General features: G+C 64.6%; 2 protein-coding genes across 3 annotated transcripts; both read left to right on the forward strand.

Moving 5' to 3' along the window:
• Window positions 1-442: 442 nt before the first annotated feature.
• On the forward strand, window positions 443-49,350 carry LOC106503057 (calcineurin-binding protein cabin-1; the record flags this gene model as incomplete). 2 transcript variants are annotated; one of them, XM_018045030.1, is given in 21 exon segments in its annotated part: window positions 443-679; window positions 808-964; window positions 3,818-3,933; window positions 5,471-5,632; window positions 6,327-6,533; window positions 6,622-6,767; window positions 8,287-8,548; window positions 9,387-9,647; window positions 10,678-10,829; window positions 12,040-12,215; window positions 17,969-18,151; window positions 19,496-19,827; window positions 25,038-25,151; window positions 42,130-42,293; window positions 42,518-42,614; window positions 43,045-43,719; window positions 45,113-45,187; window positions 46,408-46,654; window positions 47,853-47,996; window positions 48,714-48,940; window positions 49,028-49,350. In XM_018045030.1, coding segments are annotated over 21 exon segments (4,278 nt in total), but the record flags the coding sequence as incomplete, so codon positions are not given.
• Window positions 49,351-60,140: 10,790 nt separating this feature from the next.
• Window positions 60,141-67,430, forward strand: SUSD2 (sushi domain containing 2). Its single transcript, XM_018045032.1, has 15 exons — window positions 60,141-60,249; window positions 61,936-62,143; window positions 62,318-62,469; window positions 62,901-63,068; window positions 63,525-63,699; window positions 63,854-64,055; window positions 64,266-64,351; window positions 64,431-64,699; window positions 64,773-64,916; window positions 65,014-65,172; window positions 65,479-65,727; window positions 65,839-66,111; window positions 66,247-66,423; window positions 66,613-66,715; window positions 66,845-67,430. The coding sequence occupies exons 1-15, from the start codon at window positions 60,174-60,176 to the stop codon at window positions 66,867-66,869; spliced, it is 2,466 nt and encodes an 821-aa protein (XP_017900521.1). The 5' UTR covers window positions 60,141-60,173; the 3' UTR covers window positions 66,870-67,430.
• Window positions 67,431-67,526: the final 96 nt, after the last annotated feature.

The following is a 67,526-nucleotide window of genomic DNA, read 5'->3' on the forward strand; positions in this document are numbered from 1 at the left end:
CTTGGCTCTGGCTGCGGCCTCCACCTCTGTCTGCGGGCTCAGCACACCTCAGTGGCTCCTGCTCGATGCCGCCAAGAAACAGGGGGCCCTGCCGTCCCCGCCCCGGGGCCCGAGTGGGGAGCGTGGCGCCGTGTCCCCTCACCCTCTCCTCCCTCACAGGGCGGCCCTGCCATCCCCGCCCCGGGGCCCGAGTCGGAGCGTGGCCGCCGTGTCTGGAACCCGGGTGGGAGCCTGCCGCGTGCCCTCACCCTCTCCTCCCTCACAGGGCGGCCCTGCCGTCCCCGCCCCGGGGCCCGAGTCGGGAGCGTGGCCGCCGTGTCTGGGCCCGGGTGGGGAGCCTGGCCGCGTGCCCTCACCCTCTCCTCCCTCACAGGGCGGCCCTGCCGTCCCCGGGGCCCGGGTGGGGAGCCTGGCCGCGTGCCCTCACCCTCTCCCCTCGCAGGACTCCCTGCTCCGGCTGGGGGACCACCGGCAGTGCTTCGAGTGCTCCGACGTGGCCCTGAGCGAGGCGGTCCAGCAGATGGTCAGCGCCACCGAGGCTGCTGCCAAGGAGGAGTGGGTGGCCACGGTGACCCAGCTGCTGCAGGGCATGGAGCAGGCTCTGTCGGCGGATGGCAGCATCCTGCGGGACTTGTCCTCTGCCGGTGGCCTCACCCGCCTCACCAGCAACCTCATTCAGGTAACCCGGCCGCCCCCGCCCTGCCCGCCGCCGCCCTGCCCGCCCGCCGCTTCGCCCCCCCCCTCCGCCCCCCCGCCCCGCCCGAGCCCGCAGCCTGGCGAGCTGCCCGCCGTGACACCCACCCGCAGGTCATCGACTGCAGCATGGCTGTGCAGGAGGAGCCCAAGGAGCCCCACGTGGGCTCGGTGCTGCCCTGGGTCATCCTGTTCCGGGTCGTCCGGCAGGAGGAGGACGCCTTCCGCTCCCTGTGCCACCAGCAGCAGCTCCAGAGCCCGGCGGACGAAGGTGCGGGGGCACGGGGGCGCCTCTCACCCGTCTGCATCAGGCTACGGGCGCGCGTGGGCTCGGGCGCCGGAAGTTTTCTGGAAGGAGGCAGTGGCGGTGTCTGTACGGACTGGGTGGCGGGGCAGGGCCGTGGACTGCGCCGTGCTCCCCATCGAGTGCGGGGGGCGAGCCCCGTGCAGAGTGGGGCCCAGGAGCCTCGAGCCACTGGCCTCTCCTGGCTGGGGGCCCGGGCAGCACGGGGCAGGCGGGCACAGGCTCCACTGTGCGGCTGTGACCACGGGCCAGGCAGGCGGCCTCACCCGCTCTGGGGACAGTGGCGCATCTCAGGGTCGCCGGAGGGCAGCCGGAGCAGCGGAGTCGCAGCTGCCGCACGGGCTGGGCCGGCTCAGGCGGCGCTCAGGGCGGGCCTGCGGGGTGAGCAGGGCCTTCACTGGCTGGCGCTGGAGCCTGGGCAGCTCCTGTGGACCCGGGCTCAGCGGGCGAGACTAGAGCAGAACAGCAGCTCGGTGACGTTCGGCCAAGACTGTCTGTTCCTCTACCAGGTGGACTTTATCCTTCGGTTTCCTTGCATTTTCAGCATAAACTTGACGTAGGTACATGCTTTCTATGTAGCTGTGATTACCACACACATATTCATGTGTTTACTCAGCCTACTTTAAAGTGCATCTATTGGGGCTTTCCGCTAGCCCCTCGACGGGTTAGCTGAGTGCGCCAGCAGCGCAGGCAGCCATGCTGGGGCGACCGCGGAGCCCCTGCACGCTCCTGCTCGGAGGGCTGCACCCGCAGCCGTCTGTCAGCGGCTCTCTGCTTGTCAGGCCTCTGCGAACGAGAACTTCTGTCCCTGATGGTTCATGGTCGGGGGGAGAAGCAGGCCCACCAGCAGCACCCACAGAGCCAGTCTGAGGCCTGATGGATGGCCGGGCAGGGGAGACACGCAGCCGTGGGGCAGCTGGGCAGGGCCCCGGAGAGCCGGGCATGTGGGTGGGCTTGGGGAGGAGCCAGGCCGAGGAGGGCGCCGCCCGTCTGCCAGTAGGGAGCGCCCTGCGTGGTCCAGCCTCCAGGGCGGCCGTGCTGCTGTCTACTGGGTCATTCTGGGCTCAGCATCTCATGCTCACCTTTTTGCTTCTGCTAAATTGACTTTTTTGGATAAATTTTTAGAATAGATATCTTTAGAACTCTTGACAAATAGAGCCTCTGTGTTTTCAAAAAAAGTTTTAGTGGTGAAAAAAAGGTTTATACCTATAAACATGCATTATTTTTCTTATAAAAATAATACAAAAGGTTTTGTGGATTAAGAGTCTCCTCTTAATTACGTAAACACAATGTAGTATTTTGTAAAAACTGCCGATAAGCAAACAAGGAAAGGAAGACAGTCCAATGCCATAAACCTTGGACAGGTGGGCGGGGAGACAGGGATCCCAGTGGGCTGGCTGCCCATGTAAACCATAACAGTCAGGAGCCTACGACCGGACCCGCGGAGGGTGGAGAGTTCACGGTGCTGGAGACGGTGGAAGACGTGGAGGACAGAGGTGTGGGGGTGAGGGAGCCCCCACGGCCACAGGGAGCCCAGCGTCAAGTACAAGAATAGGTCCCTGAGTTGCAGCTTTAACGCCGAGCCTGCAGATTGAAAGCGTGTGGTGTGTCCCCGGAAGGCTGCTGCCCAGCAGTCTATATCCAGGTACATCGTGGTGAAGGGGTCTTTCAAGGACAAGGGGCTGTCAGGTTTCTAAACTGAAGAAGCAGTTGAAGCGAGGCTCGTCTCAGAGTTTTCCTGGCGCGGGTCAGTGCCATCGGGGAGACGCCCATGTGTCAACGAGGCTCTCACGGCAGGTGCGTGTGGGCCGAGGCGCACAGCCGGCCATTTGTGATCACAGTGGACTCCAGCTCCTTGAGGGCGTCTCAGGAGCATTGCTGGAGGACAGTCAGTAAGGCAGCGGGAGGCAGGAAGGGAGAGCGCTGGGAGGGAATGTGCGTTGGGAGGGAGCCAGCGGCCAGGCTGAGCGTAGGCGCAGAGCAGGACGTCCGCGTCATCCCGGGCGGCACTGGAGCAGCGTGCGCAAGCCGGCAGACTGGGAGCCGGGCCGTGCCGTCACCGACTCAGGTGGCAGCTGCTCGATGCTGCTGCAAGTGGAAACGGACGTAAAGCGCACGAGCAACCAGAAGGGCTTGAACTTACTCGTGTTCTGACTGTTTTAAGCAGTGCTTTTCAAACCTTTTTTGGCTGGGACTGACCAATAATGAAAAGCATGCCACAGGTGTCATGAAGGAACCCTGGTTCTGCTGGGCGGGGTTCGCTCTAGTGCTCTGTCCCGAGACCGATGGGCCACGGCTCAGAGTCTGAAACACGCCAGGGTGTCTAGGGCAGCTAGTGGCGCTGCCAGCGGCACTCGGACATTTGATCGAGATTTGGCTGTTCTTCCTCCTGTGATAGTTAAATAGACCTGAATGTGAGGATTTTGAAGGTGAGCAGTGGTGTGTGCAGTGTGGGCTGTACCGTTGTGAACGACTTACCTGTGTCTTTCAAAGTGTCGCGCGCGCATGGAGAGATGCTTCCCGGGATGTTCACCAGATGTCAGCCCCGGTTATGGGCGGGGTGGGGGGTGCCCTGCTGCCTGGGGATGGGCCCTCCCTGCTGTATACTTCCCTGTGTGAGCTGAGCTGTTTTCTGATAAGCGCCTTCTACGGTAGTAAAGCCAGACGCGTCACCACTGATTTAAAAAGGGAAAAACAGATGAGAAAGGAAAGGGGGGCAAGCAGGGGGCCCACTGTGGGGGCCGTTGGTAAAGACGGGGCGGGGGCCCGCTGCTCCCCGCTGTGTGCATGCTGACACCCCGTCGCCCAATCTCTCCCCAGCGTCGGCCGAACCGCCCACGCTCCCCTCGTCCCTCATGCTGCTCAACACGGCCCACGAGTACCTGGGCCGGCGGGGCTGGTGCTGCAACTCGGACGGGGCCCTGCTGCGGTTCTACGTAAGTGCCCCCCGCCCGCCGTCAGCCTTGGTCTGGAACGTGCGCGCACGTCCTGTGTGGCGCTCTGCCCTCTCCGCCTCTCTCTGTCTCTCTCTCAGTAACACTTAAACTTGTTGACTCTGTTTCTTTGGTGATTACAGATTCACTCAGACTATTTTCTCAAGGCAGTTCTGGTTTTCAGTAGGGTTCACGTAAGCATGACGTTGTTCAGGCGTTTGCTTCGGATTTTACGGCCTCTGCAGTGCCCCTAACCACCCCGGTGTTCCTGCCTGGAGAATCCCAGGGACGGCGGAGCCTGGTGGGCTGCCGTCTGTGGGGTCGCACTGAGCCGGACACGACTGAAGCAGCGTAGACGTAGACTCAGCGGCAGCGGCGCCTGGTCCCGCCCCTTTGCCCCGCCAGCGACCCTCTTCTGTGCTTCCTTGTCCTTCGTTGAGAAGTGTTGCGTGTGGTTGGTTGAAATTAGTTTCTTCACCTAAACCAGCTGTTGGTTGACCAATATTAGCCAGCTACTGACCTGCTTTCTCTTTGCTTCTAGGTCACCAAGTAGTACTTTAGCATCTAATGCTTTATTCTCTGTGTGGGTTTGCTCTGTGTTCCTAACTTACTGACCTAAGTGCTTACGTTGGCGATCACTTTCTAATACACCTGTGGTTAAAGATCATAGCTTTTCCCCCAGCACATTTCCAGCTGCACGCCATAAGCTTTGATATCCGCTGTCTCTACATAGCCCATTCCTGACCCTGCTGAGTCAGGGTTAGAAGCCCTGGTCTGCGCTGCGCCGAGTCTCTAGTAGCTGCCGCTGCCGCCAAGTCGCCTCAGCCGTGTCCGACTCTGTGCGACCCCATAGACGGCAGCCCACCAGGCTCCCCGTCCCCGGGATTCTCCAAGCAAGAGCACTGGAGTGGGTTGCCATTTCCTCCTCCAGTGCGTGAAAGTGAAGTCACTCAGTCGTGTCCGACTCCTAGTGACCCCATGGACGGCAGCCCACCAGGCTCCTCCGTCCATGGGATTTGCCAGGCAAGAGTACTGGAGTGAGGTGCCTGTGGAGACTCGATTTTTGTTTCGTCTTGGTGGGAAATGCCACAGATACTTGAAGAGGGCGTGCGTTTGCTAACAGCAGGGCATAACGATGGCCGTGGCTCCGCCTCCAGATTCACCCATTGGCTGTGTCGATGGCCTCCTCTGAGGGCCTCGCTGGTGTCTGCCACAGGCCCCCGCCGCCCTAACGGGACTCACCGTCTGCCGAGTGACTGACTCTCTAATTCACACCCCTCCGGGGGAGTCTGAGGGTCCCAAGGGCAGGGACGGTGTCTCCCTGTGCCCAGCATGAGATGGCGCTCGTGTAGATGCCTGGGGGGCAGGCGAATGGCGAAATGAACTCGTGTAGCTAGAAGCCGCCTGGGTGCTGGCAGCAGGGAGGCTGGGCGGGCCTTCCTCGGGCCTGCGGAGCGGCTGCAGGGCCGGCGGGCCCCCCAGGTCAGCGGAGCTGGTGGGCCCGCCCCCAGGCGCCTCTTCCCACCTGCCCTCCTGCCAGGTGCGCGTCCTCCAGAAGGAGCTGGCTGCGCCCACCGCTGAGGACACCCACCCGCACAAGGAGGAGCTGGAGACGGCCCTGGAGCAGTGCTTCTACTGCCTGTACAGCCACCCCAGCAAGAAGAGCAAGGCCCGGTACCTGGAGGAGCACGCGGCCCAGCAGGTGAGCGGCTGCGGCGTCAGGCGCACGAGGCCCGTCAGAGGGAGGGCCTCCCTGCGCGAGCTGGGTGCGCGGCTGAGCTGCTCACCCACACACGCAGCAGCGCGGCACTTCTGCAGTAGGTGTTTCCCCCTAGGTGGAGTCCTACAGATAATCCCCTAGAGAGTTTCCACTCGTTTGGTGTTGGGTTTTCAGACTGCAAGCGGGTGTTAGCTCATGGCTCCTGAACACTAGGTCAGTGGAGCTTTGATCTGAGGGAGCCCACCCCAAAGTGCGCACTCCTGTGGGCAGAGTCCTGCTGTTTCCCCTTCGGGGTGCAAGCTGCCCCGGCCCAGAGCAGGCCCTTGCTCAGCGTTTGGCAGCCAGGCGACTGGGCCGCTAGTGTATCGGTGTGGACTCGAAGAGGGGGCGTGGCGGTGTGGGCTGGCAGAGGGGCGTGGCCGTGTGGGCTCGCAGAGGGGCCCTCAGCCCCAGAGTCTGTCTGTATAGAGGCTAGGCTTGTGTTGGCTCGCATTCTCCCCGCCGCACGAGTGGGTTTGGGGGTTGCCATCTGTGAGTGGGTGCGTCACGTGCACAGGTGTGGTTTCTGGCTCCCGTGTGCGGTGGCCTTGCTGCCAGGGGCCGCCGAGAGTGCTTGCGTGGAGCCCTCCCCGTGCGCGCCCCAGGCTGCGCTCCGACCGCCTCCGTCTGCCTGCAGGTGGATCTGCTGTGGGAGGACGCCCTGTTCATGTTCGAGTACTTCAAGCCCAAGACCCTTCCCGAGTTTGACAGCTACAAGACCAGCACCGTGTCCGCCGACCTGGCCAACCTCCTGAGGAGGATCGCCACCATCGTGCCCCGCACCGAGCGGCCCGCCCTGAGCCTGGACAGACTGTCCGCCTACATCGAGGGCACCTCTCTCGAGGTCGGGGCTGGCTGCCAGCTGGGGCCCGTCTCCCGCACCCCAGCGCCTGTGTGCCTCGGCCCCTCACGCCTGCCCTCTCACCTGCCAGGTGCCCTGCCTCCCCGAAGGGGCCGACCCCTCCCCTCCAGTGGTCAGCGAGCTTTACTACCTCCTGGCCGATTACCACTTCAAGAACAAGGAGCAGTCCAAGGCCATCAAGTTCTACATGCATGACATCTGCGTCTGCCCCGACAGGTGAGCGCGGGCTGTGGGAGGGCGGGCCCCCGGAAGGAGGAAGCCGAGCGCGCGGAGCCCTCTTCCCCGGTCTCGGGCGGCCCTCTGCTCCCGGCCTGCGGTGTGGGGGTGCCGCCTGGCTCCAGCCTGCTGGGGCGCAGCCTGCACTGCTGGTCCCGGCCCCCCGCCCCGGGGAGTCGGCTGGATGCCTGCCTCCTCCAAGGCCACACCTCTTATCGTGGCTGTTTTCCTCCTTGGGGCGGGGCTGCCATGCTGGCGCAGACCTGCGAGCCAGTTGTCCCGGAGGCCCAGGCTTTCTTCCAGTGAGCAGGCCCTGGTGGCCTCTGCCTGAAACGCAGGGACTGGCCTGCCCCTCCCGAAGGGCTGGCTCAGTCGTGAGGTCCGGCTCGCTGGACTGAGAGCCAGCCATGCCTTGGAGAGCCAAGGTCGAGAGAGGCCCCTCTGCGAGTGACCTGTGTCTGAAGGCTCCGAGGGGCACTCGTGGGCAGCCTTCCTGGGTGTTCTCGGGGATGGGGTGGCCTGCCTCGTCAGACCTCCGGGCCAGGGAGTGGGGGTCTGGGGTCTGAGGGGAGAAGCCAGCATGTGCCTCTCACCGCTGAGGGAGGAGCCGCCTAGAGGAGCCCTTGGAGGCCTGTGAGCCCGCGTCCATCCTGCGCACTCATGTTGGCGACCAGGGCGGCAGATCCTTCTGGCTGCACGCAGGCCCGTGGGTGCTGCCGTGGCAGGGTATGGAAGGAACTGCCCAGGCGGAAGGCCCCCAGCTACTCCCACCGTGCTCCCCCCAGCCCCTCTCCGGGGAGAAAGGCTGCTCACCACCCGCTCAGGCCTCCCCTTCCCTCATTCCTGGGCCTGGGGGGCGGAAGTGCCCAGGAGAGAGCCAGGGAGCTTTGTGAGCTGGCGGGCTCCCCGACGTGGCGTGGTCCGGGGACGCCAGGGGCCAGCTTTATGGCTCTGCTCGGACGGGTGGAGACTGGCAGCTACCGGAGGGCAGTGTGTCCGTGTGGATGCTGCTTCTCTGTGCTGCGCGCTGAGAACGCTGGACTCTGAGGGCCCACGTGTGGCCTCGGATCTCAGAGAGGCCCCTGCGCTCTCCCCTGCAGCCCCTCTGGGGTGGTCTCAGGATGCTGGGTCTCAGTCATCGCGTGGTCCCCTCGCTATCATCTGGCTACTGGGCCCTGCCCTGGGTCCCAGGGACAGCTGGTGGAAGCTGGGTGACGGGGGTCTCAGGGTCTGAGCTGCCCCAAGCTGAGGCTCAGGGAGGCTGCAGGGCACGAGGTCACAGCTGCAGGACAGCCCCTGTGCACCCCCGGAGCCACCCTGTGGGGCCGCCCTCCAGGCAGGGAGGCGGAGGGCAGCAGGGTGGCAGGCCTGCCCATGCCAGGGCTGTCCCGTCCGCGTAGTGCCCGGGCACTGGTGAGGGGCCTGGAGACCTGTGCCCTGCGCTCCCCTCGGGGTGGCTCTCCGGCTCAGGGGTGCCTGTGGCAGCAGTGTTCTGAGCCACGCTCCATCGTGGCTGCAGGTTCGACTCCTGGGCGGGCATGGCTCTGGCTCGGGCCAGCCGCATCCAAGACAAGCTGAACTCCAACGAGCTGAAGAGCGACGGGCCCATCTGGAAGCACGCCACACCCGTGCTCAGCTGCTTCCGGCGGGCGCTCGAGATCGACAGCTCGAACCTGTCCCTGTGGATCGAGTTCGGAACCATGTCCTACGCCCTGCACTCCTTTGCCTCGCGCCAGCTGAAGCAGTGGAGGCCCGAGCTGCCTGCTGAGCTCGTGCAGCAGGTGAGGGCGGCAGGAGGGGCCCGGCCCTGCCAGCTGGGTGCCCGCCGCCCGCACACCCCGGCCGGGGGGTGAGCTCCAGTCAGCACAGGCCTCCGGGCCACGGCAGAACCGCTGTCTCCTCCCTCTCCCTTCTGAGGGGCTTGCTGAGCCCTTGGGGGGCTGTCCGCGCACAGGCCTCCGGGCCACGGTGGAACCGCTGTCCCCTCCCTCTCCCTTCTGAGGGGCTTGCTGAGCCCTTGGGGGGCTGTCAGCGCTGCTGGGGTGTGGTGTGGGTATGCAGGGGCTCCCTCAGCTCCTTGAGGGGACGCAGAGGGGCTCCGTGGTGTGTCCAGGCGCGTGTGGCAGGACACCTTTGTCTGGGGAGGCTTCCCTGGAGAGCAGGCACGAAGGGGCCTGCATGTGGACTGTCTGTGGTCAAGGCCGTTGATGGTCGTGGGGCCGCAAGGAGGCCTGGGGACAGCAGTTGCTTAGCCAGTGGGACCCTCGCCCCGGGCGAGCACCAGCACCCTGCAGAGCAGCGCACGGGCTCGCGGGGCCCTCGGCCTTGTGCCCCCCCTGACTCCGTGCAGCGCGCTGAGTGGGGGCGGCCCGGGCCTGCGGAGCTGTCAGGAGCGCACGGTGTAGGGAGCTGAACTGAGGCGGGAGCGCCTGCAGGAGAGGCTAGCGTAGAGCCCCGGGGCTGTCCCAGGGACTTTTGGGGGCTGGTGCGGGCCCAGGGGGGTCCGGGGGCCATCTCAGGGCTGTTGGGGGTCCCAGAGTTAGATCAGGGGTCCGGGGGCTGCCCTCAGGGCTGTTGCGGACCCCGCAGTCAGACGAGGGCGGGGCGTGTCCCCTGCAGTTGGAGGAGCGGCGAGACAGCATGCTGGAGACGGCCCAGCACTGCTTCACGTCGGCGGCGCGCTGTGAGGGCGATGGGGATGAGGAGGAGTGGCTCATTCACTACATGCTGGGCAAGGTGGCCGAGAAGCAGCAGCAGCCGCCCACTGTGTACCTGCGGCACTACCGGCAGGCCAGCCACCTCCTGCACGAGGAGGCGGCCCGCTACCCCAAGAAGATCCACTACCACAACCCCCCCGAGCTGGCCATGGAGGCCCTGGAGGTGAGGCTGCTCTGGCCGCGGGGTGGGGGTGGGCGCACGCTCCCGAGACGGCCCTGCGGCCACCCCATGGCACCGTGTGCGCTCCTGTTCCAGCGGCCGTTCCCCTTCAAGGGTGCTCACTGTCCCTTCTCGGGGGGGAGCGTCAGCCCCCAGCACTGCAGCTCCGGGCCCTTGCACCTGCAGCCTGCTCCCTAGGTGCTCGGCGGGGTGGGGGGCTCCCAGCTGGGGGACGGGGGAGCCGAGGAGCCGCGACCCTCTGGACCCCCGGGTCACAGTCTCGCATGCTCCTCCTGAGCAGACTGTGTGCCTGCCTGGGTGTGCATGTGGGTTCAGGCGGCATGCTCGGGGTCCTCCCTGGCGCACACGTGGTCCACGAGGCGGGTTCCAAGGACACGGTGTGGGCCTGGGGGCTCCTGGCTTCCTGGGACCTGGGGCTCGTCAGCGTCGCCCTTTTCAGGCCGCGCGTCCGCCCCACCATTCCTCTGCCAGGAAGCCGCTGGGAATTTGGGGCCGAGTCTGTGTGTTTACTCCTTATTTGTGTTTACGTATTTGCTTCTGTTGATTAAGTTAACGATCATCAGTGGTTAAGGAAACCATAAGAATGGAATCGTTCAAGTGTTTAAACTGAAAAATTGAAAGTCCCCAGCGATTCCAGCTCCCTGGTTGCAGTACTCTGTGTTAAAATCTGGGCCCTATCCTTTCTGGACGTGTTTCCTGTTAACACGCAGACACGAAGTGACATGCTCAGCACCTGTTAAGCAGTCTTTTTTTCCCTGACGAGACGTAGTGGGAGGGGCTGGCAGGCCCCCTCCGCCGTAGGCACCCAGCCCTTCTCCGGTGTGGCCTCCCCTCTTGGGGCCCACAGTGCAGGGATGCGTGTGCAGGCACTGTCCACTCTCCGCGGTGCCAGGGCAGGAGGCGGGGTGCAGGGAGGGCAGTGCTGGGTGAGCCCCTGGGGGAGGGGGTCGGGGACAGGCAGCCTCGCTCGGCCTCTGGGGGTGCCGCTCACGCCGTGTCGTCCTTGTCCCAGGTGTACTTCCGGCTCCACGCATCCATCCTGAAGCTCCTGGGGAGGCCAGATTCTGGGGTCAGTGCAGAGGTCCTGGTGAGCTTCATGAAGGAGGCTGCAGAAGGGCCCTTTGCCAGGGGCGAGGAGAAGAACGCACCCAAAGCCTCAGAGAAGTGAGTGGGGTGCTCCTGGTGGCTGGGTGGGGCGGGGTCTGCTGAGCCGTCATGAGCTCAGGAGTCAGGCCAGGCCCCAGGCTCCCAGTGGCGGCCGGGGTCCTTCTGTTGAACCACAGATGCAGAGGGTGCGTGAGCGCCCTGCACCGCCCTGTCACCTCCCAGCACAGCTCTGCCTGCGTGGACGCTGCTCACTGCAGCCTCCTGCCCCAGACCCAGGCAAGGGTCCTCTCTCAGCCTTGCTGAGCTCAGGGCACTGGGGCCGTGATGTGGTTGCCTGGCGGGCCTTCCTGGGGTATGGGTCACCCGGTGTCCACGTCCTGGAGCTTTGGCTCAGCTCGCCCCATCTCTGGGCCTATGCCCAGCCGGGCTCCGTGCTGTTAGCTTGTGGGACAGGTGGGCACACGTGTGGACATCACCCAGGTGGGACGCAGTGTGCCCAGAGATCATCGTCAGAAAGGGCCCTCCAGACACAGCAGGAATGGGCTTTGTGTGATTACAAGTCTTTCTTTTTTTACTTGAAAATTATATAAGTGACGCACACGGACGCTAGACGTAGGAGACTCTGGCAGGCATGAGCGTGGACTGGCGCGTGGCGACCCACCCGTCTGCTCCCGCTGCTCCCCAGAGCGTGCGCTGTGCGTCCGCACGTACTCCAGCGGCGCACTCAGCTCCCGGCTCCTGTACTCTCTGGAAACGCCCTCCCACGTGAGCTGGAGGTCGGCGGTCCCGGCGGTGGGTCTGGGACTGCCTCTGAGACGCTCCCCACCCGCTGGCACGTGCTACTCCTGAGCGGAGCTCAGGGAGCCGTGCTTTCTGCGGCCATTTCCTTCTGCACGTGTGAGCGTGGCCACACACTGACCAGGATGAGATCCCTCAGGGCCCGGGTGTCACACGAGGTGCTGGGGGTGTGGGGTGGGTGCCTCCAGGGAGGCGTCTGCCTGCTGTGAGACGAGCTGGCAGCAGGCACAGCTGTAAAGATTGGGCAGTGACTGGCTAGGGCTGGAGCCCAAGTAGGGCCCCTGGGGCCACCCCTTCAGCCCTGGGACGGTGTCACCCAAGGAGATGAGTGCCACCCGAGGGGACAATTGCCACCTGGGGATGGGGTCACCCGAGGGGACGGTGCCACCAAAGGGGAAGGGTGCCACCAGAGGCACTGGCCCCGCCTCAGGGGAGATGGACCCTGATGCACCCGCCCTCTGGCCCACAGGGAGAAGGCCTGCCTGGTGGACGAGGACTCCCGCTCTTCAGCTGGGACACTGCCGGGCCCCGGAGCCCCCCTCCCCTCCTCTGGCCCAGGTCTGACTTCCCCACCTTACACAGCCACTCCGGTTGACCACGATTACGTCAAATGTAAAAAACCCCACCAGCAGGCCACGCCGGACGGTACAGTCCCTGTTCCCCCTCCCGCCAGCCCAGGGCGGCACGCCAGTCCCGGGGGGGCGCTTCGGGCAACGAGTTGCTTTGCTGTGTGAGGGGTGCCGGGTGTGGGCTGACACGGGCAATGTTGCGGTCTCCATTAACCTCATGGACTCACCGTTGACCCTCTGCCCCCGCACGCTCAGGGCCGCCCCCTGCCCCGCCCCCGGGGGCTTCCGCGAGTCCGCCTTGCCCGCTGCGGGCCGGGGACCTGAGAGGCCGTGGGGATCAGACGAGCTGGCGGGGAATCGGCCGGCTCCCCATGCGGGCCGGGCAGGCGGCGGCCGGTCACCACATCCTCACTAACACCTCGGGCCTGCATGCCGGCCTCGCAGTCGGTCTCCTCGCGCTCCCCTCTGGCGCACCAGGACGCAGGCCGGGCCCTGAGGGCAGGTGTGGGAGCAGGGCCCCGCAGAGCCGCGGGGGTCCCGGGCACGCGACTCCCTGGGCTGCTGTCTGCACCCTGAGGGGAGCGCGTGCTGGCTGGGCCCCCCGGCTGTGGGTGTGCGTGTGCAGACCTGCGTGGGCCGTCTGAGCGAGTGCTGTGTGTCTCCGTCCCCGCCCGCCCGCCCGCCCCGAGCAGGGAGCACAGACCCGGAGCTGGGAGGCCTGTCCTCCCACTATGACCCCACAGACATGCCCCAAGCAGGCCTTTCCCCACCCCGCACCTCAGGGTGAGCCCTCTTGGGACCTTTCATCTTGAGGACACTGAGGAAACACTGGAAACGAGTCCCTACTCGGGAAGTCCTTTCTGCCAGGCGCTCTCTGGAGGACTTGGGGCCAGGCCAGCCTCAGGGGTGGGAGCACCGCTCGGGGTCCCGCCCTGGCACACGCGTGTGCGTGGCGCTGGGGAGCAGAGCACTGCAGACAGGTGCTGGTGTCATGTGTGCTGGGCGCCTGGCTCCGGAGGCATGTGCAGGGAGCTGCGCGCACAGCCAGGTGCCACCTCAGCCCTGCAGGCGACCCTGCTGCCCGCTGGATGGGCCGCTGAGCGCCGGGTCCACCTCAGGCCACGCTGCTCCTGAGGATGCCTCCGCCTCAGCCCCAGAGTGCGCCCGGGTCAGCTCTTATCCAGAGAGACTGGGAGAGGTTCCGGAAGGCGGCCAGGGCCTGTGTAGGGAGCTTGACGCCTGCTCACCGTCTTCATGATCACTCAGCGTAGCGTCCAAGGCCTGGGTGCTCTCTGAGCCACCCACACCAGGGTGGGGAGCTTTCTGCCGCCCGCCCGCAGCCCTGGGGAGAGTGCCTGGAACCAAGCAGTCCCCGGGCAGCGGGAGGTGCACATGGCTGACTGAGTGCCCCGGCTGGACCAAGAGGGACAGACAGCGCGAGGCCTCTGCTCTGCAGCCCTGCAGCCTCACCTCTCAGTTCGCCCGTCTCGGGAGATGCTGTCGAGGATTTCAGTGCCAGAGTGCGTTGGCGCCTTCAGGGAGCTTCCAGAGATGGCTGTTGACACGGGCTTGACCCAGTAGGATGAGAGCCCGGAGCAGGCCCCATGCTCCCCACGCTGCCGTGTGCAGTGCGTGTGTGTGTGTGTGCGTCCAGGTCCCTGCAGGAAGCTCTGTGCGGGGGCTCCGGGCCGGGTCCCGGGTCTGGGTTCCTGCAGGAAGCTCTGTGCGGGGGCTCCGGGCCGGGTCCCGGGTCTGGGTCCCTGCAGGAAGCTCTGTGCGGGGGCTCCAGGGCTGGGTCCCTGCAGGAAGCTCTGTGCGGGGCCGGGCCTCCCTGCGGGCCTGGCGGTCCCGGGCCGGGTCTGGGTCCCTGCAGGAAGCTCTGTGCGGGGGCTCCGGGCCGGGTCCCGGGTCTGGGTCCCGGGGTCTGGCGGTCCCTGCAGGAAGCTCTGTGCTGGGGGGCGGGCTCCGCTCGGGCCGGGGGTCCCCGGGTCGGTGTGGTACCAGGCGCCCGTGTTTGTGGCAACCTGGCGGGCTTGGCTGTGAGTCCTGTCCCCTCTGAGGGAGCGGGCTGAGGGCAGGAGGCTGCAGGGCTAATTGGGGCTGGGCCGAGGGCAGCTGGAGTCTCAGGTGGGCAGTGGGGAGCCCCCCCTGGGAGGCCCCTGCAGGCCGAGGGTGCTGGGTGTGTGTCTCCCTGGTGGGGGGTCACTGCCGGCCGGGTCCAGGGAGTAGGCCTGACAGAGCAGCCTGGCCCTGGAATGGACTGGCCAGGCCCCTCGCTGTCTCCTGATGTCCTCCATGTCACCTCAGAGTCCCGGAGCGGGTCGGGGCCTTGGGGTGGGCCCTCCAGGCAGCCTGTGGCCTTGCCTTCTGGGCGAAGCTCAGCCAGGACAGGGGTGTGGGGGTCAGGAGGGCGGGGCCGCCGGGCTGCGGGGTGCCTGTGGGCCCATGTGCAGCAGCAGCCCCGGGGTTGGTGAGCCGTGCAGGTCCTCGGGGAGCCCCGTAGCATCCATCACCACTGCCACGCCGCCATCCCCCACCTGTGTCGTGCACACCTGTGCCCCTCCCCACGGTCACCCGCGCTGCCTCCGCCAGCATTGCCCGTGCCGCCCCTAACCCTGAGCGCACTGCCCTGGCCGTCCCGCTTGCGCGGCCCCGGCTCGCTTCAGGGACCAAGCTGACGCATGCTGCCCCTCAGTCCAGCTCCCCGCTGCCCGTGGCCAGGGCGCCTCCGCGTCGCTGTGCGGTGTTTGGAGAGTGTGTGTCTGATGCGCTTGGCTTCCGTCCCAGCTCCGGCCAGACGCGCTGCAGCCCCGGCCTCCCTGTGCCACCCGCCTGCCTGGCAGGCCCCTCCGTCTGGACTCCTGTCGCTTTGTTGCTTTTCACTTAAAAAGGTCGCAGAGGTGGCAGACTCTCGCATGCTCTCTGAAGGACAGGGCCCGGGCATGTCCGGGCGGGGCGGGGCAGTGCCCTCAAGAACAGATGGGCGCAGGGCCGGCTGTGTTGTGGGCACAGCCCTGCCCACGGTGCCCGGGCACCCCTGCATCCCCACAGGGCGGGCCCAGCGTCAGGCTAGGGTGGGGGGCCGGGAGAGGGCCGGCCCGCGAGCCGCCTCTTTCTCCCCTCCCAGGTCTTCATGGTGTCTGGGGAGTGCCTGGTGGGTGCTCAGCCTGGGAGAGGGCGCCGTTGGGGGAGCCTAGATGAGGCCTCGGTTGGGTCTGTGTGTCCCTGGGGCGGCGCTTGGTGCCCCAAGGGAGCGTCGTGAGCTGCCTCTGGGGTTTGGTGGGTCGAGAGGACTTCCTGGAGGAGGGCCATTTCAGGCAAGGGACCGTGGGAGCAAAGACATGGAGCTTGGAGACGTCATGGTGTTCGGACGCTGAGTGACCAGGTGGGAGAAGAGAGACCCCGAGGGGAGGCTGCTGCTGCCTTTGGGGAGTGTGGAGTGGGTTCCTGGTGTTTCTTCTCTGGGGCCTCTGTCCAGTCTGCGGGGCCTGTAGCAGGGGACCCCATTCCACGGCCAGCCCTGCCCCCAGTGGACGGGTCCTTTCCTGGTGGTCATCGGCCCGACTGGGGCAGACCTTGCCAGTGTAAAGAGTTCTGAAAACATTGACTGCACTCAGGCTGACTTTTCTTAGAACCTGTTGTTTTCTGGCCAGCGGAATGGGGGTCACCCTCTTGGGGTTCAGCAGCCAGAGTGGCCACGGTTCTGACCACACGGGCATACAGTTCTTTCCTTGAGCCTTCCTGTAGCCGAGCTAACAGACTGGATGGCCGTGGGCCGTTCCTAGTCATCCTGCCGGAGCAAACAGAAAACGCTGCAGGGACTGCGTGTCTTGTCACCAGAGCTCTTTCGGGCTGGCCTGGGAGCCCTCAGAGTCCAGGGGGTGTGGGCTGAGTCAGACCTGCCTGGAGAGAGCCGCAGGGGACGGCCCGCCCTAAGTCAGCTGGCCGGGCCCTGCTCCCTGCACCTCCAGCTCTGTCCCCTTGCCCTGGGCCTTGGGCGTCCCCTGGAGGTGGGGGAGGGGTGCCTGGGTGGTGGGTGGTCCCCAGGGTCCACCGTGTGCCTTTGCCTGGAAGGCCCTCCCGTCCAGCCCTGTGGGTCTCCCAGCTCTCGCTGGGTCTGGCCCTGCCTTAGGACTGGGGCCTGGAAGCCCCCAGCACCACCCCTGCAAAGGCCTCACGGGGGCTTGACTGGCTTCTTAGTGTGAAACCTTGCTTGCTTCGTAGTACTGAAAATCAGGATCGTTCTCAGCAGCCTCACGCTGACCCTCTTAGACACACACAGAAGATAGGAAAGACCTGTCCCAGGGCCCTTAGTCCCCATTGGTGGCCATCTTTGGAGCGACACGCGTGTCCTCTGGTTCCCGGGCATGAGTGCTCACACGCTCTTGCTCCCCAGGGCCCCTCTTCCCTAGAGCTGCAGGGCGCTGTCTGACGGTGGCCCTGCAGGCTTCAGGCCCTTTCCCTGTCGAGCTGCAGCCTCTTGTGACGGTCATATGTTATCTCTCCGATTGGTTTATTCACAAGTCTTTACAGAGTAACTTAGCATCTGCGCTGGGGTTGAGACGTCTTCAGGGACTGAAGTCTGTCCTCGGGTGGCACGGTCCCGCGGCGTGGGCGGCACGCCCCCTCCCTGTCGGGCTCCTGCCTCGGGCGCGGTCAGCCCACGCTGCGTGGCTGCGGCTCTCCTGTGGGCAGTGACAGTGGAGGGACAGTGAGCGTGGAGAGGGGGGCGGGCGTCTCTGACGTGGCCGTGCCAACCGCTTTGTCTCTTGACAGTGCTCTTCTGCTTGTGTGTGTGTGTCTGAGATCTCTCGTGGGCTCGGGACAGCGCGTGCAGGACAGAGGACGCTGAAGGGAGTGAGGCTCACGCCCAGAGCGGGCTTCGCTCTGTGCTCCCGGGCGCCAGGCGGGGGCCGAGGCAGACGAGGCGGGGGCCGGGCCCTGCCGTTGCCGGGCCTCCTCAGGGCCCCCTGCCCCGGATTCCAGTTCCCCGACACTGCCTTCTGCTCAGGGCTGGCTGGTCGGCCAGAAGGCTTCTCAGGGTCCGTCTCTGCCTGCCACTCACTTCGCGCCTCTGTGTGCCCCTCAGGGGGGTTCCTCTGCATCCTCACCCCTCTTCCTGCAGCAGAGTTCTTGTCCTGGAGTCGGCACCTGCCGGCCTGGGCTGGGCCCTGCTGGTCCTCTGTGGTCTGGGTGCCACTGCACAGCCAGAGGGCCGGGTCCCTGCATCTTGGGGTGGGAGCACTGGGGCCTGGGGCCTCGCGCAGGGCAGGTGTTTCCCGCGGGCTTCACCTGCCCTGTGTGGCCTGGTGCCTTTGGCTTTGCTCCCTTGGGGAAAAGGTCCCGCCAGGGCTTCACGCCCTTCCCCCAGCTGTGGCCCGCACCCTGTGGGTGAGCCCAGGTGTCTGTGCTGTCACTGCAGACCCACCACACGTTGGCTAATGGCATTGGCCAAGCCCTGACCCTCTCGGTCACGTGTGCCTGTTATGGTGGGAACGCCCTGCAGTGGGCCACTACCGCACGTCTCCTCCCAGCCCCACGTTCCGACGGGTCACACTGGCAGCTGGCGGTCAGCCGCGGCGGGAGCGTTCGTGATGCAGAGCCAGGGATGTTACAAGCGCAAGCTTGTCCCGCAGAGCCTGCTGTCAGACACGCACCAGAGCACCGCTCCCCGGGGAAGGACGCCCCGGGAGACTGGTGCCTCGGCGGGGGGCTCGATGCCTCCAGGGTGGTGGGCTGGGCAGTGAGCAGTGGCTGCAGGGGGCTCCCGGGGAGGCCCCTCTGGGCCCCGCTGCGCGGCTCACCCACCGCTACTCTCCTCCTCCCCAGAGCGCAGCCAGGACAGCACGGCCGTGGCGCTCTCAGACTCGAGCTCCACCCAGGACTTCTTCAGCGAGCCTGCCAGCTCCCAGGAGGGCTCCCGGAGGCCCTGCGCAGAGAAGAGGCCGCCCGCTCCTGGCTCCCAACCAGGACTGCCTGGTAAAGAGCTTCCGGCGGCTACAGAGGAGAGAGGTACGGAGCTTTGACTCGGCGCGGCCGGTCGGCCAGGCGTCCTGGGAGTGGCCTGGCCTTTGCCCTGGCGCCTCCGCCAGTGCCCGGGACCGCGGTCAGCCGAGTCACTCACAGGCCGGGCCTCGGTGCTTCTCCCGAAGGGTGGGGATGACCCCAGGCCTGCTTGCAGGTCGTGGAGTTCAACGCAGCATCTCAGGAAGGTGCATGACGCTCACTGAGCGCTGGTGACGCTGTCCTTGTTAGACCCCCGGGCCGGTGCAGACGGCCACACGGTGTCCCGTGCATCACACGTGCTTGCTTTTTGGTCTGAACCCCCCCCTCCCGCCTTTCTTGGCAGGGCCCTGATCTGGCCCTGGGGTCTGCCCAGCTCCCCACTCCTGTGATCCCCAGGCCCCACTGTGGAAGCCAGTGGTCAGCCCCACTTCTGGCCTTGCTGGGAGGCTGCAGGCAGGCAAGCAGTCCTGGCCATGCTCTGAGGCCAAGGCTGGTTGGCCAGCCGTGGATTTTGAAAGCGTTTCCACACTGGCCTGGCTGGGGCTCACAGCTGTTTGGCAGATAGCAGCAGCAACAGCCAAGCCTCCTAGCATCCCTGGGAAAAGCACTGGCTGTTCCCAATTACTAGACAAGTACGTGAGGTCCAGAGGGCGAGTCTGCACCCTTATCTGCCCCCCACAATGCCTGTCTGGTGGGAGGGTGGTAACCTGTCCCTGGGGTCCAGGCCTGGCTCCAGAGTCACCACACAGGCCCTGGATGGGACAGTCTGAGCTCAGGGGCTCACATGTGGGTGTGGCCATGTGGCCAGAGCTGTGCGTGCTAGGGAGGCCCCCGGCTGTCTGCTCCCTGCCGCCTGTCCCTCACCCCTGTCGGTCGGAAAAGGTGTCCCCCGAAGGGTCAGGGATGGGGCATTGATCGGGGGCAGTGGGTGTACTGGGTTGGCACAGAGTTCCTCTGGTCTTTCCCTAAGAGGGAGAGGGAGGCTGGGGTGGGGGGCGCCGAGCCTGGAGCAGGTGGTGCCCTGGGTGGGGGCGCCTCGCCTGCCCTCTGTGGACCGTGTCTCGTGCCCCTGCACTGCCTGGAGGTGGACAGCCTGCGCCCCATCTGCAGGGGCACCCCGTGCCCCGCTCGCAGCCCCACCTCTGCTGCGCACCAGCTGGATGGCCTGTGTTGTCAAGGAGGAGACGGGAGGCCACGGAGGCCTCAGTGGGGCCCTGGGGGCGGAGACCCCTGCTGCGGGGTTGCCCCTGTCCCACCGTGCGGCTGTCACGAGGCGCTTCTGTCGCCGGTGCCGACGGCCACGAGGAGGGCTCTAGAGCCGAGGTGACGGTCTCCTTGTTCTCAACGCAGGGAGAGCCGAGGAGTCCTTGGAGAGCAGCGAAGGCTCCCGGGCCACAGAGCAGGGCGGTCAGAAACCTGCTGCTGACCCCCCGGGCCCTGCTGGTGGCCCCGCCAAGCCCCAGACGCCTGGGCCGGCCCCGGGGGATGGGAGGAGGCGGGCGGACGCGCCCGTGGAGCCGCCGGCCTTCCCGCAGGGGCTGCCCACCGGGGCGGAGGAGCAGCGGCAGTTCCTCACGGAGCAGTGTGTGGCCTCGTTGCACCTCTGCCTCGGCCGCTTCCCACAGCACTACAAGAGCCTCTACCGGCTGGCCTTCCTCTACACGCACAGCAGGACCCACCGGGTGAGCGCCATGGGCGGGGCAGCTGGGAGGGGGCGCGGCTCGAGTGGGCGGGGCGACTGGGAGGGGCGCAGCTCACGTGGACCTCCTGGCCTTGGCGGCCTCCTCCAGCTCGGCCGGCGGACCCTGCAGACTCAGCAGGGGCCCCGGACGTCGGGGCTCCCGCGCTTCCCACCAGGCCTCTCCTGCGGGCGCTTAGCGTTGGTGGGGGGAGTGGGGTCCGTCTGTGTCCTTTTCTGGGCTCCCGACTTGCCCGGAGGAGCTGGGGAGACAGCCGCCCCAGAGCTGCATTCACACGGGTCAGATGTGCAGTGCACCAGTGAGCCGGTGAGGCGAGTCCCGCTGTGATGGGTCCCACAGGGAAAGTAGTGGGGCCCAGGCAGGCTGGGGCGCTGCTGAGGCTGGAGGAAGGCACCGCTCTTGGAGCCCGAGTGTGGGGGAGCTGTGGTGGCTGCAGGGAGGGGAGGGCGTTGCCCAGGCGGGCAAGGGGCTGGCGGGGTGGCCTCGGGGTCCGGCTGTGGCCTCCACTCTTGTCTGGCTCCCCCGCTTAGTAAGGCCTGGGCTCAGGAGCCGCTACCCCCAGAGGCCCGTGCTGGGGGCCTGAAGAGACAGGGAGGGACAGACAGCCTGAGACGGAGCTGGCTGTGGCAGGAAGCCCCCTGACGGCTGCTGTGGGGGCGTGGCGCGGTGCGGCGTGGCTGTGCACGCCGCAGGCTGGCTCCCCAGGGCAGGGCACACGGGCACTGCAGCCTGGTGGGGGCTGCGGGCTGTCCGGCTCTCCTGGCCCCCGCTGCGCGTCCACGCCTGCCTGGCTGCGTCCGGCCATGCCCGGGCCTTCTGCACCCGGCAGACCTGGGTTTGAATGAAGCCCCTCAGGAGTAGTCTGTGGGGCCTGCGAGTGCTCTCCGCTCCTCCAGAAGCAGAGCTGAGGCGGGACCTGGGGGGTGAGATGCCCTGAGAATGAGGGGGCAGCCACCGGCTGCTGGAGGGAGAGCAGGGCTGCATTGCAGGCCCCAGGGGGCCCCGGGCGCCTCTGCACTCCCACAGATGGCTTTAGCCTGGGCCTGGGGTTGGGCCGCGCGGGCTCCTCAGCCTGTGTCTTTGCTGGGAGGGTTTTCGAAAAGTGGGAATCCACACTTATGTCAGCTAGAGAACTTGGGGGCGCTGTCCACGGTTCTGCTGGCGTGAGACAAAGGCCCCCTGCGTGTGTATCTGCCTGCACAACAGTGACCGTCGGGGGTCACGTCCTCTCTGCTCGGCGTCAGGCAGCCCGGCTCCCGGGGCCCAGCCGTCTCCACCGTGCCCCCCACACTGCTCACTGTTGGCCCTGTGCTTTTATGCAGATTAGCCCAGGTCGTTTGGGTCCCCCGTGCTGGGCTGATGGGCTGGGGGACCTGTGGGGTGGGCGTGGGCCCAGTGGCAGGGACGAGGCCGCCCAGCTGTCTGTTCTGCGGGGCCACACCGCGCGTCTGCGGCTCCTCGGTCCCTGCATGTCCCGCCTGATGGCCTGCTTCTCCAAGATGGAGGTCCCTTTCTGCAGCAGCCGGGGCCCACAGGCTGCTCTTCGCTCTGCACAGAGGCCTTGCTGGGTGGCTTTCAGACACCTCGCTGCCTCGTGGGCTGAGTGCCGGGCCCGGTCGAGCAGCCTGCCGTCCTGGGGCCCGGCCAGAGCTCTTGGTGGCCTGTCTCTGACCAGCGGTAACCACCTCCTACGCAGCTGTTGGGTAACAGACGCTTCCTGCTGCGCAGGCTCAGCAGCAGTCCATTTCCTTGTCGAGTCTGCCTGGGCGTGGCGGTGGCATCTCCGTGCTCCCTGCTTATGGCTCTGTGACTGCCCAGGGCAGAGCGGCCCCAGCGGAGCCAGCCTCAGACCCCTCAGGTCCTGCCCAAGGGCCCCACTCGAGGACCACAGCCCGTCTCCTCTGTGTGGGCACCGCCCAGGGTTGCAGCCCTCCTATCCCTTCTGGAGTCGTCCGCCCCTGGGGACCCTTGACCTCCCCCAAGGCTGCCCTCCAGCCCAGGGTCAGCTTTGCTGTACACCAGACTCCCGCCTTGGGGCCCCCCAAGGTGTGGGTCCTGCTGGCCCGTGGTGGGGGGGTCACACCTGAGGACACAGGCTCCCAGATGCTCCCACGCCTCGGTGAAGGTCACCGCACCCAAGTCCAGTGCTTGCTGCTCTGTGATTCCACAAGGGCTTGGTCTTGGCAGAAGTTTAAGTCCTAGGCTGTGGCATTACTCAAAATTGTGGTTCCCACCGTCCACATGGGCCACTCAGAGGCCTTTCAGCACAGGGGCCCTGGAGCTCGCTGGAGAGTGACTCTGCATGGCTCCGCCAGCCTGCTGCCTCTGGCTCACCTGGGGAACCGGCGACCCTACCTGCCACGAGGATCAGGACTGAGTGGGTTACAATGTGCTCCTGGAGCCAGACAGTCTTAGAGAGGGACAGACCTGGAAAACTCAAACGTCCCAGTATCAGAGCTCACTGCAAATCTCCAGTAATCAAAGCAGAGTGGAATATTATTCAGCCTTCAAAAGAAAGGACATTCTGATGCCTGCTCCAACACGGGTGTCCTCAGTGAGATTGTTCAGACGCAAAGAAAGGACGCGTCCAGCAGGACTCTGCACACGTGTGGTCCCAGGAGCTGCTGCTGAATGGGCGGGGCTCAGACTGGCAAGGTGAAGAGCCCCAGCGGGGCTCAAGACGTGGTTGCACAGCGGTGTGAGCGCACGGCACTGTGAGCCGCTCACTGGACAGCGGCTCCTTTGGCAGAGTTTACGTCGAGCGTCGCATCACAGCCAAAAGGAGAGCCGGCGTGGCACCGCGCTCAGGGTTGATCACACGCCAGCGCAGGCGAGTCGGGAGTCCAGCATTGAACGGGTGCGTCTGTGGTCGCTAGAGTTTCAGCGGGGCTGCCACAATCCTCTTGTGGCAGAAGAGGACAGTATCCTCTCAGCAGACGGTGCTGGATAACTGGGCAGCCAGAGTGAGGCTGGAGGCCTGCCTGTGCGCTCAGCTGCGTCTGGCTCCTTGCGACCCCGTGGACTGCAGCGCGCCAGGCCTCCCTGTCCATCACCAACCCCCAGAGTTTGCTCAAACTCACTTCCATGGAGTAGGTGATGCCATCTCAGTGTATACAGAAATTAACTTGAAATGGATTGAAGACCTCAGTTTCAGAGCTGAACCTACAAGACGCCTAGAAGGAAACACGCGTGTAAATCTTAGGGGATCTTGGATTAGACGACGATTCCATAGATAGAACGCTAAAAGCACGGGTGACCAGAAATAGGTAAGTAAGCCAGACACGACCGAAGTGGAGAACGCCTGTGCTTCAGGGGGCACTGCCACAGTGAGAAGAGGACCGGCAGGGTGGAGGAGAGGCGTGCAGACCCCACGCCTGATGAGAGGCTCGTGTCCAGAAGACACAGAGCACACTCACAACGCGCCAATTAAAACCCAGCTCAACCTGAAAACGGGCAAACAGCCTGAATAGACATCTCTCCAAGAAGACACACACAGGGCCAGCAGCGGCAGCAGAGATGCCCCAGCGATGACCTGTGAGGGAGGTGTAGCCCAAGCCACACCGGGACACCGGCGCCCCTGCGGGCGCCCAGGTGCTGCCTGCCTGGAGGTGCCCGCGGCCCCCACGGAGCTGCAGGGCCAGAGGCCACGAGCAGCGTGCTTCCCCGGGTGGGCTCCTTGCTTCTCCCTGTGTGGTGCGGAGTCCCCGCGCCAGGCTGCTCTCGCCATCCTCTGCCTGCTCTGGCCCTCCCGGGTCACGGGTGTCTGGAGAGAAAGAAGCCGAGCCTGGGCCGGGCATGGAGATGGCTGGGCCCCTCCCTGCACCCCACCCAGAAGCAGGGGCTCATCTGGGCCTCCCGGTGAGGACAGAGAGAGGAGGGCCTGCTTGGCCCGGCGCTGCCCGTGCTCCACCGCGAGGCCTTCCCCACGCCCCCCCAGCCTTCCTGAGCCTTGCCTGCTTCAGAGATCCTCCCCTCTGGGCCATGGCGGCTCCCTGACAGCAGCTCCCACTGGCGTGTCACCAGGAGGCAATGCCCAGTGACAGAGGGTGAGGCTGGCAGAGGGGCCTGAGCCACGTGAGGTGAGGGAGGGGCCTCAGCCCCCCAGGCACAGGCCAGCGCTCCCCCTCAGGCTCAGCTGGTGCAGCCCGCCCGGATCCTCGGGGGCGGGGCGGGGCCCGAGGCCTCTCTGCTCCAGGTGTATGAGGACAGGCAAGTTCATGCTGCCCACCAGGTAGGGACGTGCGACCAGCCTTGTGAGCCCTGAGGCAACCCCACACCGAGGGAACTCAGGGGAGACACTGGCGTCACGCCCACCCCAGCCTTCTGCCTCCCAGGGACGCCTCCCTGAGAGCTTGGCAGGGGGGAGGGTGTGGCAGGATGGAGGCTCCAGTCGCCAAGGTCAGGGCAGGCCAGCTCCTGGGAGGAGTGGGTGTGCAGACAGCAGCTTTCCTGTTGGCATCCTGGCCCGAGGAGTGGCCCAGTGGCCACCGCCATCCTCCACATGGCCAGCGGAGGCCTGGAGAGGGTGGTCTAGTCCCCAAGGCTGCGGGGCGCCCCCACACGGACCAGCACGGGCCTGTACCTTGGCCACAGACCTGGGCCCCCGCAAGCCTGTTTGGGAGGCAGCGGGGTGTTTCCAGCAGCCCCCAGGCTGATGGACCAGCCCAGTCTGCGCTCCTCTCGAGTGCCTGGTGTTCAGGCCTCGCCCTCCCTGCTTCCACCAAGAGGTACCGTGGCCAGAGAGCAGCGGCCTGAGCTGTGGACAGAGCCCCTCCCACCAACTCGCTTCCCCTGGCGTCCTGTAGCGCCGGCTCCCCCGGGCTCAGGGCTGTCTCCCACAGCCTGACAAGTCAACCCGGACCCTTTGGGCTGCTGGGGGACTCCGGCCAACAGTGGGGTGCTGGGTCCCTGCAGTATCTTGTGCATCTGGGCAGGGCCAGGCATCCCTGTCTGTGCCCTCCCCAGGCAGTCTGTGGCCGCGCTCTCCTAGCTCAGCTGTGCAGGGTACGAGACCAGCTCAGAAATGCACTCGCGGCTGGGCGATCAAGCCCGGGCCGTGAGCGCCACAGGACGGCTGTCTGCGGGCACTGCTGCTTGGCTGGCGCAGCCTGGAAGGAGGGGACCGCCCCCCTCCCCGTGGGTGCCCGACGCTGCCCACACACTCACTCCCAACCTACTTCTTGCTTCCCCAGAACCTCCGGTGGGCCCGCGACGTGTTGCTAGGCAGTGGTGTCCCGTGGCAACAGCTGCAGCACATGCCGGCACAGGGGCTCTTCTGCGAGAGGAACAAGACCAATTTCTTCAACGTGAGTACTGAGCCTTGTTGATTTCCGCAGCTGCGGGCTGCCGGCGCCCGTCACGGGTGGCGGGCGCGGGAAATGACCCTGGGGTGGGCGGGAGGGGCGGCGTCCTCGGAGGCCTTGCGGGGTGGCGCAGGCGAGAGCGCGCCAGGCTGGGGAGTGGGCCCTGCTTGCCGAGAGGCTCCTGGCAGGTGGCTGCCCCTCCTGGCACCTGTGGTAGAGGCCTGCGGAGCTTGGCAGGGATCCAGGGCCGTGCAGGGGGCTCCGTGCGTGGGGCCCCAGGCCTGCGCCCTGCTCCCCCCGAGGGGGCCTGGGCACCAAGGTTGGCTGGGGCCACGCTGCTGCAGAGAAAGCGAGTGTGGCCAGTGCTGGGCTCTGAGTGCACTCTGGTGCTCCACACAGGGTAGGGGCCCGCGCCTGGGGCCCTGGGAGCTCACGGCTGCCCCCCGGCCGGGCCTCGCTGCCTCGCCCCGCTAGCACAGAGACCGCTGGTCTGCGCTCCCGCCGCCTCACCTCTGGGTCCCTGGCCTGCCCCCCGTCCTCCGGGGGTGCTTTGGCATGTGGCACAGATCCTCTGAACGTTGCTTTCTGTTGTGTCTTCTTCGGTTCCCTGTACGCCTTGGGAAAGCAGATGGCAGGACTGGTCTGGGCTGGAGCAGGGCGGGGCGGGTCTTGGGTCTAGAAGGCTGTGGCAGATGCTGGCTCTCAAGCTGAGAGGCGGCCGGGTGTGGGCGTCTGGGTCCACGGCGCCTCCCCTCATACTCAGGCGTGACCAGGGGTCAAGCAGGGCTCTGGAGCTGGGGGCATGTCCCTGCCAGCCTCTCCCTGGGAGTGTTCACAGGCAGGTGGGGCACTGAACCCGCAGTCAGTCTGGGTGGAACCGGGAGTTTGCAGCGCACAAGGGCCTCCCTCCCGCCCGGATGCCCAGGCCGCAGCCACCGCCCCTCGCCATGTGGGTGTCCTTCCGTGGCCTGCCCACTGTGGAGCCCGCTGACGGGCCTGGGGGGTCAGGACAACCCCTCTTCTCCTTCCCAACGCGCTGGGGTTGCCGCCTTGGCCTGGTGTGGGGCGGAGGCCTGGGGGCTGGCCCTAAGGAGGCGCTGGCAGGGCCTCGGGGCTGGGGCTGGGAGACCCACCTCCCGCTTGTCACAGGCAGTGTCTGACAGCCGTGGAGCGCCATGGGGCCATGCCGTGGCTGCCAACAGCTGAGTCGCACGGCCGAGCCCAGCCGCACCCCCAGCCCCGGGCGCCCTGCCCTCCGCAGCGGCTCGTGGGGAGCAGCTGCCGCTCCTTTCAAGCGTTCTTGTGCAGTCGGGCCTGCCGTCCACCTTTAGAAGACACGCCTGTGTGTCTGTGGCGGGGGGTGTTTTTTGGTGGTGGTGTTTTGACTCTGAGTCTTGGGGACTTTCCCCGAGGGCTGCAGGCCACCCGTGGCCGTGTGTGCGTGCTGGCTGCAGAGCTGGGGACCCGACATGACGCGCCCCTGGTGCGGCCCCGCCCGGACGCGGTAGGAGGGCGGCCAGGGCATAGGCGGCACCGGGCCCTCCTCGGGGTGTGAGGAGGCTGGGGGCCCACGGCAGAGACCACGTGCGGCGTCTGAGGGAGAGGCATGGACTTGGCGCATGTCCAGCCCCCAACCCCCACCCCCAGCCTGACCAAGGCCCCGGCTCCCACCCACCCCTCCACTGCCCTGCAAAGTCCCATCTGTGGACTGAGCCCAGGTGGGCTGGGTCTCGGCCCAGGCTTGTCTCTGGGGCAGCCATGGCCCCAGCACCCCCCACCCCCGACAGCAGCCTGGCCGGCCTTCGGCAGAGCAGACCCAGGGCTGCTGCGTGGCACTGGCTGAGGCTGCGGCCCTGTCTGCCTGGCATGGTCTGGCCTGGGCCCCAGGGAGGGACGGGCAGACGACGTGTGGCCGCGTGACTCGATGGTGGCGCCTCAGGACGACTGTGCAGGGGGCGGGGAACCCAGCGTGGGCACACAGGCTGGCGGGAGGCAGTGACGCGGGGCTGGGCCTGCGAGTGGTACCCTCCTGAGCCAGTGCCAGCCTTGAGGGGCCGCAGAGCAGACCAGGGCGCAGAGGCCAGGGGCGCGTCTCTGAGGCCCAGAAGCTTCCAGGGCTTCTTGGGCAGGCGTGTGCGCGTCTGGTGGTAGGCCTGTGGCGGCTGGAGCTGTCCAGGGAGCACCTCTCTCCCCTGGTAGTCGATCCAGAAACATTCCCATGGTAACAAGACCAGAGACGGCGCTCCTTTCTTCCCCAAAATGCTCACTGATTTTAGCAAGCAGGCTCTTTTCCTGTTTCAACCCAGTTTCCAGGCTGAGTGAAAGAAGCGACTGGAGCGCCCCAGCGGGCACTTTTCCCGTGTTCTGGGCTGTGCCAGCAGCGAGGCAGGGTCCCGAGCGGGAGGGAGCGGAGCGGAGCCGTGGGCCACCCCTGCCCTCGGGCCTACCCCACCTCAGGCTGCAGGGACCCGCAGCACCCTTGGCCTGGCGGGCTGGGCTCCCACCGCTACACTCCACACAAGGCCCACACCCGGCATAGCACTGCCCCCGGCAGGTGATCACGACAGGTGGGTGGGAGCCCTCGGCACGCTCTGGGCCCTGAGGACTGGAAGGCGGCCTGCTCAGGGCTTGACGGTGGGTGCAGTGGGGGGCCTGGTACCAGACGGGCCTGGCTAGAGGGTGGAGGCCTTGCCAGGCTCAGGCGGGGCAGCCTGAGATGCGAACGTCGCTGTGCACATGCAGCCCTGGGCCCGCCAGTGCGGCGCGGTGCCTGCGCCTGCCCTCTCCCCGCGGTCCGAGGCCGCGGCTCTGCTGGTGCGGCAGCGCACCCTACCCATCTGCCCTGCCGCCCGCGCTCTCAGAACCAAAGCGACTTGCATCTCGGCCTGCCCGTGGGGTACCCAGGGCAACGGGTCCCTTCCCATGCCCTGGCCTGTCCCTTTGCCCCAGAGGCCCTGGCACACTCAGCAGGCACCACACCTGGGGTCCTGTCTGTCCCAGCTCCACGCTGCTTAAACCGACAGGAGAAACGGTCGTCAGGAGTCGCCTCTGTGTCGTGACAAGTCTGTGCCCTGGAGCCGAGTGCTCCCCGAGGCCCTGGTGGGAGGAAGACCCCTGCTCGGGAGCCCGCAGGAGCAGCTGCCAGGCGGGCGGAGCAGGGAGAGGCGTCCCTCCGTCCCTGTTGCCCGCGCTTCTTGGCAGGTGTCCGTCCCATCCTGACCGCCTCCAGTGGTGGGTGACAGGGTCTGCCAGCCCCGCCCAGCTGCAGAGGCAGGTGCTAGGGAGGGCCAGGCCCAGCTCCCAGCCAGGGGCCCCTGAGGTCAGAGACGGTGCCCAGCACCCGCTCCCCCGGGGAGAGTGCTACTGTGCTGGCTAAAGGTGGCCTCCAGGGCTCGGAGCTCCCCGGCAGTCCCTGGTGGGCAAACGTGACCCCCTCCTACCCTTGAGAGCCCCGGGGGTCTCTGCCAGAGCCGGCCACAACAGCAAGCTCGGCCGCCCTCCCCGTGCCCCCTCCCTGCTCCACGCCTGGGGGCTGGTGGGCAGCCCCGCGTCGCAGGCTCGCATCTGCCCCTGCCGCTGAGTCACCGCACCGCCCCCGACAGCAGCCCCAAATGCAGGCCCTTTGCAGGCTCAGCCCAGGAAAGAGGCGCTGCTCTGCACACGCCGCATGTTCCCGCCCCTTCCCCTGCACTGGCGCCCGCTGGAGCCGGGGCCAGGCCGGTCTGGAGAGGACGCTGCCGCTGGCAGCAGCCCATGGCTTGTCCGAGGCTGGGCCCACCACGTCCGCGTCCCTTGGCTTGGCCGGCTGTGACCAGTCCCTCTGCCCACACCTCGAGGCACATGTCGCTGAGTGTGGAGCCGACTCGTGCCAGGCCAGGGCCAGCTGGGCTGAGGGAGGTCCCGGGGCCCCAGGCCCACGCACGGCGGGACAGGCAGCCCCGTCTCACGGCGGCGCCAGCAGGGGAGGCGCCCAGGCTGGGGCTCCACTCCCGGTCGGGCTGGAGGAGGGACTGGGGCTTCACGCTGTCTCATGCCGAAGCGTGGCTGGCGGGAGGGTGAGACTGGTGCTGGCCCCACACTGAGGTCAGCCCGCTGGTGATGAGGGGCACGCGTGGCCTGGGCAGGAGACCACGGCTTCCCTGGGCACGGGCCTGAGGGCACACGGCCACAAGGGGCAGGTGTGTCCCTCCCCACAGCCTGCACCACTCCCTGAGCCGCTGGAAGGGAGGCGGGGGGCCGCGAGCGCAGCAGCACCGTCCTGACGTCGGGGTGAAGGACCCCAGTCAGGCCAGAGGGGACTAGGGTACACAAGAGAAGGGGGCATTCAAACCGAGGATACCCCATCCCGGGCTGTAGTACGGTCCGTCCGCCGCGGTGTTATTTTTAGTGTTGTTGGAATGATCGATGGGCTGGCTGCAGAAGCAGAGTAAACAAAAGAGTCACTTCAAGTTCTCCAGGGAAAACAGGCCCAGTTTTTAAGAGCCTTTAAAAGGTTAGCAAACTTGTGATTTCTCAGCTGCGCCGAGGTCTCCTTCCTTCCCATGCCCCCGGTTCTGCAAGCTTGGCGGACTTTGTGGCCTTTTCGCACTGAGCCCGGTTCGGTCTGGAGCAGATGCCTAAGGCCTTCAGGTGCACAGGCTGCCCAGGCCTCGCCCAGACGGGAGCACGGCAGTCATAGATCTCTGCACGGCAGGGCTGGGAAACCCCACTCCAGGTGGGCTGCCCCCACCTGCATGCTTACCTGGCCCCTGGAGGCCAGTGTGGGCTCACTGTAGTGCCCCCTGCCAGGATGCTTGGGCAGAAACAGGCAGCGGGGGGGCTTTAGCCCCTGGCATCCTTGAGCCCACTGTGACGGCCCACCGGGGGGGTGCGGAACGCAGCCTGGGGCCCACGTCCTGCGGGCGGCCTCCACGCCAGAGTTTCTGGCCAGCCCAGGCCAGCAGCCAGGAGCTTGCCCTGTCACCTTCCTGAGAGCAGTCTCCAGCAGGGACACCTTTCCTACAGCGAGTCCTTTGTCAGAAGCCGGCTCCCAGGACCAGTGGCCCCGCTGAGGCTTTCTGAGGCAGGCACGTAGCAGGCTCAGCTCCGTCCCCTGGGATGCCTCCCCAGGCCAGGCGCTGTCTGGAGGACCGCAGGGGGGCAACTTCCGGAGGAGGCCCAGGGTTTGGAGCTGCTCAGACCAATGATGGAGAGGGCTGGGGGTGGGGTGTGTCTGCTGGGGCCGCGGGAGCAGGACCTGGTGGGGCTCCCCAAGGCCCTGGCTGGGGCGGTGGTGCCTCAGGGACCTGTCCTGGGGGAGGGAGGCAGGGCTGCGCCAGTCTGCTTGATCCTCTGGGCCCACAGGGCACCCAGCTCACTCCAGATCCAGGCCCTCCCCACAGCGCCCAGCCTGTGGGCGGGTAGTGGCCTGCGAGCCCAGGCGCAGGGTAGGCGGATCCCTCAGGGTGTGGCGCCGACGCGCTGTTGTTCCCTGAGCTCAGGAGTGTCCCGCGTGGTGGCCACCAGGGCTGGGCCTGCGGGCCGCCCCCCTTGCCGGGCTGGTTGCCCTGTGAGACCTCAGTCCACGCACTGCGCTTGTGGGTGCCCCATCCATGCCAGGCCCGACCTCGGGCCTCCTGTGCGCCCGCGGGGGGCCCAGCACGTCGCCCTGCCTGTGGGTTCACCCTGCTGTTGACTTCCAGGTCCAACCCCTCTGAGCTCAGTTTCCCCATGTCCAAAGGCCGGCCAGCTGGATGAGGTCAGTGGTTTTCCAGCCCTTTTTCCAAAAGCGCCTTCTCACACACCCGTTGGCAAACATGAAAGGGCAGCAGCTCCCAGAGTCAGGAAGGGCTGGGCCCACCTGCTCCGGCCACTCGCTCCCTGGAGGAGGGGGCCTGGACCCGGGGGAGATCTGGGGTCCCCGCCCCGCCACCCCTCTGCCCGCCAGCCAGGGCTTCCCCGCTCGGGTGCCAGGCTCCCTTTCCTTCCACTTTTCCTACTTGGAAAGTTTGGCCGAGTGGGTTCTGAGAGAGTGGCATTGAGTTTGAAATCCAAACTAGAGCGGCAAGCTCTAGGGGGCCCCGCCTGGTTTCCAGGGCGACAGGCTACGGCCCCCACACGCCCCTGGGGGTGGAGCACAGGCCTCACTGGCCTGGCCAGGGACACACGCACACACGTGCGCGTCCTCGTCCCCAGCCAGCCCCAGGCCTGCCCCACACCTGGCCCCAGCTGCAGCTGACGGTTTTGGACAAGCTGGTCAGCACTGGTTAGACTCAGCTTCTTGTCTGCAAATGGGCCTTCCCAGACCCACCTCAGGGCGTTATCAAGGACCATGTGTGTTTTGGGGCCACCGCGTCCAGGAGCGGGTGCAGGAAGGCCCCGTGGGCGGGGGCAGCCACAGCTGGGATAGGGACCTCGTGTAGCAGAGTTCACAAGCCCATGGGAGGGGGTGCGGGGGCTTAGGGCCAGTTGGGAAGGATGTTGCAGGAATGTGGTTGATTAAAAACAAATTCTGAAATGTCGACCCCAGATCACACGTAGAAAGTTGGAAACGAGGGTACGCCAGAGCAGGTGGAGCTTCCCCAGCAGGCCCAGCCTGTCTCCAGGCCGGCACAGGGTTGGGTTCCGTCCCATGCCCCACCCCAGCCCCGGCCCCAGCAGCACTGGCCTGGGCTCCATTTCCTCCTCAGGTGGGCTGGGGCGCCCTGGGCTCCAGAACCCCCGTGGGCGGGGATGACGCCGCACACCTGTTGGGGGGGGCCGGGCTCCGCGAGCCGAGCCTGTTCCCCTCCGGCCATTCTGCAGGAGATGCTGGCTGTGTCTGTGGTCCGTGCTTGATCCCTGCCACCCTGGCACCCACGGTGCGGAGGACCCTGTGTCAGTCATCCAGGAGAGACACCAGGCACGGGCCGAGGCACAGACGCCCCCAAGCCCACGCAGGCCCGCGCTGGGAGCCAGGGTCAGCGGGTGGAGGAGTTGGCCTAGTTTTCTCCGTGTGCGTGTCAGACACGGCTTTTCTAGGATGTGGCCCTTCCTGAGATGAAACCAGGTGGCTCAGCAGTCCCCCAGAGACAACTGCTCTTGTTCCCAAGCCCCTGACGTGGGGGGGTGCAGAGGAGCCGAGCCCTAGCGCCCTCTCATTCCGCGGAGGCCCTGGTGAGCCCTGGCCAGGTCACTGAGACCTCCAAGCCTGCCAGCCCCTTGCTCCAGGCTGCCTGCCCCCCAGCCCCCTGGCATTCCGCCCACGTGGGCCCCCTGACCGTCCCCCCTCCATGTGAGGGGTCCTCGGCCATCAGCACCCAGCCCGGACGCCTGTCCCTTCTTCCTGAAGCCCCTCCGGCCCCCACCCCGTCCTGGACTCACCAGGTCAGCCGAGCTGGCTGTGGCCGTGGCTGAGCCTCCCCACGGCAGCCTTGGCACCCACGGGCAGGCTTGTGGGTCAGGCCCTGGTGGGCGTGCTTGTCCCCGTGGAGCTGAGTGTGGCTGCTGGAACAGCCGTCTGCTGAGGTGGATCCCACACCAGACCACAGGGACGGGGTCGTCCTTGCACACGGCCCTCCATTTCCCTGGGCAGGCCCCCGTTCACGCCCATGTCCTCACTCATGGGTCAGACAAGCAAAGCAGCTGGATTCGGTGCTGCCCGCGACCCTCTGCAGAGCGCAGTCCGGGCTGCTCCCGAGCGCCAGAGGCTCTAGTGGGAACACGGTGGGGCAGCAGCTGGGGTCTGTGCGCCCAGGGGGGAAGGCAAGTGCCTTTCCCAGCCACTGGGGGAAGGAGAGGGCTGGCACGCTCCCAGAAGAGAGGCTGCCCGGGTGCAGGACAGTCGGAGCTGGCACCCCACATTGGGGAGGTCCCGCCTGCACACCAGCTGGCGGTGTGAAGGCCCCGCGCTGAGAGCGCAAGCTGTGAGCTCCAAGGTGCATTCCTGCCACCTAGGGCAGCACTGGACTCAGCCCCAGGAAGACGGGGGTCAGGTCAGGGGGAAAGGGCTGGGTTAACGGCCCGCAGGGAGGAACCGGGAGCAGTCTGCAGGCCTGTGTCGGCTCAGGTCCTACGGGGTGGCTGCGCCGGGCCCCTGGGCCACGTGGTCCCTGTGGTCAGCACGGCCGGGGCGCCTGGGCAGCAGCCAGCCCTGAGTCTGGGGCCGCGGGCCTCAGGCGTGTGTGGCGAAGCATAGGTGTGTGTTTCCAGGAGGGGGTGGCCACTGGAGAGGCCTGCGCTGCCCAGCAAGCACGAGGGGCCCAGAGAGGTGCGCGCAGGCCTGCTATGTGCCCCGCCGGGCGCAGGCCTGGGGCTTGCCCGTGTTTGTCTGGGTTCCACACCCCAGGCCGCCACACGCCTCTTGGCCTTGGGGTCTTCCTTTCCATTCGCACACAGATGACGTCTCCACCCCAAGGCCTCTGTCCATTCTCTGCTGCTCATCTGACACAGACACCTGGAGACTCCTGGACTTTGCCTCTGATCCTCTCCAGGCTTCTGTCTGCCCCGTCAGGGTTACTCACGCAGACAGGCCAGAGTCGTTCAGTCTCACCTCCTGTGGCTCCGTCTGGCTTTTGGTGGCCACCTCTGGGCTCCCAGCCCCCACAGGGGCGCACGTGCTTCACCCAAGAGGTGGTGGGGAGCAGAGAGCGAACAGGGATGGCCAGGTGGGGCCGCACGAGGACAGCTGGTGGCCTGAGCTCCCGGCAGGTGACAAAACGAGTGTGGACAAGGCGTGGCTGTTGCGACCTGAGGACACGCGGCCCAGGCTCTCCTGGCCTGAGACCCAGCGCCGTGGGCACAGTCTTGAGGTGGCCAGTCTCCCTGCAGGTCTGCGGTCTCTCTGTGGTCTCTGGGAGCCCAGCCCAGGTCCTTCCAATGCCAGGCGGAGTCCTGATCCTCCAGGGGGCTGCCAGACTGCTGCTGAGGCCCTGGACACAGGGTGGCCCGGGAGTGCAAAAGCTGCCGGCTGAAGGCTGGCCTTGGGCCTGTTTGGACGGGGGGCACGTGGCGAGCCTGGGAAAGCTGGTGGGCAGGAGCCAGCCTGGGCAGGACAAGTGGAAGCTGCTTGGCTTGGGGGCTGTCACCAGGATGGGCCAGGCGGCCCTGAGGCCTCTGGGTGTCGGTCAGAGGAGAGCGGGTCAGTCATGGTGGTGCTGGGCTGGGGGAGAAATGGTGAGGGAGCCGGTGCCCAGCCTGGGCTGGGGGCAGCGTCTCTCCATCAGCCCTGCCCCCGTCGCTGCTGCGCCTCTCAGCCAGGGTGGGAGAAGCAACCAGGGCCTGGGGGGTGCCTCCACCACAGGAAACCGCTGGGGAAGGCGCCATGCGCTCCCTGGGGCTTTGGCTGCCCTGCCAGGGGGGACGCCCACTCTTCATCCCTGAACACCTGTGGAGCTCTGCAGAGGGGCCCTGAGCCTGCGGGGCCTCTTGCCCAGCCCCATTGCTCCCCCCAGTCTCATCTGTTCCTGGGACTCACAGCCCCGCTGGAGAAGCCACCCCTCCCAGCTGGAAAGCCCCCTGCAGGGCGCAGTGGCCTCTGTCCTGCCCTCCCTGCTGGAGGATGGTCCTGGGAGAGTCGGCACTCCAGCTCCCACCGGCCCACTGGGTCAGCAAGGACAAGCCCCCACTCACCCAGGCCTCTGCCCTGCACAGGGCACAACTCCAGGGGCCCTGGGCACACAGCTGCGCCGGTGCAGGGTGTGGACGGCCTGGCCCGGCGCACCGCTGGCTCCTGTCCCCCTGCCGTCCACCTCCTGGACGTCCCTGCCCCGCTGGGCCTGGGACGCCCGGTCCCACAGCCTCCCGTGGCAAGGGCTATGCCCCCCGGTACCGCCGGGGGCCCGGCCCGGAATCTGCTCGGATTGGCCGGCCAAGTCAATCGTGCCGCTGGGCCTGCTTCCAGGCCGAGCAGCGAGCGCCCGCGCCCCGTCCGGCCCCGCCGCCCCGCCCCGGCCCGCCGAGCGAGCCTCCGCGCCATGGCCCGGCGCCCGCCCTAGCTCCCTGCACAGATGCCACGGCGGAGCCGGCGGGTAGGAACTTGCCTGGGGCGGGCCGCGGCCGCCTCGCCCCTCTGCCCGCGGGCTCCCCGCGCTCCGGAGCTTTGGCTCAGTCCCCTGGGCCGGCTCGCGCGCCCGACCCCCGCCCGCCCGCCCGCCCGGGCGGCAGGAAGCCCGCGGGCCGCGGTTTCCCGGGCGCCGCGGCGGAGGAAGTCGGCAGGCAGCGGGGCCGCGGCGCCCCCTGCCCCCGGCCGGGGCCCGCACAGCGCCAGGTGGGCGGCGGACGGGCGGGCGCGCGCGCGCGGGGGCGGCGGGGGCCGGGCGAGAAGCCCGCCCGCGAACCCCAGGCGAGCCCTGCCGGCCGGCGGATGCCGCGAGTGGGCTCGGGGGTGTGCGCTGCGCCAGCCGCCCGAAAGCGAAAGCCGCCCGACCGCCGCCGACCCGGCAACTTCGCGGCGGGCGGCGCGGGCCCGGAGCTGCGCGGGCCGCTCCCGGGGCTGGTGAGCCGGCCGGCGGGTGGGCAGCGGCGCCCGGCGCGGTGCTTCCCCGGCTATAAATAGCTGCCGTGCGGGGGCGGGAAGCTGGTGCCGGGGTCCGGCGAGCGCACGGCCGACTCCCCGCGCGGGCCGGGCCGCTGCCCCGCCGCGAGTGGGCGGGCGGGCGCGGGCGGGGCCCCGGCGCGGTTGCCGGGCGGGCTGCCTCCGCGCACTTCGTTGTTTGTCATTTCTGCTTCTCCCCGGAGGGGGAGGGGACGAACAGTCTGGCAGTTCTGGGGACCCCGTGTTGTGCGACGTCTCGTCTGGCAGAAGAGCCTGGAAACGGGCGGGCGCTGGCTGCAGGCAAATGGCAGGCTTCCCCAGCCCCTGCCCGCGCGGGGGGGACTCTACCCGCTGGACGGCGAGGGGACTCCCTTGCCCTTCTCGGCCCAGCCTGGAGAGCTCCCGGGACCAGGGCAAGGACGCCCCTGGCGGCCTCTGTGCGACCCTACGGCCAGAGGCGGCCCTCAGGGGTTTGCAGAGGAGGCCTCAGGACTTCCTGCCCCCAGGGGTGCTCAACTTAGCCGGGCTCTGGCACGCCCTTAACCCAGGGCCTGGAGCCAGCTGGTGGCTCTGACTGCTGAGGGAGGCGCCCGGCCCGTGGCTCAGCAGGGCTTCAGGGCGATGAGGAGCCCACAAGCTGGACATCCACCCTACTCCAGCAGCGGCTCCTAGAGGAGAGGGAGCCGCCCGGCCTGCGAGGGGAGAGGCGGTGCCCAGCTGGCCGGCCCAGCTGTGCCGCTGCCCCCAGTTGGGGACAGGCGGGGTGGACGCCGGGGGCGGGGCGGGAAGTAGGCTGAGTTCTGCCACGGGTCCTGGAACTGGTCTCTCCGGGGAAGCTGTGAGCAGGGCGTGAGATGGTGGGGGGTTGGCCCTGTGGGCAGCGGGTGCAGCCTTGCACAGCCCTGCCTGTTCCTCTCCAGGTGGTCGTGCTGTTGGGGAGGTTTGCATGGGTTCCAGGTAACAGGTATCTCCCTAGGACACTGGAGGGCGCTGGTATCCTCCTCGGCTCCTGACCTCAGAGCCTCACTGTCCAGAGACTGACCTCTTCCTGGCACCGCTCGGGGTCGGCCTGCAGCACCGAGGTGGTCCTGGAAGCAAATTCTTCATGTTTCTCTGGGGGAAAGGCCCCTGCTCTCCTACCCTGACACCCACCTGCGCCCAGGCACTGCTGAGGGCTCCCCCTAGGCCCCTGCTGCGCAGAGTGGGGGCAGCGGGCTCTGCTGGCCTCTCCTGCTGGGAGCGCTGAGTCACTGCTGCGCCCTTGCCAAGGGGGGGCAGGAATCCCTCTGTTGGGGAGGCGGGTTCTCCCTCGGGCACTCTGAACAGGGAGCTTGGACTGAGCAGCTCTGGGAAGGGGGCCGGCTGGGGGCTGGGGGCTGGGCTGGCCTGGACCCCGCAGCTCTGGGCAGGCAGCCTCAGCCTCTGTGGGAGGGGTCCAGTCCCAGGGGAGGGAGAAGAGCTCTTACCTGGCCTCCTTCCTGATGAGGGTGAGGATGCCTCCCTGGAGGGGACTTGGAGGAGTTGGCGCTCCCCTGCGGGGTGATGTGCTGGGGTCACTTGAAGTGACAGGGAGTTTGTGATGATGTAAGAGAGTCTTGCGTGGGCTCCGTTACTGAGTTAAATACTAGAACGAGAACTCCGCGTTCCTCCACGCCATCTGCTCAGGACTCCTGGGTCACAAGGCCAGCCCTAGGGGGCTGGCCCCCCACCCCACCGCCCCGGGCTGAGGCTCCTGATACAGGGCTTGCTCCCTGGCCTTTCCTGAACCACCCCCTCCCCAGGGTCCTGGCTCTCTCCCCACTTCCTCCTCAGCCCAGCCTCTCTTGTCCCCTCTCCCTGCGGCACAGACCACTCCTCCAGGGGAGCGTCGGACCCGTCAGTGTGATTGCCCAGGTCCTGGAATGCACTTGGCTTTCTGTGCAGTTGCCCAGCCAAGCTGCCCTGGGGGACCCAGGGGCCCCCCTCACACCAGCGGGGCTCCACCCGGGGCACAAACCGCCCAGGCCTGCCACCCGTGAGCTGCCCCAAGGTGGAGGGCACGCGGAGCAGGGTGTGCGGCCTTGACCCGGAACGTTCCTGTTCTGGAGGGTCTTGTAGGCCGGCCGGGTAGCCCCCCAGAAGGTCACCTCTGTGCAGACAGCAGCAGGCCTACTGACCGAGACACACGCAGAAGAGCTCAGAGTCTCGGGGGCCGCGGGGTGGGCCCTTGACACCGCCCTGGAGCCCCTGCTCAGGTGGGCTGGGCTTGGGAGGCCCCAAGTGGACGTGGGCCCTCAGGGGTCGTCTGCCCCGCCACCCGCTCCTGCCTCTTCCACGCGAGGCCCCTGGGCCCCGCAGCCCCGCCCTCCTCGCTCCCTCCCCCAGGCCCCAGGCGAGCTCTTCTTGGCCTTTTTGGTGCTCCCAGTGCGGCTCCTCTCCCCCTACCCACCTGTTAGAGCCGCGCGGGTGCCCGGGGCACAGCCGAATCCCGCGCGTGCAGCAGCGGGGCCAGTGGGAGGAGCCAGCAGCCTGAGCTGGAGGACTGGCCCGCACCGGGGCCCCGGGGCTTGGTCAGGAAGCCTCTGAGGCTCTCGGGGTGCTGGGGAAGCCCCTGGCTTCCCCACACGCTGTCCGCCCCGGCCGGAGACTGAAGTGACTGGGTGTCGCTGCCTGGTTCCCCACGGCCCCGATTCTCTGTAAGTCACAGGCCGCGCCGCTGACTTCTTGGTCCTTTGTGAGCGTCCAGGGCGGGCGCTCAGAGCCTGGGCCAGGAATCTGGCCCCGGCGCCCCGGTCCCAATCCCACCCCAGGGTCCCTGGGCCACCTTGCGCACAGTTGGTTACATACTCCGACTGTCCCTGCTGGTGTGGACACGGGACGAGTCCAGGTCTCCACTCAGTCCCCCACGGCCTGAGCCTCGCTGTGCAGAGGAGCTCGCAGAGGAGCCTGGCCCCCGGGGCTGAGCGCGGCTCGGGCTGTGTGTCAAGTGGCCTGCTCTCCTGCCCTGGCGTTTCCCGGCCGCCTGCTTTCCCAGGGGAGGCTCTGTCTCCACCCTTGGAGTGGAGGGGCCTTGACTGAAGGACGGGGTCCGTGAAGGCAACAGGTGGGCCCGGGGCCCCGGAATGACCCCGAAGCCTGGGATCCTGAGTGGTGGCCTAGCTGGTGGGTCTGCTGTGAGGGCCGGGACAGGTCTCGGTTGCTGCCTCCCGTCTGCCTGTCTCAGAGCCGGCCCTGGGCCCCATGGAGAGGCCATTCCGGCCGCCCTCCTCTGCCCAGGGAGCTGCACTCCTCAGTGGCCCACGCTGAGGCATCTAGGGAGGTGTGGACCGGCCAGCCAGCCAGGAACTCCCGGGTGGGGGTAGAGGAACCCGGCCCCTCCAGGAAGAGGCTCTCCTCAGACCCTGGTGTGCTGGTCTCAGGCTGAGCTGTGGGCTTCAGCAGTGCCCCATGCCCAGGGGGGCCTCTCCCATCCGTCCCCTCCCCGAGACCCACCTCCAGGCCTCGCTTCCCAGCAGCCCTTGAGAGTGGACTACCTGTCCGTGGTCAGCTGCTTCGGCCCACTTTCCTCAAGGGCAGCAGGAAGGTGCCCAGCTCTGGGCTACAGGGAGGGTTCAGGAGCTCGTGTTAAGCGCCTGGGGCTTCCCTGGTAGCTCAGCTGGTAAAGAATCCGCCTGCAATGCAGGAAAACCTCAGTTTCTTATTCCTAGGTGGGCAAGATTCCTTGGAAAGGAGATGACCCACGCCAGTATTCTTGGGCTTCCCTGGTGGCTGAGACAGGAAGGAAGCCGCCTGCAATGTGGGAGACCGGGGTTCGGTCCCTGGGTCGGGAAGATCCTCTGGAGGAGGGCATGGCAACCCACTCCAGTATTCCTGCCTTGAGAATCCCCACAGAGGAGCCTGGCGGGCTGCAGCCCATGGGGTCGCAAAGAATCGGACACGACTGAACGGCTAAGCACATGCATTACACCAGGCCTAGAATCCGGGGATCCATGAATTATCCAGTAGGCGGTTGCGGTCGGTCCCAGTGACCTCATCCGCCCGCCGGCAGCCTGGAGCCTCAGCGGTGGGCAGCAGGGTCAGCTGAGATCCCGCAGAGGAGCTGCCGGGCACATGGGCGAGCTCTGGGCACGCTGAGGCCGCCGCTGAACCCCCTCCCCCCACTCCTCAGTGCCCACATGGGCCAAGCCGTGGCCTCCAGCCCCACCAGCACCGCCACCCTTGGTGGGGGTCTGGCTCCCCGCCGTCCTGCTCCAGCCTGTCCCTTGGGCCCCCAAGCGCATCCGGGTCTTCTGTCAGGCCCTGCTCCGCACGCCCTTCCCTTGGTCCCAGCGTGCCCCCTGCCTCCCCAGGGCCTGCATGCAGCCCTCTCTGGGTGGGTCCGGGGGCCTCCGCTGCGGGAGAGGCGAGACATGGCCACTTCCCTCCCCCCCTACACGTGGCGTCCTCGCCTGGTGCCTGGTCACTCGGGGGCTCCCCATCTCTCAGGGGCTCCCGTGGGAGGCGCTCCCGCCCCGCCCTGGGAGGCTCATCCTTCCCAGATGCGCAGCTCAGCATAGCCCATGGAGGCGGAGGCGGGCCTGTGGGCTTGCTCGCCACCTGCCCGCCTGAGGCCCCACAATCTGCCCAGGGCTTGCGGTAGTTGCTTTCCTCCTGACCTGTGCACTCTGCCTGACTTGTTTTTACCTCCTGACTTTCTAAAGTTGCTGGTCTTAACGTACCGTTTGCGTGTCCTTATCCAGCCTGGGGTTAGTAGGGAAGAGCCTTTGTATGAGGGGAGGGGAATCAGGCCTGTCCCGGGGGGGCTGCCCCCGCCCCAGAAAGCTGGGTCAGGGCTGTGGCCTCCAGGCTGCCTGCCCCTTGCTGACCTCGGCTCCCCGCCACCACCGAGAGCAGGTCCAGCCAAGCCGTGCGCCCAGAGTCGTGATGGTGACGCCCCAGACTGGGCAGGCCCCGCTAGGAGGAGCAGTGTGTGGGAAGCGGGAGAGGGGAGGGCAGCCTTGGAGGGCGAGATGGGCAGTCACCGCCACCACGTGACCAGGTGGGCGGCAGGCGACTGCTTGGTGCCACCTGGCAAGTGTCCTCATCGAGGCCCTCACTGCCTGCGATGACCCCGTGGGCTGGCAGCAGCGGCAGGAGGCCAACCCCACCCCCCGTGACGCTGTGACCTCCACGGAGCGTCTGCGCACGCCCTGGCTCACCTCACACACCTCTCTCCCCCCACCCCAAGTGTGTCTCCATCACTGGCCCCATGCAGACTGCAGCAGGGACCACCAGGATGCCTGCAGAGGGATGGGGGAGCACGGGCCCTTCCTGGGTCTCACGCGGCTGCCCGCGATGCCCTTCTAGCCCCTGCTGTTGCACCTCAGGGGTACTGCTCCCCTGAGCTGCTGCAGAAGCTGCGCCCGCCAGTAGGATACGCAGCATTGGGACCCCGGCCCCACGTTGGCCAGATGGTGCTTGTCAGGCGGTGCAGGGCTGGCCACTCGGCCTTCTCCGGAAGGACCCCCCGTGTCCACTGAGAGCCGGTGGCCAGGCTGCAGGGTGCAGGACTCGGCCCTGAGGGTGTGAAGCTCCTCGCTTGCCTGGAAGGCTCGGGGCGGGGGGTAGCCTGGCTTTCCCCCAATCCCGCCCCGGGACTGCTGGAGCAGGACGGGGTGCCGTGGGCAGTCGCCCAGTTCCCCGGGACACGGCACCGTGGGCCCCACACACAGGAGGCAGCACTGGGGCTCACGGTGCCATCCTTCCTGGGCAGGAGTTTCTCCAGGGTGCTGGCCGTGGGGCCGGCCTGGGAGCCTGCCCCAGAGACGCAGTTCCTAAGGTCCAGCACCCAGCCCGGGGCAGCTCAGAGGCGTGAGCTTTTTCTGTTCACTGCACCCCCTCAGCTGTGCTGGCCATCGTCCCCCCTTGACTGTGGGGGGACGTCCCCCGTGCCGGTGGGGGGTCGCCATGGGAGCAACACTGGGGGTGCTGGCTCTGCTCCGGGTGTTGCCTGGGGCCAAGCACGGCACAGGGTCTGCGGGGGCGCTCCCACCCAGCCGGCAGACAGTGGGGTCAGCCAGGAGGGAAGTGGAAGGGGTCCCAGCTGCACCAGAACACTGGGCAGACGTGTTGGAAGACGGCATCCAGCATCCCCGGGAGCGGCCTGTCACTCTTGGGGGGCCCTCGAGAGTCTCCAGGCACTGCTGGACGGGGCACTGTGGACGGCCAGGCCTGGGGCTTGCCTGGCCTGCCCACCTGCCACGGTTCACGGTGGTTTCCCACTAGGAGCAGGCCCCCCCCCCCCGCGCCGTCCGCCCCCGTGTGGTCAGCACCCGTAGGGAGCCTCGTGGGCCTGGGCGTCTTCCGGTCCTGCCATTGGGCATGGGCACACCCTGCGTGCTTCCCTGCGGGGACGACTGGGTCAGCAGAGAGCCGGTGCCAGCTCTCCAAAGAGGGGGCGCAGAGCTGTGCGCGTGTCCTCCGCCCCGTCCGCGGGGCCCTCCTCTCACGCCTGCCCGGTCCGCTCCTCAGGGCATCTGGCGGATCCCCGTGGACGAGATCGACCGGCCGGGCAGCTTCGCCTGGCACATGAACCGCTCCGTCGTGCTGCTGCTCAAGGTGCTGGCCCAGCTGCGGGACCACGGCACCCTGCTCAAGGTCTCCTCCATGCTGCAGCGCACCCCGGACCAGGGCAAGTGAGTGCAGCCCCGCCGCGGTCGGCCAGAGGCCCGGGTGACGGCCAAGAGTGGCAGGCCGAGCCCACCCCCACCCCTGGGGCTCAGAGCCTCGGCCCCGGGGACCTGGGACACACGCAGTGCTGGGTGTGCGGAAGGAGGCCCCGGGAACACTTTGGGAGCAGAGGGGCACGGACCGCCCTTGCTGCGTGGCTGTGACGCGTGGCCTCCCCCGCACACTGCAGGAAGTATCTGCGAGATGCTGACCGCCAGGTCCTGGCACAGCGGGCCTTCATCCTCACGGTGAAGGTGCTGGAGGACACGCTGAGCGAGCTCACGGAGGTATGCACCCTGCCCACCAACGCCATCCAAGGGACCCTCAGCCCATGCCCTCACCCAGCCAGCTCCCCTCCAGGAGCTGTGCTCACCGTCTCTTCATGGCTGGGCACCTGGAGGCCAGTCGCCACCCTAGCATGGGGGTGGCCGTGAGCCAGGGCTGTCCAGCCACTGTGCCCCCTGCCCAGCGAGCCTGGCTGGGCCCTGGTGGGGGCCCTGGGTGGGCTCGTCTCAGCAGCCAGCGCACCTGCCGGCGGGGCAGGGCAGCTGCTCCTCAGGGGCAGAGCCCCCGCCAGGGCCCCTGCAGGCAGTGCTGTGGCCCCAGCCCTGATCAGCGGGCAGATGGGTAGGACTGGAGTGGCCTCGGTGGGCACAGCCGGTGTGTGGGGGCAGGGAACACCAGAGACTGTGCCTCTAACCATCGCTTTGCTCGTAGGGGTCGGAACGTCTCGGGCCCAAGGCCTGCGGCTTCCCTGGAGCCAGGATGACCACAGACGTCTCCCACAGGGCCAGTCCCGAGGACGACAAGGAGGGTCTCCCGCACCCCAAGAAGCCCCCTCTGGCCGACGGCTCAGGGCCAGGTGCCGAGCCAGGGGGCAAAGCAGGCCCCCTCAACCACCGGCCCATGGCCACGGACGCGGGGGAGGGCGCAGACCAGGCCGGGGAGCGCAAGGACAAGGAGAGCCCCCGGGCCGGCCCCGCCGAGCCCATGGACACAGGGGATGCCACCACCCGAGGTGTGGACTCTGAGCGGGGGCCGCCACCCCTGCAGCCAGGCTGCCCCCCAAGGGACTGGGGCCCCGAGAGCCGGCCCACCGAGCTGTCCCTGGAGGAGCTCAGCATCAGCGCCCGGCCGCCCGGCCCGCCTGCCCCAGCCCCACCCGCCGCCACCCAGGCCCCCGCCCCCGCCCCCGGGCCCAGGCCAGGCACCCACCCCGAGGAGGCACCCTCACGGCCCAGCCGCAAGAGGAAGCTCCTGGAGGACACGGAGTCCGGCAAGACGCTCCTGCTGGACGCCTACCGCGTGTGGCAGCAAGGCCAGAAGGGCGTGGCCTGCGACCTGGGCCGCATCGAGAGGGTCATGTCAGAGACCTACATGCTCCTCAAGCAGGTGGGTGGCCGCGGGCGGGCCCCGGAGGCCTCGGGGTGCTCGTCAGGCGGTGCTCATCAAGCAGGTGGGTGGCCGCGGGCGGGCCCCCGGAGGCCGGGGTGCTCGTCAGGCAGTGCCCCGCGGTCCCTGCTGGTGGCGCCATCCTTGGTGCCCCACAGGCGGGCGTCCGGTCATTCCCCGCCAGGCGCCGAGGGTGGGCGTCCAGTCAATCCCTGCAGGCCCTGTGGGTGGGCATCCAGTCATTCCCAGAGGCCCCGAGGGTGGGCGTCCGGTCATTCTCCACCAGGCCCCGAGGGTGGGTGTCCAGTCAATCCCTGCAGGCCCTGCAGGTGGGCGTCCGGTCATTCCCCACCAGGCCCCGCGGGTGGGCGTCCGGTCGTCCCCGGCCACCCCGAGGTGTCCTACTCTGAACCCCAGAGAGTTCACACGTTACTGCTGCTGAGTCGCTTCAGTCGTGTCCGACTCTGTGCAGCCGCATAGACGGCAGCCCACCAGGCTCCTCCATCCATGGGGTTTTCCAGGCAAGAACACTAGAGTGGGGTACCATTGCCTTCTCTACAAACATGTTACAGTTTTACTTAACTATACCCCCAGAAAGCTGGGGAAAGGTGAACTGGAAAAGACAACACTGTTCTGAACGTCTGTAACTATTCTCAAAGGAGAGGAGACCGCCTTGCGGAAGCCGCGTCAGGCCTGGTGTGGGGAGGCCCTGCCACCTCTCTCTTTCTGCTGTCTGCTGTGTTTTTTAGTCTCTCAGGCATAGGTTTTTATTTTCCCTCTAATTAGAGAAAAATAAGTTCTTTCCACAGGAAGAGCCCTGGGCAGTGTCAGGTGGGCACAGGGTGAGCTCCCTGACGGCCCCCTCCAGGGTTGTGTCCTCCCCCCTCCCGGGTCGGGTCCGCCCCACCCCGGGGTCCTGTCCACATGTACCGCCGCTGGCGAAACTGTTCTGTCATTCCCTCTCAAGCATCAGCAGTGACTTTTCTGTTGTTGCTGGTAAACTAGGAAACATAAGCCCTGGATTTCCTGCGAGCAAGGGCGGGCCCTTTCCCCACCCCAGGCTGGTGTCTCCTCCACCCAGGGCCACCCCCAGGCCCGCCCCCCTCCGCCTCTCGCCCACCTCACTGTCCCCTGGGCTCCCTCAGCCCGGCCCACCACCCACATTCCAGGGGGTCGAGGGGGCAGCTTGTCGCCTAGGACCCCCTCAGCCTCCGCCCCCGAGGGTGAAGTCCCGCGGCCACGGACGTGAACGCGGCGTGGCCAGCTGGTCCCGGAGCAGCCGTCCTGGGGGCTGGGGCCTGGGGCGGGGCTGGGGTCCCCCGGGAGCAGCGTGGGGGGCTCGTCCCGGGAGCTGTCGTCGAGGCCTGCTGACCACGGGCGTGTCTTCGCTCAGGTGGACGAGGAGGCCGCCCTGGAGCAGGCCGTGAAGTTCTGTCAGGCCCACCTCGGGGCCGCCGCCCAGAGGCAGGTAAGCGTGGCCCCACCCGTGCCAGCCGCCTGGTGCAGGGCGCGAGGCCCCAGGCTGCAGGCCGGGACTGTCCCCATGGTTGGGGGCCCCAGGGCAGGCGGGTGGCAGGCAGCTGAGCCTCGGGCCCTGAGGGACGGACCCAGGGTGGGGCCCAGACCCCAGCGCTGAGTGTGGGCAGCGTGAGGGTCCCATCACCCCCGCAGCTTCGCCTGCAGAGGCGGCTCCTTGGCACGGAGGTGGCCCTGGGGTGGGCCGGCAGGCGCCCACAGGCGGGGCCCAGCCTCTGTCCAGCCTCCTCCCTTTGTCTGGGAAGACCCCTGCAGCTGGCTGGGGGGCTGCCGGGCTGGGGCAGGGCCAGCTCAGGTGACCCCGGAAGGTGGAGCTGGCCACAGGCTGGTCGCCGGGTCCAGGGGCGGGCACCTGTCGTGGGGTCGGTGTGGTCTCTCAGTCCCCAGGGCTGGCCTGGCCACTCCACCCCCCCCCCCCAGCAGCAGGAGGGCAGGGACTGCACTCTCACCTGCCCTCAGAAGACAGGTCCTGTCTCGCCTGTCCTCCCGCTAGAGGTCCACTGGAGTGGCAGGGCGTCCACACCCATGGACCTAGGGACGGGGCATCTCCTGGGGAGCAGATATCAGGAGAGATGGGGTCAGGGTCGGGTGCCAGGTGCCCCCAGGAGGCTTGAAGCTCCTGCAGCCTCAGGCCAGCAATCCCCCGCCCGGCGATTCAGAGAGGACGGTGGGCCCGGGGCCGCTGGGCACCGTGCAGGGCCCCGCCCTACCTCGCAGCTGCCTGCACAGAGCTGTGGCTGTCACCCCCGAAGTGGGGGGCTTCAGACGAGCAGGGAGCTGTGTGCCCGTGGGCGGGAGGCCCCGGAGGGCCGAAGGGCCGTGCGGGGGGCTCTGGGGCCGCAGCCTTGAGCCCGGGAGCCGCCTCCAGCAGAGCCCGAGTCACCCCCGCTCTCAGGCCCTTCCCGCCAGTGGCCTCGGGAGGTCACCCTCCAGGCCTGGCCGGTGCTGCAGCCGCCGCCTGGGGTGCCTCTGTGCCCCGGCTCGTGGCTGCACGGTCCTCCCAGCTGGCACCCAGAAATGGCAGGGTGCAGGTCCCGGCCAGCCTGGGGCTCCTCTGCCGTGCCCTGGACGTCCTCAGGCGGGGCCCCGGGCCCCCAGCAGCCCCCGACGTCAGCAGGGTGTGCCCCCCTCACCCCCACTCTGCCCCCCCAGGCGGCAGGGGAGATGCCCACCACCCCGAAGCACCCCAAGGACACCCGAGAGAATGTCTTCCCCGCGGCCACAGCCCCCGCAGCCCCTGAATCAACGCCAGCGGATGCCCCGCCGCGGCCCAGTGACGGCCACACCAAGCCTCGGCCTGCATCGGCCACTGCCTCCACCCCAGACCCGGCCAAAGACCCCGGGCCCCCGCGGCCGCACAGGCCTGAGGCCGCCCCCAGCACGTCCTCCCTGCGCCCAGGTGAGTCTGTGCCCTCCACCCAGCGGGCAGGCCCAGCAGGGCCACAGCGGGCCCGGTCCCCACGGCAGGCCTGTCGCTGCACAGAGATGTGGGCGCCTCCTGTCCAGTGACCCCCGAGTGCCGTCTCCACCCCCTGCCCGCCGTGTTCCTCCTCCCACGGAGGCTCAGCAGAGTGCAGGGTCCAGGCCCCAGATTCACATGCCCTCTCAGTGGTCTGCGCCCCCGGAGACGAGCCACGGGCTGGGGGATGCGGGGCGGGCAGGAGGAAGCCCCAGTTCCTTCCATACTCAGGTGCCCCTGGGAAGCGCCACCCATGGCGGGCAGGGGAGCCCGGCCGACCAGGATGTGCGCACACGCTTGCGCCTCTCCCTGCCGGCTCCGGAGCCGGCTTCGCAGCCGGCTCCACACACCTGGGCCGGCACCTGGAGGCAGCAGTCAGCTAGGAAGCCCCCGCCCCTGACGGAGCAGCTCCGCGGGTCGCTGCCCAGGCCCCTGGGACAGCTGTGTGAGGACGGGTGTGCCCAGCCTGGCAGGGACAGCTCAGCACGGGGCCTGGGGCCACTGCGGAAGGGCCCAGAGCAGACGCCCCCAGGCCCGTGTCACGGCTCTGCCACCTGCTCCTGCCCCTGGCCGCAGGGTGCCCACCACCCCGCCTGCCCTGCGAGGCCCAGCAGGGTGGCTCCGGGCGCCCCAGGGGTCGTGACTGCCTCTGACACGTGTGGACTAGGCCCTGGAACCCAGAAACAGCCGGGCAATCAGAGCGAGAGGCAGGGCCGGCCCGTCGTTCAGGGGCTGGAGCCAAGGGCTGGGCGAGCGGCAGCTGGCAACCCCCGCTCCTGGGGACGTGGCGGCCGTGGCAGGAACGTCCAGAGGAGGAGGACAGGAGGTCCCAGCCGGGGGCCTGGGGGCACACTCCCAGCCTCCTCCTTGTCCGAAAGGTGTAGCCTAGCAGGAGGGCCCACTTAGCCCGCTCCGTCCTCAGCTGGGTCGTTCAGGTCCAGCAGCCACTCCTGGGCGCTGGGGTGGGGCCCTGTGGTGTCAGGCTCACTGGGTGTCCATGTCCGGGCGAGCAGCTAACAGCCTGGCGCCGCCCGGGCCATTGTGTCGGAGGAGGTCACGGTCACGGGCACAGTCCGGGTGGGGGGCCCTGTCCTGAGGGGGGGCGCACGTCCCCCACGGCCGCTCTGTGTCCCCCCAGGGGCAGAAGAGCCAGCAGGAGGTGCAGAGGGCCCGGGCTTCCCGCCCCAGGAGCCGCGGGGCAGCGAGCATGTGAAGACGGCCCCTGAGGGCCCCGCGGCAGAGGCCGCCCCCCGAACTGGCACCCAGCCCACCTGCAGCCAGGGTAAGGCCTGGCACCGCCCCGGGGCCAGCAGGTGACGGGGGTGTCCCAGCAGAGGGCCCTGGAGACGGCGAGGGCAGGGGTAGATGAGAAAGGCAGGGGTGCCCGAGCCCCCTCCCCCACGCTCCGCCTCGCAGACGGGAGTGGTTTGGGTGGTGCGGAGCCCAAGCCGAAGCCACCTGGCCCAGACGGAGCTGGAGGGCAGCCGGGGGGCCAGGCTGGGCAGGGCACGCGGCATCGCATCCACGGCCCTGCCTGAATCAGAGCCAGTTCTCAGCAGCCAGGCCCCTGGGGACTCCACGGGGCGGGGCCTCTCTCAAACTCTTCTCGGGACCGCAGGGCTGCTCCCTCTCCTTTTAAAGCAGCAGGGCGGTGGATGGGCGTGGACACCAGCCAGCCCACGGCTCCTGGGCGCACGCGGCTGTGGACGCGGGCCGGGGCGGGCCCTGGGACGTGAGAGCAGATGAGGTGGCTCGGGGCTCCCCTCCACCCTGGGACCCCCAGTGGACACCCTGCTCCTGGGGGCCCCCGTCTCCGCTTCTGCCTGCCAGAGCCAGGCCCTCGGGGGGGCAGGGAGACAGGAAGCGGCCTGGGAGCCTGGGAGCCAGCACCCTGCGGTCTAACACAGCCAGAGGGGAGCAGGGTGATGAGGTGTGCAAAGGACAGGGGCTGGCCTGTGAAGCCGCGGACCGCACTCAGCCTTTTGGGTCTGTCCCGCAGCGGCCAGCTCCAAGGCGCCCGGCGGCGGGAGTGCCCCGCCCCCTGAGGGCCCCCCAGGCAAGGCTGAGCCTGGCCGGGCCAAGTCACGCCTGCTGCCCAACATGCCGAAGTTGGTCATCCCCTCGTCCACCACCAAGTTCCCTCCTGAGATCACCGTCACACCGCCCACCCCGACCCTGCTCTCGCCCAAAGGCAGCATCTCGGAGGAGACCAAGCAGAAGCTGAAGGTGACGGCGGGTCCGGGGGCCCTGGGTGGGGCTGCGGGTGGGCTGAGGCTGGGCCGCCGCTGACCCCTGCCCCCCCGGCCGGCGCAGTCGGCCATCCTGTCTGCACACTCGGCCGCCACAGTGCGGAAGGAGAGCCTGTGCCAGCCGGCGCTGGAGGTGCTGGAGACGTCGAGCCAGGAGTCCTCGCTGGACAGCGAGACGGACGAGGACGAGGACTACATGGATATCTGAGGCCCGGCCCCGGCCCCACCCTGGAGCTCCGCAGGGCCTTTTTTATGGCCTGTCGACTTTGTAAACGTGCCCCTCCCCGCCCGGGCGGCCGTGTCCACGCTCCGCGGGCTCTGCCCGGGTCACGGCGGCAGAGGACCCTTTTCTTTTTGGTTGCTTTTCTAATAAAGATGAAACGGTCACCTCGGCCTCTTTGTCCCTCAGGGCGGGGTCCCCATCCAGGGCTTCTGGGCCCCCTCCCCCGGGGACCGTCAAGGCAGGGCAGCCCCCCACCCCTGGACGGGGCACAGGGCTGAGGCCGTGTGCTCCAGGGCCGGGGTGCAGGAGGGTCCGGCCGGGCACAGGGGCTGGCCTGCACCCCTCCGTGGCGGGAACCCAGAGCGCGGGTCTGCACTGACCACCCCCAACACTGCTCGTCCCCTCCGACGGGACCAGCCCCGTGCGCTGTGGCCTGAATGTGAGTCAACAGCGTGGGGCCCCTCATTACAGAGGGAAGCGTCTGTAACTCGGCAGCAGGGTGGCGCTGGCCGTATCCTCCTGCCCTGAGCCCATCCGTCCTGGGGACGTACACACTGGAGGGGCCCGGCCTGCCCCGGGGCCTCGTCTGGAGCACAAAGACCCTCCCTGCTGCCCGCTGCCCCCTCCCTCTTGGGGGCCACTCCGTGCCCCTCCCCCAGCCTGAGAAGACAGACACCCAAGAGGCTGGGCACTGCCAGGGTCCGCAGCCCAGTGCAGGGAGAGCCACGCAGGGACCCAGGGCGCTGGGCTGGCCCTGACTCGGGCCCCTTCCCGGGGCTGCAGGGCTCTGCTGCTTCCCCTCCCTGGCACCCCCACCGTGCACTCCTGGCCTCCCCTGGCCCTCCCCTCCAGCTCTCCTCTCTGTGCAGCCAGAGCGCCCCCTCCGCTCGTCCACAGACCCCTGTCCTGGAGTCAGCTACACGCGGGCATGCTGGGGTGGGGGTCTGGCTGAAAGACACCAGGGGATACCTACCCAGTGGAAAGGTACTCAGTGGGGTTTGGCCGAGAATACACGCCCCACCCCACGCAGCTGCGTGAAAAGGACTGGTGAGGGCTGGTTAACAGGTACCAGGGCGGCTCAGCTGTAGGAAACCTGTGTGGTTAGCTAAGAGGCTAACCCAGTGCCTCTGTTAACACAAGCGGCACACCTACTTGACTGGGGAAGTTATGCTAAAAGGAGATTCCCAACCTAAAACAAGCAGATTGGGCTTCCTTTAATATTCCAAAATTTATGTTCTTGCAGTTAGAAAAAGCTGGCGACAAGATCAAACAGACAATGGATGATGGGTATCTAGAAACTTCTCTTGAAACTATATCAGAACCGAAAAGGCTGCTGACGGTCTGTCACTGGCTCACTCCCTGTACGTGTATCTTCTCTCTGAATTACTTGGTCAGATGCTGTCTCTCCTTTTTTTCCTTTCTTTCCCGACTCTTCCACCTCCTGCTGTTTGCCTTTGCCCAGCAAAGGAGAGAGAGAAACAAAAAAAAAAAACCTTCTAAGAAATACTCTGGCTTGACACCCAAATCATCATTCTCTAATCACCACAATCATCCTTTGCTTGACTCCACCTTTTAGAAGGGTTAGATGAGGACGTAGCTGCGCTGGTCAGAAAGACGGTCTAGGTTGATCCGAGTTACACAGTTAACGCTTGTTAAACTGCTTGACCAACTTTTCAGAACCACTAAAAGAAAGAAAAGGCGGTGGCTACGAAAATTTATGAACGTTCCGTTGTGCCAGCTGAGTACACCATGCCAGCTGGACGTGAACCGACTCCCAACCAGTTTAATTCCAACCAGTAGAGAAACTTAGCTTGAAAACAGGAGTCCCGAGGAAATAAGTCCTAATGAGAACCTGATTTTCCATCCCTGTTGCCTTGAGATCAGAGCTCCCAGGACCACTTACCTTATCGTGAAACTGAAGAAAGAAAGACAGGGAATGAAGCCTTTAAAAATACTTCTTACATACTGGTGAGTTTCATATTGAGATACCTGATTCATGACTAAGCTGAGAAAGCGAGGCTATATCTCTTGCTGTGTCTGAATGTATGGCTCAGAATGTGTCTGTCTTTGTAATTCTAATGAAGTTTAATTTGTAAGTGAGCTCTAATTTAATTGGCCTAAAGAAAAGTAAGCGCCTACAAATCAGAAAATTCTAATTTCAAGAGAAATTAAGTTAAGTGAATTTCAGGTTCACAGGAACTGGGAAATATTCAATATTAAATTATACCTGGTATTTAATGGTGAAGTTTGTTGGCCTAATTAATATAGAAATGTATACATTCATCAACATCAAATATAAAATTAAGTATCTCCAAGCCAGGCTTCAGCAATACGTGAACCATGAACTTCCTGATGTTCAAGCTGGTTTGAGAAAAGGCAGAGGAACCAGAGATCAAATTGCCAACATCTGCTGGATCATAGAAAAAGCAACAGAGTTCCAGAAAAACATCTCTTTCTGCTTTATTGACTATGCCAAAGCCTTTGACTGTGTGGATCACAATAAACTATGGAGAATTTTGAAAGAGATGGGAATACCAGACCACCTGACCTGCGTCTAGAAATCTGTATGCAGGTCAGGAAGCAGCAGTTAGAAATGGACATGGAATAATAGACTGGTTCCAAATAGGAAAAGGAGTACGTCGAGGCTGTATATTGTCACCCTGCTTATTGAACTTCTATGCAGAGTACATCATGAGAAATGCTGGACTGGAAGAAACGCAAGCTGGAATCAAGATTGCCTGGAGAAATATCAATCACCTCAGATATGCAGATGACACCACCCTTATGGCAGAAAGTGAAGAGGAACTAAAGAGCCTCTTGATGAAAGTGAAAGAAGAGAGTGAAAAAGTTGGCTTAAAGCTTAACATTCAGAAAACGAAGATCATGGCATCCGGTCCCATCACTTCATGGGAAATAGATGGGGAAACAGTGTCAGACTTTAGTTTTGGGGGCTCCAAAATCACTGCAGATGGTGATTGCAGCCATGAAATTAAAAGACGCTTACTCCTTGGAAGAAAAGTTATGACCAACCTAGACAGCATATTGAAAAGCAGAGACATTACTTTGCCGACTAAGGTCCGTGTAGTCAAGGCTATGGTTTTTCCTGTGGTCATGTATGGATGTGAGAGTTGGACTGTGAAGAAGGCTGAGTGCAGAAGAATTGATGCTTTTGAAGTGTGGTGTTGGAGAAGACTCTTGAGAGTCCCTTGGACTGCAACGAGATCCAACCAGTCCATTCTGAAGGAGATCAACCTGGGATTTCTTTGGAAGGAATGATGCTAAAGCTGAAGCTCCAGTACTTTGGCCACCTCATGCAAAGAGTTGACTCATTGGAAAAGACTCTGATGCTGGGAGGTATTGGAGGCAGGAGGAGAAGGGGACGACTGAGGATGAGATGGCTGGATGGCATCACGGACTCGATGGACGTGAGTCTGAGTGAACTCCGGGAGTTGGTGATGGACAGGGAGGCCTGGTGTGCTGCGATTCATGGGGTCGCAAAGAGTCGGGCACGACTGAGCGACTGAACTGAACTGATACTCGTATCATTTGGCCTAGGTTTATTTTAATATAAGCTAAGTAAAATAATATTATAGCTGTTACAACTTTGTCTGCAAGGAAATTTACTTAATATGAAGAAACTTTTTAGGAAAGAAAATGTAAATGGGTTAAAGCTTTTCAATAAACTCTGTTAAGAGTAATTATGTTTTAGTCTGTCCAGATTTTGGTAAATTGAATTTCTGCTAAATTAAGTGATGGAAGTTTACTTAATGGGTAGGGTACTCCCAAATAAAATGATAACGGCAACATTAATTACTGATAACTGGCTTTCTCTTGCAGAGAAACTAAAGGTGTTTTGGACTGTTAATGAATGTTTGATGCCATCTTGAGATGTTCACTATAAGAAAGCAAATGTTTTTTTAGAAACTATCGTTGGTATTTATGCTCACCAATCTACAGAATGCTAATATAAAGGTCAGTTCATGGTTGCCTAAGGAGAGTAAGATATGTGTTTTCAGTAAAGAGGCGTGAGGAATGGGGTTACATTTTATTATGGGAAAAGGAAGGATGTCTGACCTAAGAGGTGTTTGTTTTTGATGGGCAAATTAAGTGATGTCTGCAGAAAAGTTTTGGAAAGTGGACTCCCAATAGAAGAATTTTGTGCATGGTACAAGTTTTCTTAACAGGTTGAACTGCCTTTGATAACAGATTGTAATTTCTTTACTTTTAGATAATCTGCTCTGTATTTACCTTTGAAATCTTTTATTGTTACTTTGGTTAAGTGATGACTTGTTTCACAATGACCTGTGATTATCTCTGAGTGTTTTAAACCCCTTTGATATTCTTTGCAAAGTTTCCTAAGTCATTTTGACCTCTCCCTAACTTTGAGTGCTTCGAAGAGCCTCCTGAAACATCCCAAAAAGAGATACAAACTAGCTACATCTGATAGGTTACATTGCATGGGGAGTATTGTCAAATGAGCAGCAAGTCTTCTCGGGCCATCAGCTCAGCTCACTCGCTCAGTCGTGTCCGACTCTCTGCGACCCCAGGAATCGCAGCGCGCCAGGCCTCCCTGTCCATCACCATCTCCCGGAGTTCACTCAGACCCACGTCCATCGAGTCCGTGATGCCATCCAGCCATCTCATCCTCGGTCGTCCCCTTCTCCTCCTGCCCCCAATCCCTCCCAGCATCAGAGTCTTTTCCAATGAGTCAACTCTTCGCATGAGGTGGCCAAGGTACTGGAGTTTCAGCTTTAGCATCATTCCTTCCAAAGAAATCCCAGGGCTGATCTCCTTTAGGATGGACTGGTTGGATCTCCTTGCAGTCCAAGGGACTCTCAACAGTCTTCTCAGGTTATAGTGTATGGCAAATGTTACTAATATAGATATTTTAAAATTTTTGTGGAGTTCCTAAAATTCCAACAGGTGCTGGTCAAATGTCAGTCATAATCCTAGTTATTCTCTGCAAGTCAGGTATGGCACAGCAGTAACCCAGTTACTTTATCAATTCTAATCAGAAGTTACTGGGGCGAATCTGTTTTACAGGTGTAAGGAAAACCTTCCCTTCAAACTAATTATGACTTATAGTAATTTGGTAAATTAAACTTTTGTAAGCAGAATTGAAATATTTAACTTTTTTTTCTCTATTGGCTCCCTCCAGAGTTTGTAAACTCTCAGGTTGCTAGCAGCTTTAACAGACAGATTAGGTAAGCTACCTCACCATCAGGTATAAAAATCTCAGGGTATTTTGGCAACCTTGTAAAAGGAGGAACTCACCTAGATCTGTAGGTGAGACATGTGATAAGCTCTTGGCCTGAACTTCCTGGCCCTGAGAGGGTTTTTTTTTTTTTTTTTTAAGAAGTTCAGTCTGACAATCCTTATAAAAAATTTCAGTAAAGCAAAACCCTATGATCAATTATAGTTATATAAAATTTCAGGCCAAGGGTTTTTTTTTTTTTTTTTTTTTAGATCAGACTTTTTTTTCTTTTTTTTTTCAGACTTATTTTTGCAAACAAATTAGTTTTAATGTGAATATATTTGGTAGAAATGAGAATAATTTTAGAGAGAAAAAGATAACATTTCGATGGATGTTAAATCCCAGTTTTGTTAACAGAGGTCTGTAGTTACTGACTCACTTCCCAGATAAGTTCCTTGCTGTTATGCTATATTAATGGAAAGTTAATTGAATGATTAAAAGGACATTCTAAATTTTATTTCTGAAGTTTATCTCAGTAATCTCAATTCCCACAACCTCCAAACAGGGGATTATGTACACCAGAAAGGACTGTCTCCAACCTGGGTGGAAGGGCTTTCGATCAGTTACTCTTAACTAGCTTATGTGCAGTGAAAATGAAGGGAAATTGACCCTTGGATTAATTCCCTCTCCTATAGGTCCTTGCCGCGGACTGGTCTATAGCCAGGACTGCTGATGGCAAACTCACCTTAAAAGGATGCTCAAACAGAGGAACTCACAGTTAGACCAGGACGAAAAGAAGGTGACATCAGAGGTAGGCAGCTTACCCAAGACCCTGGACCTGACTTGTATGACCATTTATAATGTTGTCTTGACTTCTTAGACCTTTGCATATAAATCTAACGGTTTTCTATCTCGAACACGATCCTATGCTAGTTTTAAAAAGTCAATCCAAGTATTGGGTTGTGGCCAATCACCTGTGTCTAGTACTTCTAGGCTACCTTGGTGGGTTTCTCCACTCCAAGGCTCTAATTGGATGATCCTTAGAAATTTTTTCTAGAAGAAAGAAAGTTCAGTCCCCTGTGGGCTACTCTTGATATCACTAGGTGGGATCCTCTCAGCTGGCCAATTAAGAATGCCTGCTTTGACCCCAGCCATGATATAAGTCTTCCTCTAAGTCACTCAAGCTCAGTCGGAGCAACAAGCAAATTTAGCCAAGGAATGAAACAACCAGGCTGTGGTCATTTCGGATTTAGGGCCTCCTTTATCCTGGAAGCAGTTAGGTTATACTAAGGATAGCCAGCCTGGTAACACTAGGAAGCTGGGCTGGGAGCCTGAGGCTAACACCCCTGAATGATAAAGAGCCGTACTATGTCAGAGGGCCTGAGAGTATACTGGGCTACACCTAGTGGAAGTTCCTGGCTTAATTCTTACTTGTCCCTTTAAAATACTGCCAGCCACGTTAGTTGTTCTTTGCCTGTTCTACAAGATAACTGTCTCTTGTGTTAATATTACCAAATGTGCGACTGAACCTCCAGCAAAAATGATGACTAGCTGACCTGAAGCAGTTGATCAAATGTATGGTTCCGTATGCATTCAGTGACTGTGATAGTGTAACTCTAGATATGGGAAGATAGAACAGGCGGGGATTTTCCCCGACCTTCACACGCTGAGTAAGACAGCTGGTCCAGAGCTCTCTGGTTATTGTTAATAGACTTAGTCAGTAACAGCCCACCTAGGAATGAGCCTTTCTAGCAGAGTGGGACAAAATGGTCACAAAGTGCCTGCGAAATGCCTCCCAAAGTACGGTCAAGTTTATCACCGTGAGGGCCCTGCCTACTTCAAAGTGGTCCTCGCCAAGGGCGCTCGCATCTGCCTCCACGAGGGTTAAGCCGTGCGCCCCAGCAGCAGCTGACCTCCAACACCCGCTGAAGGAGCTCAGGGTGGAGCGCAGGAACCAGGCCCTCTGTGCTCCAGGAAACCGGCGGGACAGGTCTTCAGAGAGTTAGGGATTCAGGAGCTGACTTTATAAGCCCAGTTCTTATACCTCCTCACATCTAGAAAAGCTCTAAACCCTTCATGGTGACGACTCTTCCTTGTGACCAGCAAAGGCTTCACGAGACTAGTAAAAAGCCTCTGTAAAAATACGTTCTTGATTGCACGAGCCTACCCTTCCCCAAGTCACACACACGGTGGCCTCCCCGCGGCTGCTTTGGAGCGGTCTCTCAGAGCCGTGTGAGAGGCTGCCTCCTGGGCTGCAGGCCTCTGCTGTCGTTCACTGGCTCCACTGTGTCCGACTCTTTGCGACCCCGTGGACTGCAGCACACCAGACCTCCCTGTCCTTCACCATCTCCGTGTTGTAGCCACGCGTTCCGGGAAACAAACTCACTCAGAAGGACAGTGCAGATAGTGGAGTGCGGTTTATTACACCGGCAGCCCGAGGCAGAGTCTCCTCTTAGCCAAGGACCCCGACCAGCATTTGTGGAAATCTTTTATACCCCATGTGTACGTGTCTGAACCCACCACCCCAAATTCCTTGAGATTTACATAAACCAAGGAAAATACAATCCCAAGAACCCCATCATTCACGTGCTCTGTGCTCATGTGCTCAATTAGCCAATAATCAATAAACCCGACGTTACACTCCGATAGATACAGAAAATGTTATGGCCTGTCTGGAGGAAGGGGTGATTAGCGTGTGTTTTCTCTTAGGCAATGAGTAACCTACATACGATCTTCAAGGTTCCCCTGCCTGGAGGGGGTCTTACCCTTCTGTTGTTGTCTTCATAGGCACTAAACACGGAGTTCAGAGTCCATTGAGCATAATCAGCATGAACAGGCCTCAGATGGAGTCCAGGCCCTATGAATCCCTTCTTCACCAGAGTTTGCTCAGACTCACATCTGTCGAGTCGTTGATGCCATCCAGCCATCCCATCCTCTGTCGTCCCCTTCTCCTCCCGCCTTCAATCTTTCCCAGCATCAGGGTCATTTCCAATGGCTCTTCCCATCAGGTGGCCAAAGTATTGGAGCTTTAGCTTCAGCATCAGTCCTTCCAGTGAATACTGAGGACTGATCTCCTTTAGCATGGACTGGTTGGAGCTCCTTGCACTCCAAGGGACTCTCAAGAGTCTTCTCCAACACCACAGTTCAAAAGCACCAGTTCTTCGGTGCTCAGCCTTCTTTATGGTCCAATTCTCACATCCGTACGTGACAACTGGAAAAAGTCTTTCAGTCAGCTCAGTTCAGTCGCTCAGTCATGTCTGACTCTTTGCGACCCCAGGAATTGCAGCACGCCAGGCCTCCCTGTCCATCACCAGCTCCCAAAGTTCACTCAGACTCACGTCCATCGAGTCCGTGATGCCATCCAGCCATCTCATCCTCAGTCGTCCCTTTCTCCTCCTGCCCTCAATCCCTCCCAGCATCAGAGTCTTTTCCAATGAGTCAACTCTTCGCATGAGGTGGCCAAAATACTGGAGCTTCAGCTTTAGCATCATTCCTGCCAAAGAAATCCCAGGTTGATCCCCTTCAGAATGGACTGGTTGGATCTCCTTGCAGTCCAAGGGACTCTGAAGAGTCTTCTCCAACACCACAGTTCAAAAGCATCAATTCTTCTGCACTCAGCCTTCTTCACAGTCCAACTCTCGCATCCATACATGACCACAGGAAAAACCATAGCCTTGACTACACGGACCTTAGTCGGCAAAATAATGTCTCTGCTTTTGAATATGCTATCTAGGTTGGTCATAACTTTTCTTCCATGGAGTAAGCGTCTTTTAATTTCATGGCTGCAGTCACCATCTGCAGTGATTTTGGAGCCCCCCAAAATAAAGTCTGACACTGTTTCCACTGTTTCCCCATCTATTTCCCATGAAGTGATGGGACCAGATGCCATGATCTTCGTTTTCTGAATGTTGAGCTTTAAGCCAACCTTTTCACTCTCCTCTTTCACTTTCATCAAGAGGCTCTTTAGTTCCTCTTCACTTTCTGCCATAAGGGTGGTGTCATCTGCATATCTGAGGTTATTGATATTTCTCCCGGCGATCTTGATTCCAGCTTGCGTTTCTTCCAGTCCAGCATTTCTCATGATGTACTCTGCATAGAAGTTCAATAAGCAGGGTGACAATATACAGCCTCGACGTACTCCTTTTCCTATTTGGAACCAGTCTATTGTTCCATGTCCATTTCTAACTGCTGCTTCCTGACCTGCACACAGATTTCTTGACGCAGGTCAGGTGGTCTGGTATTCCCATTTATTTCAGAATTTTCCACAGTTTATTGTGATCCACACAGTCAAAGGCTTTGGCATAGTCAATAAAGCAGAAATAGATGTGTTTCTGGAACTCTCTTGCTTTTTCCATGATCCAGTGGATGTTGGCAATTTGATCTCTGGTTCCTCTGCCTTTTTATTTTGCCCCAAATAAAACTTAACTCTCACGCTGTGCATTTTTTTCAAGTCCATGCTCCCTAAGCCGTGGTCAGGGCCCTGGAGCAAGTCCCAGCACCAGCCCCCCAGGCTGGCTTGGGGACCGGAGAACCACACCCAGGGCAGCTGGCCCCAGAAGTGCTCTGAGTGCCCAGCATCTGCTTAGCAGTTGTGGCTACACCCCCCTCCCCCACCCCGCTGGCTCTCTGGATCACAGCGGGGTAGTGGGGGGGAGCGGGCAGTGACCAGGGAACTAGGCTGGCTGACCCCCCAGGGCCCCGAGGCCTCTCACAGCCCAGGGGCCCCCCGCTAGCTTCAATTCCCTAAGGGGTCCAGGGCCCTGTCCCCTTCGGTTGCCTTGAGAAGCCACCACTGTCTAGACCTGGCCCAGGTGGCAGGGCCCGAGTGAGTCTCTGACCTGGGTCCTCCCCGCCTACCCTGGCCATGGAGGCTCCCGGAAACCACCTCTCCCAGGGACCTGGCTGCCTCTCCCGGTCTGGGCCTCAGTTTCCACACCTGCATAAACAGAAGAGAAATGTGGAAGGAGGAAGAGATTATGCAAACGCAGAGTGACAGGGCGGGGCGGGAGGGGTGGGCGGCTCCTATCTGGCCCCCAGGTCGGGGCAGAGGCGCTTCAGGAGAGCGCAGATGACCCCGTTTCTTCCCGGAACCCCGCCAGCAGCCCAGCGAGCAGAGCAGAAAGGAGCCCAGGGTCCCGGCCTCAGCCCCCCACCCTGCCCCCAGGGTTCACCTGCCGGGGGCTCCCGGCCCCGCCCCCCCTTCCTTCCCCTCCGCCCACCGGGGGTATCTCCGCCCTCGCCCAGTCGGGGCCGTCCCCCAGCGCCTACACAGCAGGCCGCAGGCAGGCACCAGCAGGAAGGCGCCAGCTCCGGCACCCCACCCCGGCTGTGGGGAGGACCTGGGAAGTCCAGCTCCCTGTGGGGCAGCTGAGGTTCGAGGCCCGTGGCCCCAGGACCCCCGGGGGCTGGAATCCCGGAATGGCAGGGACCACTGTGCCTTCTCCCCACCGCAGCATCATCCCTTCCCGGGCGAGAGCGCGGCCCTGCGGAGCAGGCCTGGGGGCGGGGGGTGGGGACTGGGATCCGGGGTCTGAGCAGCCGCCCGCGGACGTCCGGCTTCAGGATGTCGGTCCCCTCCCCTGGGTCAGGGGCCGGAGGGCCAGGAATGTGCTAACGGGGCAGCTTGAGCCCTGCGGGCGCTTCGGGCACCTGTGGACTTTGAGAGGGGACCGGGCGGGGCGGGGCGGGGCGGGGCGGGGCGGGGCGGCAGCGCGGGGCGGGGCCGGGCGTTGGGGAATATTTGACCCGCCACCTCCGGCCCCTGCTGCGCCGTCTGCAGACGCGGGCCGCACCATGAAGCCGTCCCTGCTGCCCTGGGCCCTGCTGCTGCTGGCGACTGTCCCCGGCTCGGGCCTCCGGCCTGCAGCAGGTATGCCCCCGCCCTGCCCTGCCGTCCCCCTGTCTGCCCGCTGCAGTCAGACCCAGCGCAGAACCTCCCTGGGCTTGGACTCCTGTCCATCCGTCTGGCGGTCTGTGACCACACTGGGGGCTGATGCGTTCAGTCACTCGGTCGTGTCTGACTCTGCGACCCCATGCGTGGCAGCGTGCCAGGCTTCCCCGTCCTTCAGCATCTCCTGGAGTTTGCTCAGATTCATGTCCATCCTGGAGGGTGCTAAGAGGAAGAAGAAATTCTGGGGAGCCCAGGGCCAAGGGGCTGCTGGTCGGGATTGGGGTGGGGGTGTTCTGGGCTATGCCTACTCTAAGCTAGCTGGGAGCTGGAAGGCGGTCGCAGCCGGGAGGGAGGTCGCCGGGGAGGGTGAGCGCAGCCAAGCCCTTGGACTGAGACCTGAGCCTTGATGGAGGAGCCCTCAGCCCCACTGGGCCCCCTGGCCGGCTGGAGGCAGGACCACGGGTCCCTCTCAGGGCGGCTGAGCCCGAGCAAGTTCTGGGAAAGGCCCTGCGCTCCGGAGCCAGGCCCCTGACCCCCGCCGGGCCAGGCCAGGCTGGTTTTCACCCGTTCCCCAGCCCCCTCCAGCTTCCCATCCTGGGAAGCACCACATCCCCCTGCCGCTTGTCTTACTTAGAGCTTCACTCAGCCTCCTGCTCCACCCCTCAGGCCATCACAACCTCGGTCAATAAATATTTATTGACGCTCCTGAGTGCCAGGCCCTGCACTGCGTGAGGCAGGGCTGCAGTGGTGGCTCAGGCCCAGGCTTGGCCCTTGACCAGCCCCGGGGTGGGGGTGGGGGCAGCTGGGACGGGCCAGATGGGACAGGGGCCTGCAGCGTCCCCCGGTCTCCACCCTCCAAGCCTCGTGGCCAGGCCAGCCCCAGCGGGACGGCTCCCCACAGCACCCCCCCCCCCCGCCACCAAACTGCCCTCTCCCCTCTCCTGGCCTGGCTGAGTCCTCTGCCGGAAATGTCCCCTAAAAGGAGGGGAGCACCCCTCACCTTCTCCCCCGAGGGTGGGGTGGGCTCCCTTCAGGGCTTAACCCGTGGTGGGCAAGCCCGCAATGCCCAGCAGAGAGATGGGACAAGTTCAGCCGGCACCAGCCCCTAGTGGGCCTCCAAGGGGACTCTTGGCAGCCACATCCCCAGACCCCAGGCTGGGTGAGCCAGGGAGGTCCTTTTCCAGGCTCTGGTCCACTGATGCTTTAGGAAGTGGAGGCAGCTCCCCGGCCCACATTGGGGCGGGGGGAGAGGTGGGGGTCAGGCACGCGTGGCCATCAAGCACACCGACTTGGTTGCTGAGAGTCAGTCTGCCCAGGCAGGGAGGGGGAAGGAAATGGCACCCCACTCCAGTCCTCTCGCCTGGAAAATCCCACGGACAGAGGAGCCTGGTGGGCTATACAGTCCATGCGGTTGCGAAGAGTCAGACACGACTGAGTGATTTCACGTGTCCCCAGATCTCCCCCAATTCCAGCCAGTCATTCAGGCCAACGAACTAAGAATTAACCGCCACCCCTGACTCTGAGCCCTGCGGGGTTTCTGCTGTGTCCTCATGGTGGTCAGCGCTGTTCCCAGCCAGCTGTCTCCTGGGGCTGCTTGTAAGGGGCTCCCAGGGAGAGCGAGACAGGCACCCTGCGCGACGCGGCCCTGTGTGCCCTCTCCTCCAGGTGCCCAGGAGAGCTGCTCCCAGCGCTGCGGAAACCAGAGCGGGCCATGTTCCTGCCACCCGACCTGCTTTGGCCTGGCCAGCTGCTGCGTGGATGTCCGGGATTTCTGCCTGGAGATCTCGCCCTACTCCGGCTCCATGATGGGAGGCAAGGACTTTGTGGTCCAGCATCTCAACTGGTCCAACCCCGCTGACAGTGTGATCTGCAGGTGGGAAGCCCCCGAGGGGGCACGCTGGGGCCCAGACCCCCAGCGGGCTGGGTGGGGCCCCAGGACCGAGGGCTGGGGCTACTGGCCCGATGGGTTCCCTGGGAGGAGGCTGGGAGCCTTGGAGAGGGTCGGCCCCCGCCAGCCCAGCCTGTCCACCCCCTCTGCCCCTCGCAGCTTTAAGGAGAGCATCCAGACCCGCGGCTACGTGGACGCCTCCGGCCGAGTGCACTGCGTGTCTCCCCTGCTCTACGAGTCCGGCCGCATCCCGTTCACGCTCTCCATGGACAACGGCCGCTCCTTCCCGCGCTCGGGCACCTGGCTCTCCGGTGAGCCCGACGGTGACGGCCGGATGGCGGGGGAGGAGGGCACCGGGCCGCACCCTCCTGGGCCCAGTGCCCTCACAGGGACTCTCCTGGGCAATAATCTGGTTGAACCAGTCACTTTGGAGGCCTGCCCTGGGTGTGGGCTCCCCAGACTCCTTTCTCCACCTACTGGCATCCACGCGGGGGTTCCAGCCCAGAGGGAGGAGGACTAGGGGGGAGTCGGCTCTGGCCAGGGCAGGGGAGGAGCCAGCCCGGGGGACAAAGATCAGGGCCCCTCCTCTCCCAGCCCCTGACCTTTCCTACTACAAGGGCACCGTGGCTCCCGAGGGACTGCCTTGGGAGGTCCCCACAGCTCAAAGAGCCCCGGACCTCCTCCCCGGACGCCCTGGGCCCCAGGCCTTCTTTCAGCCCTCACCTCCCCGCCCCCCGCCCAGTGCACCCCAGCAAAGTGTCGGACTCCGAGAAGAGCCAGCTGGTGAACGAGACCCGCTGGCAGTACTACGGCACTCCTGGCACGCAGGGCAACCTCACCCTGACCTGGAACACCTCAGCCCTGCCCTCGGACACCGTCACCATCGAGCTGTGGGGCTACGAGGAGACAGGTGAGGCTGGCAGCGGGCCCTCCGCTGCAGGGGTCGAGCCCCTGACCCCCACCGGGAGCCTGGAGCTCATGGACAAGGCAGAAAGGAGACTCCAGGTGGGGGGAATCCAGCCGGGGATTTCGAGCCGGAAGATGTTGGCAGGAAAGGGCAACTGGCTGGAGTGGCACAGGGAGACGGGTGGGGGGTGGCTGCCTGGGTACCGGGGCTGGAGGAGGCGCAGACGTTCGCAGTTCCTGGATACACGGCTTGTCCTGGAAATAGGGAAGATGTGCCCCACGCCTTCCTCTCGGAGCCCTGGAGGACTAGCAGGCCTGGGCCTGGCCCCCTCCCCCAGCAGGGCAGGCCCGCGTGTGGGGGCCATCTGTCCATGGCACCCACCCCCACCTGCGCCCCGGGGGGGTCCTGGGTCAGGCCCCGGGGCTGATGAGGCCTTCTCCCCCGCCCCCACCCCCTCAGGGCAGCCATATTCCCAGGAGTGGGCAGCAGCATGGTCATACCTGTATTCCTTGGCTACCAACGTCCACAACTCCGGTTCCTTCACCTTCACGCCGAAACCTGCCCCGCAGAACTTCCAGAGATGGGAAGTGGGTTCCCTCCGCATTGTGGACAGCAGACACCGCGCAGGGGAGCAGTAAGGACCGCCCCGGAGGGCGAGCCCTGGGCCTGTCTGTCTGCTGCCCTACGGTGGACGGCGGCGGGGGTGGGGGGGGGCGGGGGCGGGGCCAGGGCTGGGGCAGGGAGGGCAGCCCCGAGCGTGCATGCGTGTGTGCGTGCGTCCCCCACAGGGATGTGCAAGCGCTCTGGAGCAACGAGCACGCGCTGGCCTGGCACCTGGGTGATGACTTCCGGATGGACCCTGTGGCCTGGGCCCGAAACCAGTGCCTGGCCTGGGAGGAGCTGGAGGACCAGCTACCTACGTTCCTGGAGGAGCTGCCCGACTGCCCTTGCACCCTGGCCCAGGCCCGGGCTGACTCCGGCCGCTTCCACGTGAGCCCCCCACCCCAGACAGGGACTGGGAGTGGGCGAGGGGCAGGCTAGGGCTGGCTCCCCCCACCAGCAAGGGCCACGGTGCTCGAGGCATCACAGGGAAGGGAGGCGGAGGCCTGGGAGGTGAGGCTGGGGGTCTGAGGCCCCAGAGGGGTAGGGGATGGTGGAGCCCCGAGCCCGTGCAGGTGACAGCCGCCAGCCCCTCTGCAGACAGACTACGGCTGTGACCTGGAGCGGGGCAGCGTGTGCACCTACCACCCAGGCGCTGTGCACTGCGTGCGCTCGGTGCAAGCCAGGTGAGCCCGAGATGGAGGGCGGGGCATGGGGAGGGCGGGGCCGGACCCAGGGCGGCCCCGACCCTATCTGTGCCCGCAGCCCCAAGTACGACTCCGGCCAGCAGTGCTGCTACACGGCGGATGGCACACAGCTCCTGACTGCTGACTCCACCGGGGGCAGCACCCCAGACCGCGGCCACGACTGGGGGTCCCCCCCCTACCGCGTGCCGCCCCGCGTGCCCGGCCTCTCCCACTGGATCTACGACGTCATCAGCTTCTACCACTGCTGCCTCTGGGCACCTGAGTGCTTCCGCTACATGAACAGACGGCCCTCCAGCGACTGCCGCAGCTACCGGCCCCCTCGCCTGGGTGGGTGCTGGGACGGGCGGGCACTGCCCAGGGCAGAGTCAGGACAACCCACCTCACCTTCCGATCTTTCCAGCCTCCGCTTTCGGGGACCCACACTTCGTCACTTTCGACGGCACCAACTTCACATTCAATGGACGTGGCGAGTACGTGCTGCTGGAGGCCGCGCTGACTGACTTGCGGGTGCAGGCGCGGGCCCAGACCAGGATGGCGCCCGAGGGTGAGGCCAGGCCCCGGGGGCTCTGGGTGGCTCAGGGTCATCTCTGGGGAGGGGGAAGCTGAGCCCGGTGGACCCCATTTTGCACCCATCATTCCAGGCTCTCAGGACCGAGGCACGGGGCTGACTGCGGTGGCCATCCAGGAGGCCAACTCAGACGTGGTGGAGGTCCGGCTGGGGGACGGTGCGGGGGTCCTGCAGGTGCTGCTGAACCAGGAGGTGCTCAGCTTTGCGGAGCAGCGCTGGATGGACCTGAAGGGTGAGTGGGATGGTGGGGGCCCCATCTAGGGGTCCTAGCAGGAAGGGAAGGGGGACACAGGGTGGAGTCAGGGTATGAGGGCCAACAGCCAGTCTCCCCCTTACAGGACCCTGGTGTGGGAGCGCCTTTCAGGGCCTGGGCACTCAGGACCGCCGCCCGGGGTGCGGGAGTGTCAAGGCAGGCGGGGCCCTGGGGACGCCCTCCTGGCCCTGAAGCCCACGCTGCTAGCCCGCGCGTCCTGGGGCTGTGGGGTCACAGCACAGCACCCACAGGGGTGACCCTGACCCCACCTCCACGTGTGCCCAGGCATGTTCCTGTCGGTAGCTGCTGGGGACAGAGTATCAGTTATGCTGACGTCAGAGGCCGGCCTGGAGATCAGCCTCCAAGGGCCGTTCCTGAGTGTGGCGGTCCTGCTGCCTGAGAAGTTCCTGACCCACACGCGGGGCCTCCTCGGGACGCTCAACGACAACCCGGCCGACGACTTCACCCTGCGCAGTGGGGAGGTCCTGCCGCCCAGTGCCAGTTCTCGAGAGCTGTTCCGGTTCGGGGCTGACTGTAAGAGGCCACGGGCAGGAGGGGAGGGGGCACGGCCCTGGGGAGGGCTCGGTGGAGGTGCAGGGAGCCCCCAGACCCTCCCACCCGCCAGGCCTGCTGCTATCTTCCCAGGGGCCGTGCAGAACACCTCCTCCCTGCTCACCTACGACTCCAAGTTCCTGGTGGAAAACTTCAAGAAACAGCCTAAGCATGACCCCACTTTCCTGCCCCTCTTCCCCGAGGAAAGCCCCACGAGCCCCAGCCAGGCGAGTGCGGCAGCCGACCTGTGTGGGGACGACAGTTTCTGCACATTCGACGTGGCGGCCACCGGCAGCCTGAGCGTGGGCAACGCCTCACGAGTGGCCCACATGCAACACCTGCTTCGTGTGCGGAGCCTGCAGCCCGGTAAGGGTGACGGTGAGGGGTGGGGGGGCGGGGGAGGCGAGGGCGAGGGCGCCTGGCGCCGGGACACGGCCCCCCAGGCTGGTGACAGCGGGCGGCGAGCTCAGGTCTGATGTCTGTGCCCCGCCCCCACCCCAGTGGTGTCCTGTGGCTGGCTGGCCCCGCCTGCCAACGGACACAAGCAGGGTGAGAGGTACCTGGTGGGCTCCACTGTCCGCTTCCGCTGCAACAACGGCTACAGCTTGGCTGGGGCAGAGGCCAGCACCTGCCAGGCTGACGGCACCTGGTCCTGGCCCACCCCCACGTGCCAGCCAGGTGAGAACACCCCGCCCACCAGAAGCCCCGCCCACTAGTCCTCGCCCTGCCCATACTGCCTAACCCCGCCCACCAATCAGCCTAGCCCCGCCCACCGACCCACGCGCCCGCGCCCCAAGTCCGCCCCACGCATGCGTGTGCGCACGCCTGCACCCGGCTGGGCACACTCACAACCCACCGCCTCTCCAGGACGGAGCTACGCGGTGCTGCTGGGCATCATCTTTGGAGGCCTGGGGCTGGTGGCCCTGGTTGGGCTTGGCTACTGGTTCCTACGCCGCAGGAAGAGCAACACGTGAGACCCCTCTCTCCCAGGCCGGGTCCACTCCTCCTCGGTTCTCCTGGGCACGCCCCCGCACCCCCACCCCCACCCCGGGGCGCGCATGGACCACCGTGCCTGCGCTAGACCGCAACCCTGTTGCAGGGCCGTCTGGGGTTCGCAACCCTGAGCGAAGCACGCTTGGCCAGTGGCGCAAGATGCACGGAGCCTCCCCGAGGCCAAAGCGCGGCCTCCCGAACTTCCAAGAGCCTGCACCCCAGTACTTGAATGCTCGGGTTCCTAGCGCCAGACACGTGGAACCCGGACACCTGGTACCTGAGCTTTTCAAGCCAAGTGCCCTGCTCTGTCACCCAAGGCCCGAACCCCGAACTGTAACTGGGGAGTTCCTGTGGCTCTGTTCCCCGCATACCCCAAACCCTAGTTCTCCAGGCCCGGGGCTCCGTACCCTTGAATCCCGAGGCCTGTCTCCCGAGCCCTGACATCCCAGCACCTGATGTGCAAAGGCCAGTACCTCGGATCCCGTGCCCGTGCCCCTGACCCCCAGGGTGAGCCTGCTGACCCAGCAGTGAGCCCCAGGGCCGAGCTGCCTTGATTCCCAGGCCCTGGGGGCTGGCTGCCAGAGACTGTGGCTGGGTCCAGCCTTGGGCATGGAGAGAGCCCTCCTAAGCTCCAGCCTTGTAACTCTGAGTCTTCTGGGATGGGGGCAGAAAACAAGCTCTGGTGCTCTCCATGGTGTCGATGCTTGTGGTGGTGTGCCTCGTTCCCGGGAGTCAAGTGGTCGCCCTGGGCAGTGCACGGCACCCAGAGTGACCGGCCCGTCCCAAGG

Source organism: Capra hircus, unplaced genomic scaffold (genome assembly GCF_001704415.2).
Source record: "Capra hircus breed San Clemente unplaced genomic scaffold, ASM170441v1, whole genome shotgun sequence".
Classification (NCBI taxonomy): Eukaryota; Metazoa; Chordata; class Mammalia; order Artiodactyla; family Bovidae; genus Capra; species Capra hircus.

Excerpts from the sequence above, each read along its gene's own strand:
- SUSD2 (XM_018045032.1), top strand. The coding sequence starts at position 60,174 with ATGAAGCCGTCCCTGCTGCCCTGGGCCCTGCTGCTGCTGGCGACTGTC. Across the intron at positions 60,250-61,935 it reads GGGCCTCCGGCCTGCAGCAG|GTGCCCAGGAGAGCTGCTCC; the intron begins GTATGCCCCCGC and ends CCTCTCCTCCAG. Across the intron at positions 64,700-64,772 it reads CTACCGGCCCCCTCGCCTGG|CCTCCGCTTTCGGGGACCCA; the intron begins GTGGGTGCTGGG and ends CGATCTTTCCAG.